At 36.9% G+C, this 72,089-nt stretch overlaps 1 pseudogene across 1 annotated transcript; it reads right to left on the bottom strand.

The window, feature by feature from the left end:
• Positions 1-55,835: 55,835 nt before the first annotated feature.
• LOC308439795 (fibrinogen alpha chain-like) lies at positions 55,836-71,002 on the bottom strand (annotated as a pseudogene). Its single transcript has 4 exons — positions 70,970-71,002; positions 63,920-65,709; positions 56,694-56,794; positions 55,836-55,965 (listed from the first exon to the last, which is right to left on the bottom strand). The product of its transcript is annotated as a fibrinogen alpha chain-like (transcript).
• Positions 71,003-72,089: the final 1,087 nt, after the last annotated feature.

The raw sequence follows: 72,089 nt of genomic DNA, 5'->3' as shown, positions 1-72,089 counted from the left end.
CACTAAGAATAGAGATTTTATTGAAATAAAAAATACTTAAAATACTGTGAAAATGTATAACACTAAATTTGAGTCCATTTTTGTTGTTTTTGCATATATGTTTTCAGATCCACTCTACACTGGACTGCAAATACAAAGGCTCATCCTCTGGAGAGCAACAATTCCCCCAGCAATTATTAATTGCCTGTTGTTCTTTGCCTAGAAAGAGAACACCATGAAATCTTCACCCTTCTATTGTCTATTTTATTACAATCTTGTTTATACATCCATTTCAGGAGACATCAGTTCACTGTGGAATTGCTAATATTTTGCCTCTTAGAACATTTCTTTCCTCCTCTTTTGTAATGTTTCCTGAGCCATAGAAACAACAGCTGTAAGGTAGCAGTTTCTCTTTTAACTGGGTTTCCTGAGAGATCTCTATTATGTATCTGCTGTGGCCTTTGTGATGCTCTGCATTTGCTGGGAAGAGAAGTTTCCTTGAAGGTGAGCAGCAGTACACTTATCTGTGGGCATGTAAATAAATCTAGGAACATAAAATATCAATAATTTACAAATTATTCAACAAACAAAGAATCAAGGACTAATGACAATGAAAACTGGGCATAGAGACAAAATCTCATATATGCATGCAACAAAAATTAATTGGCTACTCTTCCAAAGGCCCAACAAGCAGCTGAAAGAGTCACATGCAGATTCTTACACCAAACCAATGGACATAAGATGGTCACCTCTGTGGTTGAATTAGGGAAAAGCTAGAAGAAGCTGAGGAGGAGGGTGACCCTCTTGGATGACCAGCAGTCTCAACTAACCTGGATCTTTGGGATGCTCTGACACTGAGCCACTACCCAGGCAGCATACACCAGACGATATGAGGCCACCAACAGAGATATTCAGCAGAGGACTTCTGTGTCTAAACTCAAGGAAGATGCACCTATCCTGGAGAGACTTGGGGCCCCAGGGAGTGGGGAGGTCTAGTGCAATGGAGATTGGAGAAGTGGGAGAGAGGTGTGGGATATGCAAGGGTTAGAGGGTGGATTAGGAGAAGGATAAAATCTGGACTGTAACAAAAGAGTAAAGAATAAAAACAAACAAACAAATCCACCCAAAAACAAAAACATGGGATTAAAAGATAGCAATGTATATAACATTACAGTGTATAGAGAAATTTTAATCCAGCAACATGGCTGCTCAGGCAAGGGGTTCAAAGACTCTCTAAGTCTGTGTGGTCTCTGGCAAGAATGCAGGCTTTTCACATATCTTTAATCTCGAACAATGAAGTATAATCAAGGGGCAGACAAGGTTGAATGAAAGGTGTGACAGAAAGTCAGAGAAAAAATACGCCCCACAGATCATGAGGACAGAAAAAGAGGCTACTTAGAGAACAGCACAGAAAAGAGAGGGGGGAGGGAGGAGAAAGCTTTACAAGAGCCGTTTTACAGATAATCATTACAGATGAAGACAGAACAAGCCAGAGAATAAGAATGAGCCAGAAGATTATAACAAATTGCCAAAGTGAGTTTAAGGCCAAGCAGAGAAATTCAGTGGCTGAGAGAAGCCAGTTTGAATTAATCAGCTTTGAGAGGAGTTTTCAACCATAACATCTCAGTCGAATCATCGAAACAGATTTCAGAAAAAGCTTGGAAGGGTGAGCTTACTCAGCAGCAAGCCTCTGAGATGACAATTATATCTGGAGAACAAAAGTTACATTTACATCAGGGATGCAATATGGTAATCTCAAAAAAAAAAACACCATAAAATGTAGTAAATATATAAACAGTGAATTCCTAATAGAAGAAATAAAATGAGTATGTAATATCTAAAAATAAAAGTCATCATTCTTAGCAGTGACAGACATTAAATGAAATTTTGCTATACTCCAGTCAAAATGCCTAAAACTGACAATAGACAACAAATGCATACAAGCTGTGGAGAAAAATGAACCTCATTTACTGTTACTGGGAATGCAAACTGCTGCCAATGTGCTGGACATCAGTATGGAGAACCACTGAACACTAAAGAGAAGCCTACCACACGAACCAGCTCTACCTTTTGGCATAAACCTAAAGGTCTCACCATCCTACTTCAGAGCTAACTACTCAGCTGCTATATCCAGCTTCCAGATAATGTATAAAATCTAAATACCCTTCAATAAATGCACTAAGGATAAACATGTTTACATCTGTGCAATGGAATACTATTCAGTTTATTATTCACTTAATTAAAATGAATCATGAACTCTTCGGGTAAGTGGACAAACCTAGAAAAGAAGATCTTAAGTGGGATAACAAATGTCTTGCTTTCTATTATTTGTTACAGGCTTAGATTTTTTTCCAACCCTACTTTATTTAGGGGTCTTAAGTGCGTCAACCTTCTTTCTAGTCCACCAACCAGAGGTAGTGGAGAAGTAAGGTTACTAGGAAAAGGGGATTGTGGATGTGCATATTAGTAGCTCTTTGGAGGGTGATTCCAATCTTCCTTGTTAGGAATGCAGCAGTCTAGCAAAGCCCAAATATAAATCAACAGTGGAGTCAAGCAAGACTCATCAGAACTTCATCGGCAGTGCAAGTGGGCAGAATCAGCGGGAATACAACTACAGATCCCATGGTGCATTTCTCATTTCTCTCTGCAAAGTAAAGGCAAGAGAAGACCAGAGAAGGAACAAGTGTCGCACAGCCAGTGAAGCACAGCGAAGCCCAAAAAAGCACTGTATGGCATCACAATGTAAGAGCAACCTCTCACTATTTATGGGTCTCCATTTCTACTCTTTCCAAACATCATGTGCCCTGTCAAGTGTCCGCTCCAGCAAATTATCACATGCCCTGCCATGCGTCTGCTTCAGGAACACATTCTCTTCTTTACCTGCCTCAGCAGAGGATCCTCTCACAAGACAGCTTCCAAAAAACATCATGTGACACTCCTGAGATTCCAAAGAAACCAGCAATTTTCACCTCGTCTTTGGTTCCTCAAAAGATGGTATATCACATGGAGTTACTAAAGAAATGAGTAAAGTACAAAGAAACCATAGGCAGTAAGTGGGAGTGGAGCGTCAGTGGGACAGAGCAGGTAACAGAATATGAAGAGGGTAATAAAAAAAAAAGTAAAGTGAAGGGAGGGGTGTGAGTAAATTCTAGGTAGAGAGACAATTACACTAGTAATGTGCCACGGCTGTTTGGCACATTAGCTTTACATATAAAATATATGTGTGTGCTCTGGTTATTTGTGTGTGTGTGTGTGTGTGTGTGTGTGTGTGTGTGTGTGTGTGTGTATCTGAAAGGAAATTAAATTACTCAGGCATACAAAGTTCCCTGCAGAACCAGAGTCAAACAAAAATCTCAGTACAAGAACACAAGGAACCTACATTCAAATGGGTGGTGAGAATAGTTTATGTGATGGCTAAAACAATACATATTATTAATGTAGCCCTTGTTTGGATTAAGAGGTTGGCTATACTCCCCAAGACACAACACATTTAGTATACTAAAACTGGATGCCGCAAGCTGCATTTGAAATGCAAATCTCTTTCCTATGGTCTAGCTTTCATTCTTTCATTTTTTTCTTACAACTTTATTTAAAAAGAGAGAGATATGTACAGATTTTTAAAAGCATTTTGGCAATTCTTTTAGAGGTCTGATAGCACACATTGAATTCCCACTAGTTACCATAAGAATAAAGTACATGTAGAACAGAATGTAACATTGAAACAGTCAGAGTTTTTGGTGTGTGTAGATTAAACATAGTGATCTTTGAATACCAGAAATTGCCACAAGGCTATATTCCTAGGTCTTGGATTATTAATGATTTAAGATCTAGGTGTACCACACTCTGAGAGGATGATATACACTTATTTTATTTTCCTAAGAAGGACTGAGGCTTTCACTATTTGGCCTTTGTTATTTTATTTTTTTTAGCTTCATATGAACTGCGAGTAGTTTCTGGGGATGTTCAGAGTTTTCTGCGGTTAGTATCCAATTATCAGTGACTGCATATTATGTCAGTTTTTTTTTTTTTTGTGACTGGGTTATCTCACTCAGGATGATATTCTCTAGATGCATCCATCTTTCTAAGAATTTCATAAAGTCGTTGTTTCTTGTAGCTGAGTAGTACTACATTGTGTACATACCACAATTTTTTGTATCCATTCATCTACTGAAGGACATCTTGTTTCTTTTCAGCTTCTAGCTATTATAAATAGGGCTGCTATAAACATTGTAGTGCAGGTGTCTTTGTTGAATGTTGGAGCGTCTCTGGGGTATATGCTTAGAAGTGGAATAACTGGGTCTTCAGGTAGTACTATGTCCAATTTTCTGAGGAACCACGAGACTGACTTCCAGAGTGGTTGTACCAGCTTACAACCTCACCAACAGTGGAGGAGTGTTCCTCTTTCTCCACATCCTCTCCAGCATCTGTTGTCATCTGAATTTTTGATCTTAGCCATTCTGACTGGTGTGAGGTAGAATCTCAGGGTTGTTTTGATTTGCATTTCCCTGATGACTAGGGATGTTGAGCACTTCCTTACATGCTTCTCAGCCATTTTATATTCCTCAGTTGAGAAATTTTTGTTTAGCTCTGTACCCCATTTTTTAATAGATTGTTTTATTCTCTGGAGTCTAACTTCCTGAGTTCTTTGTATATATTGGATAATAGACCTCTGTCAGATGTGGGGTTGGTAAAGATCTTTTCCCAGTCTGTTGGCTGCCGTTCCACATGGTACTGGTACACAGATAGGCAGATTGATCAATGGAACAGAACAGAATATCCAGAAATTAACCCTCATACATATGGTCACTTGATTTTTGACAAAGTAGCTGAAAACATTCAATGGAAAAAGGATAGCCTCTTCAACAAATGGTGTTGGCTCAACTGGCAGTCAGCATGCAGAATAATGAAAATAGACCCCTTTTTATCTCCTTGTACAAAGTTCAAGTGCAAGTGGATCAAAGATCTTCACATAAAACCAGGTACACTGAAACATTTAGAAGAGAAAGTCAGTGGAAACCTTAGAACACATAGGCACAGGGGAAAGTTTCCTGAACAGAACAGCAATGGCTTGTGCTCTATGTCCAAGGATTGAGAAATGGGACTTAATGAGATTGCAAAGTCTCTGTAAGGCTATGGTCTAGCTTTCATTATATGAGAAAAATATATTCAAAATTACAAAAGAAGAAAGAAATTACAAAGGCCAACCCAACTGCATCATCTATGAACCATGATTATGAGCATGGAAAGGTATATATAGGAAGATAGAAAAATTGGTACTCTTTGTCAGTGATAGCCGTGTAAGTAGATTTAAGGTTCACTCAACACGTGAGGAGTTATACCTGATACCAAAAATGTAGCTAGATTCCAGGGACTAGTAAGTACATAGACATTAGTAGAGACTCTTAATACTACAACTTTGTAAGACCTGCATAATGTATATCAATGCTTGAAAGCACAGAAGTCATATCTTCATTGATTTTAAATTCTTTTTGTTATAGAAATGAAATTAGTTCCAGTAAGTAAATGATAAGAATCATGATCAAAGTTTCCAGCAGTGTTTATTGGAAAAAAAATATATATAAAATTTCTCCACAAGATGTAATTAACAATTGTGTTAGTCAGAATTCTATAACTGTAACAAATTACCTGAATAATGAATAGCAGAGTAAGGACCAGTTTTTTGTTTATGTTGAGTCATTTAACCCTCATTGGCTAGCTTCACTGGTTTGGACATCTGTGAGAAGGTAGACTTGTGTGGTGAAGGATAACCAGCTAAGAGATAGATTTGATCTCAGAGGCTCTGCCAGAGTCATACAGATAAAGTTGAGGATGCTTGCAGCTAATCATCGGACTGAACATGGGGACCCCAATGAAGGAGCTAGAGAAAGGACTGAAGGAGCTGAAAGGGTTTGCAACCCCATGGGAAGAACAACATTATCAACCAACAAACCCCCTAGAGCTCACAGGGACTAAAACACCAACCAAATGAGCACTCATGGAGAGACCCATGCCTCCAGTTGCATATGTAGCAGAGGATGGCATTTTTTGAAGTCAGTGGAAGAAGAGGCCTTTGGTCCAGTGAAGGTGCGTTTTCCCAGTGTAGGGGAATGCCAAGGCACTGAGGTGGAGGGGGTGGTTGGGAGAGGAAACACATTCTTGGAAACAAGGGGAAGAGGGGATGGGAGTGGGGATAAAGGAGGATAACATTTGAAATGTAAATACAGAGAATATCCAATGAAAAAAGGGGGGGTTTGAGGAAAAGATGAGGCAAGGGGAAATACATTGTCAATTACAAGGCCATGATGAACTGCATTCTTTCTCTAGGCTCCACATCTCAAACCCTTCACTACATTAATCTGTTAATAAAGTGAACTCCTTCATTCCCCAGCATCTTCACACCATTACTGCAGACAGAAAACCAATTTCCACTACATGGATTTTCTTGGCAGACACTTTAGAACTATACTTCTTTTTCCACTATTCAGGTTTTTCATGTTTATTTATCAATAACTGGTAAACTTCTACCATTTGGCTTCATAACATTTTGTTATTTTAAGGAATATGATTTTGTTCTAAGTCTTTTTCAGAAATACTTTCTTCTCACTTTCTCTCATTTATTATTTTTCATTCATATATATATATTATGCATTGTATATTATATACATAATATATAATTGAAATATAGCTGTATCATATCCTTTTATTATTCTTTCCCCACTAAATGTTTCTCACATTTTTAAATCATTTTTTCTTGGGCAGTTTTCTGTAGTGTTAGAAAAAGAGACTTTTAACAGTATGACACAATTTTAGTTGAGATAAAAAAAATTAAAATTTCATATTGTTGGTTTTTACTGGTTTTTCTTTTTCTTTTTCTTTTTCCCCTAATGTCCTGTCTTTCTACTGTAGGTGAACTTTACAAGTTTTCTTTCCCCACTATATAGCATGCCATCAAAGGCTCCTCCCTTTAGTTCTGAAAGTCTCTCACTTCCTAGGTCTCTGGTATGTTCTATAAGGTCTCCCCCCCCCAACTCCTACCCCGAGGTTGCCTGTTTCCATTCTTTCTGCTGGCCCTCAGGGCTTCAGTCCTATATCCCGATATCTAATCATGTACCCCCTTTTTCCCTCACTGTTCTCCCTCCCATCCAGATTACTTCGTTCTTTACACCCTGTGATTTCTTTCCTCTTCCTCCCAAGAAGTATTGAGGCATTCTCACTTGTTCCCTTCAGCTTGTTAGCCTTCTTCAGTTCCATTTATTGTGTCCTGGGTATTTTGTACTTCTTTGGCTAATATTCACTTATCAGTGAGTACATACCATGCACATCTTTTTGGTCTGAGTTACCTCACTCAAGATGATATTTTCCTAGTTCCATCCTTTTGCCTTCAAAACTCATGCTGTTCTTAATAGCTGGTTAGTATTCTATTCTGCAAATGACCCCCATTCTCTCTATCCCTTCATCAGTTGAGAAACATCTGGGTTACTTCCAACATCTGGCTATCACAAATAAGGCCGCTATGAAAGTAGTGGAACACATGCCACTGTGGTATAGTAGGGTATCTTTGGGGTATATACCCAAGAGTGACTAGCTGGGTCTTCAGGTAGATCTATTTCAGATTTTCTGAGGAACCTCCAGATTGATTTCCAAAATGGTTGTACCAGTTTGCAATCACACCAGCAGTGGAGGCATGTTTCTCCTTCTCCACATCATTAACAACACGTGATGTCCCCTGAGTTTTTATCTCAGCCATTCTGATTGATATAAGGTGTAAACTCAGGGCTATTTTTATTTGCATTTCCTGATCACTAATAGCTTTGAACATTACTTTAAGTTTGTCTCAGTCATTTGAGATTCCTCTGCCGTAAATTTTCTGTTTAGCTCTGTATCCCATATTTGAGGGATAATGTTAATATCCCAAATATATAAAAAGCTCAAGAAGCTAACCACCAAAAACTTCTTTTCAGTTATCATTTAATTATAATTTTTTTTTTATTTTGAAATTTTTGTGCATTATATGTTGATTATTTATTTAGTACACTATAAATTAGCTATGAATTTAAACCATTTTTGAAAAATGCCTTCTTCTAATAAGCATTATTACATTAAGTTCAACATTTTTTTCTTAATAAAAATAACTTAAAATTTCCTCCAAAGTCTAGAATATCTAGAGCATTGCTGAAAAAAAAATAGTAAGAGAAAATTCTCCCTTTTTTTTTCAGAAGGAAATTTACTTAGTGTTTTATTATTTTCTAAAATAATTTCTCTCTAATACATTTAATTACTTTATTGTTAGTTTAATTTCTACATATTTCTGTTTCCTTGCTGTTTTGGTAGTACAAGCATTCAAAGATGCATAATTTATGATTTGATTCATTATTTTATAAACTTAAAAAGGATTTGTTTTTATTCTTGTCTTACCAAAAGTATATTTACATTTAAAAAAATAACAGTTTAAACAACGCATTTTGTTTATGGGAAACACAACACTGTTTTTCCAAACTGTTATTTTATCCTTAACTGATATATGTTTTTTTTTTAAACCAGAAGAGTTTGGTTGACAAAAATCATTTATTAAATATTAAAAATGTTTTAAGCTAAGCAAAAATTTGAGGACAGACATTTCTAAATGAACATATTCTGTAGTTGACTCTTTATGAAAGGCTTCCTTGCCTTATAAACCATAAACTCTAGTCAAATGCCAAGGCTAATAATCTTAGTTAAAATGAAAGAATCTACCAGTTTTTTTGTTAATTTAAAAGGCTAAGGAGATGAAAATTAAAAAAAGGTAATACAGAAAACAAACAAAACAAAAAAATGAGAGAAAGAGAGAAAGAAAAGAAGAAAGAAAGAGAGAAAGAAAGAAAGGATGGAAGAAAGGAAGGAAGGAAGAAAGAAAGAAAGGAAGGAAGCAAGAAAGAAAGAGAAATTTAATTTATGGTGTCATAGCTACCAGAAATTGGAAAAAGCCAATATGCTATTGAGAAAAATGTGCAAAATTTTCATCATTTTTTTCCAATTTTCCTTGAGACACAGAGTGAATATTGGATCATAAAAATAAGGATCCCAAGAACATAGGCAGTAAGCTGTTGGAGGGAGAAGGTATTCTTCCCAGCCACAAGAGATGCAGCGATAACCCAAGAAGAACACAACAGTGATGTAGTGGATGTAGCAAGAAGCTAAAGTCTTCATGAGCAGCTAAGGGCTCTGTAAGGGGTCTTGGAAGAGTTGCACTAATGGGCAGAGTGCACAACGGTGAACTGGCTTTCACTAAACTCTGCTGAAGTCTCAGGTTATGAGCCCAATGTCTTGTTGGGTGAAAATGGTAGAGTTTTCAAGACTGGAAGGGGGATCGGGATTCATTAGGTGATAGCAATATCATATGCAGCATTTTAAGTAAACGTTATTATAATATTGAAAATAAGATGCATCCCAGAACTGATTTGTGAATTACAACTAAAGAGTTTAGTTATAAATCTTACAGTAACTCTGTAAAAATCAATAGCACCAATGCAAATATTAGAAAAGCAAGCAAATCCCATCTGATAGATAAAATCTCAAGTATCTGGCAAAGACTGTACAAATAGCAAAGTTCATGAATAACAAGGATTTATGAGAAAACATAACAAGGAAAAGTAACTTACAGAAACAGGCTTGGTAAGCAAATACATTTTGAAGTGGATTCCCAGGCAGAAACATAATAAAAAAATAAGAAGAATATCTCAACAAAACTAAGGGTTCATCATTAATGTGACTCAACAAGAAACAGGACATTTTAAAATTTTACATGTGTCTCACTAAGAGGTCTTTATTAGAGTTTAAGGTTACCCATGTAATTGTTAGAGAACATTTCCACCAATTAATAGTTTCAGTGTTGGAGTCATGCTGAGTCAAATTCCAGAATTCATGGAGAAAGAGCAGATGCTTCTCTAAAACATCTGGAAAGTTTTTCAGAGACAAAGAAAACTGAAGAGAATATTTTAAGCCATGGGAAGTCAGCTTTGCAAACTGTGTATGAACCTTTGCATTATAAAAGATTTCACTGATAAGAGAAATCATATATGCTTTTGATTAGTGTTTATGAAATAAAAAGGACTGATAAGACATAGTAAAACAAACAAATAAATAAATAAATAAATAAATAAATAAAATAGTTGGAAAAAAGTTAAGACAAAAAAATAGAGGAAACACTGCCTTAAGAATTAAGTCCCTATAGAGCCAAAGGAGTCACTTCTGTGGTCAGGATATTGATTGCAAACTCAAGTTTTTCTGAGTAGAAATCGGAGTTTTCAGTTTGTTGATATTAAGGTGGTAGAACATTTCAGAGATCTAAGCTAGTGAGAACAATTTAGATGCACTTCTTGTAAGAGCAGTGATTAAGTTAGACTTCATTAAATTAATATTGTACACGAAAGAAACCCTACCTCCTGCTGCTACCTCCTGACTTAGGATGGATTCTCTTCCTCTCACACATTTGCCACTAGTTTGATCCTACCATGAGCTGTTTATCAGAATCAGCTTGAGATTAGTACTGTGCTCTTGAATTTTAAAACTATGATATAAACTATTACTTTTAATATATTATTACTATAAATTCTTTCAGAATTACATGTACAAGTTATATTTTGATATTGTCCATTCTTCATTTCTCCAGTAACTTCTTCCAGATACACACTCATAACCAACAGACTTCTGGTTTCAATATAAATAAATAGAAGGTAATTTATCTCAGGCAGATTGTTACTAAAATAAATACAATGAGTTCTTCAGGAAGAAGGATATTTTCATTGGATAAAATCAAACATGTAGCAGAAGAAATGAAGGATGGGTGAATGGTGAGCAAAGCCTGAGAACTTGGAAAACAGAAGAAAATAGGATTACGTTTTAAGAGGGTCAGAAATCAAGGTAGGACATGACTGGGAATCAGTTTCAGGTGAAATAACATATTTTGTTGAGTTTAGGATAAAGACTATGTCGCGATCAGTGTTCTTTGGCTGTAAAGAGACACCATGACAGGTTGACTCTTCTAAGAATTACATTTACTTGCTACTTACATACACTTTCAGAGATTACATTTATTTTTACTGTATGAGGATCATGGTGTCATGTTACAGACATGGTACAAAAAAGTAGCTGAGAATTGTACATCTGAATCCTTAGGTGGCTTGGAGGGAGACATTGAGCCTGGTTTGGGCTTCTGGAACCCCAAAGACTACTTTCAGGGAATCATTTACTCCAACAAGGCCAGGCATACACCAACAAAGCCATACCTTCCAATTCTTTTCAAGTAATGTTACTCCCTGATTATTAATCATTCAAATATAATGGCTAATAAGGGCCATTCTTATTCAACCAGCATCAATGGTTACTAGCTAATTAACAACTTTTATATATGTGCTTTTTATGTACACATCACCAAGTCCAGTCATACACAGCAATGTATCCCATTATTTAGACTTGTTACCTTTTGTTTCTAATTCTTGTGATCAAATATCAAACAAAAAGATGTTAGGGAAGCAAGTGTTTAATTTTGACTTCCAGCACAAGTGTGTGCACCACAGGATAGGGAAGTTTTGATGATAAAAACAAAATCTTGAGAGTAAGTAAGGGCAATAAATTCTCATGCCAGCTCACTTCCCCTCCTTATGAAATCCAGGACTCTGTTCCAAGGAATGATGCTACCTGTTTTACAGGGTTAGCTTTTACCCCTCAGTTAACTTAGTCTAGATCTGATCAGTGGTTCTGTACCTGTAAACTATTGTATCATTGGAGTCATATAACAGTCTCTGTAGTAGCTCTTTATATTGTGATTCATAACAGTAGCAGAATTACAGTTATTCTATACCAACAAAATGACTTTATGGTTGAGATTACCCCAGCACGAGGAACTTTGTTAAAGGGTCACTGTGTTAGGAAGGTGAGAACCACTCCTCTAGATGTTCCGCATTCTCAGAGTCTTTTCTTCTGGATTATTTTATAACCCAAGAAGTGGAAAATCAGTGTTAACTGCTACACAGTCATTCACAAGCTTCTTCATGTTGTAACCCTTTGATACAGTTCTTCATATTGTGGTGACCTCAACCATAAAATTATTGTTGTTGCTACTTCATATCTGTAATTTTGCTACTGTTATGAACCATGATGTAAATATCTGTGTTTTCTGATGGTCTTAGGTGACCCTTGTGCAAAGGCGTTTCAACCCAAAAAGGGGTAACAATCTATAGGTTGATAAAAGGGTCTGTATATCTGTTTCCATAAGGTGCTGGATGAATCACCTCTCATGCTGATTATACTAGGCTCCTTTCTACGACTATAGCAGAATATAATTATAAATAATTTCATTGACTTGTCTGCGAGTATAGAAGAATATCATAAGAAATTATTTCATTGATTGATTTATTGATTGATTGATGGATAAATTTATTTTTTTCTTTTTCTGCTGGTCATGTTTTATTATATCGTAGAATGCTGGGCTATTCAGCCTCTGATTCTTGGCCCTACACACAGTGACAGTAGTGAGCTACTTCTCATCCCTTGGGTCTTAAGCCGGACCTTTCATTGATTGGTCATTCTCCCAACTTCTGTGTCTTCTTTACCACAACACATTTGCAGGTAGGAGAAAGTGTAGTTTGAAGGTTTTCAGACTAGGTTGATCTCATAATCCCTGCACTGAAAATTATGACTCATTATAGGAAATGGTTAGTTCAGTCTCTGTCTCCCACCTTACCAAAAGACTTAGCTAAGGTCACCCGCATAGATTCATTGTGCTGGTTTATCGCCTCATCCCCTAATATCCCCTAATTCCAATTATTTTGTCCAGTATTCTCTTCCTTCATTTTTACCTTTACCTGGAAACTTATTCTTATAAGTACTAGATCAGCATTTTGTCTTCTATAATCAGTAGAATGAGGATTTCAACATTATCATCATCATTCTTAACAAGAAAGTGAATCTTTACAGATATTCAACTCAGATGGCTTGGGATGATAGAATTAACATTAATACCAAACCCCTTCACATTCCTGTTTTCACAATATTTTCTATTATATCTTTGTTCTTCAGGTACCTTATGGATGGGAAATGATAAACGAACAACTGTGACTCTCATCTCATTGTCCTCAAATTGATCTTACTTTATATAAACTTATTTCTTTTTTTTTTTGTACAAGTAAGTTCCTTGTCATCACCTGCCTTTTGTTTAAATAATATAGTAATAATAAAACAATGTGGTAAAATAACAACTGAAATAGGACTATCTACTTATTCTTGGAATCAGAACATAGTTAAACTGGGAACACACAGACTGCTGGTGATCACTAAACCTTTTCCATTATCTTTCAGGGTGGCATCAGGTACTGCTGTTGGCTTGTAGGGATTCCATTGTTATTCCTTGGTCCCAGGAGAAAAACAAAAGACAAAATTCCTTAGAGCAGTAAGCTTCACCTTAGAGTATCATCAGTGTTTCCTTGTCTGGAAACTACTACAAAAACAATGCAAGATTTCATTTTTCATTTTTATTTTTGGCAGACATAGGGAACTCAGGGCCTCATCTTTGCTAGGAAAAAAAATGTTCTGCAAGCTTAGTTACATCCCTCCCCCTCAGTGTCCAGATGGATGAGATAAGAAGAAGATAGGAACATTATAAATGTAAAACATGCACTCCATCACCTCTCCCACCCACTGCGAGATACTAAAAATGTAATAAGTGGTTCTGAAATTTCTACAGTGAATTTATATTTCTGTAAAATTTAGAGTTAACTATGGAAGAGTAAGCTATATAAAATGTTCTATTTCTAGTCTGCACTTGGCCCATTTTCTAAGTTCCCTAATTTGAACATACTATTCTCATTCTTTTTTCTTATTCAAATTCAGTGTTATAACTTTTTAGTAATAATCTTAATTTAGATAGTTGAGGAAAAGCTAAGCTTGCTGCATGAGATATTAGTAATTCAAAATGCATTCCTCCTGGTTAAAAACCAAACAGATACTAGATACGAGATTATTCTGAGATACATGCTCTTGTTCTATTTTCCCCATTGGCACATTAAGAGTTTTTAGTTCTGTGCAACTTGTTTTGACCATACACATTCCCCAACTCCTGTCAGATCCATCCTGATTTCCCTGTTCACCTTACTTTGTAAATACAAATAAGCCCCAAACCCCTAAAGATCAATGTATGCTGACCTAAGTACTTTGATATATGGTCTTACATTGGAGTATGGTCTTTTTCACAGGGGCTTCACTGTTAGGCAAAACTGATTTTTCTATTCTTAGCAATAGTTTTCAATTATTTCATGGCTAGGGGTAGGGTTGGCTGCATGGTCAGGGATTTGCTTCTACAGGTATTGTACATATTGTCCCAACTACTGTGAGTTCATGTTGTAACAGCCCTGGAAATACTAGAGGATGTTTCCTTATACTCAACCCCTTTTAAAGATAATTTTGGAAAATATTTTGCATTTCCACTTTAATTAAAGATATCATTGTATAGATTTTTATATCACCAAAAGCATTTATCAAATTTATTTAGATACATTTTGGACTTATTATTTAATTTAATTAACTGTTAATTTACTTGGTCTTTATATTAAAAAAATTGTCAATAATCATTTTCATATGAACTGAGCCATTGGTATCAAGGACCATAATGGCCCAATAACCATACAGGTAGAAGTGGTGCACATACACTGGTAATAACCCAAACCCCACTAACTGAAGAGATTTTTACCAAGTACTTTGTTCACATGGCACATGCATTATATAGTTCATGGACTACAACTTGATATACTGAAGAATTTTCTTATTTTCCACAAATTGTTTTGGGGATATGATACTTTAAGAGAGATGCTTCAGGCCATTAGCATTTTTTTCTTCATTTCCTATGGCATTTCAAATAGCATTATAGAAATCTACAATAAAAATTGAGAGTTGAGGAACTGTGGTTATATGAAATTTTAAAGAAAGTTTTGTCTAATCTCTGCATCTGTTTAGTTTAGTACATAAATAGAAAATGGGGGGGGGGGTTCTTAGAATTACTGTTTTCTTCCATCTCCAATATCACTGTTCCTTCTCTGTCTCTTTCCATAGCTAGTCCATTCCCTATCTCTGTACCCTGCTCTTCTCTGTTTCCCAAATGATTGCAGAAATGTACTCAAATAAATAACTTTTGTATGTGGCACAAAGTGATGAAAATGGTATCTACATTTCCTTCAATGTTTACCATATATCATATATTTCGAACATAATTCTGACAAATTGCATTTATTTTATTCATTGCATAATTATATTGTTTAGAAAATAAATATATTCTCAATAACTAATATTTTGGTTTATTATTGCATGTAACTTCCAAGAAACCTGCATTATGTGATATCATTCATGCAAGATAAAATAAGTAACACAAAGTACACTATTTAAAAATGGAAAAAATAATAGAACAGCCCAGAATTACTTTAGTTTCTGGCTTATATGAATACAAAAATTTAGAGTATTAAATCTGAGCTGTTTTTTCTCTATACTTGACTCAGGTCTTTCTTTTATGGGCTGCGATTTGATTTAATTCTCAGAATACTATTTATTTATGTGGCAGGATGTCTTGTAGCTAATGAATCTTGAATGACATGAAGTCAAAGAGTAAAGTTAGACAGTAATCACACAAGAATTGCTCATACTGGTTATTTTGGGGCTTGACCATCTATTCACTCCCAAGAGGATTTTAACAGAGTCTTCTAACAGATTCTACGGTGGGTTCATGCTCCGGCTATGAGGCCAGAGGAAGTAGTTTCACCAAAAATATATTGCATATATCTGTAGGATAGGACTTGTTTCCTTCAAAAAATAATTTGGGATCTTAAACCCCCAAAAGAATAACGAATACTCCTTTGAGAATTTGTGTGATTCCCCAGCACCTACGAAAGATGTGGATAGCAGATTCAGGGACAGTTTATGGAAGATCTTGTTTCAAAATGGAATAGAAGGACCGGATAAATAGCTCATTGATAGAATACTTGAGTAATATACAGAGAATAATTTTCCAACAGTCTACTCTGAAGAAAAAGATACCTTTGTGAGGCATTTGTAGTAAAGTATAAAATTTAGAGAGTCATCATAACTTTTATGTAGACATTAAACATATCATGTGATGGTTGGTTGCATCTTCTTCCGTTACATTATCAATGTTGTCTATCAAAGCTAAAGATCTTAGAGAGGTGTTGCCCCATCTTTTGTTTTCACATTTGTCTATTTATTGAGCTTGAAGATGATATGCACATGAACATTACATGTTGTCCATTTCTACATTAACAAGTAGTAGAAGGCAATCAAAGTATGTTTGTTGACCTAGTGAAAGAGCTTAGATATACAACGAACACTCCATCAACTTAGGAATTTTTCCAACACGTCTTCATTCCTATTAGTGCATTTTCTATGGTCTCTGTTAAATTTAGTCAAACTTAGAAGCCGATAAATATAAAGTTTTGGTGACCTTTGAAATCTAATCACACTCCATTTTATAAAATAATAGTAAGTTAGTGGCCCAACATAAATAGATGAATCAAGAAAAAAATTGCAAGTCTTTTCCATACAAATATTTCTTTCTAAGTACTATAAAAATGGTAGGGATATATTCAGAAATTTTATGCTTCTAATGTCTACTAAAATACCTGTAAAAGTCAGAACTATGCTTTTAAAACGTTTATCATGTGGCTTCAGAGTATTTGTTAAATGTCAGACTGGATGTTGGCTTTCCACTCAAAGTTTGCGATGTTTTCCAGCATATTTCATAGAATTAGAATAAGTCCAAGATAATAATGCATAAGTCACTGCGAGGTTGGCTGATAGCTCAAAGATAAAATTAAGGTTAAAAAGTCAGCCTTCTTAGGCCCTAGTGCCAAAGAAAAGCATGTTTGTATTTGATTTAAGATATACATATATGCAATTTAATGTAATATTAGGTTTGGTTAAACCACTTTAGGAAAATATACAAACTGAAATTCAAGAATAAAATTATAGATTCTAGTTAATCAAGAGTGTACATGAAAACTATCCATGAATGGCATAACTGAAATAAGTTGTAGGAAGATGTCATTATAGAATGGTTAGCTTTAATCTGATTTAAACACATAAACCTACACCATGTTTATTCTTCACTGTCTCCTTAGCTGAGTACCTCACTTTATTTCTCCATATATATATATATTTAATGGCTTTATTGTCCCCAAGGAGGACTCTGTATTTAGCACTTTTCCAAAACTTGCAGCAGTGGTTTGGGTGCATGATTGGGAAGCAGCTAGTTCAAATCCGAGGGGGATATGTGGTCAGGGAGCTAAACTAGGAGTCTTCACCTTGTCAATCTTATTCTGGAAAGAAAAGAACTCCTTAAAAAAATTCTGAGGGTTGTTCTACAGACATAGAAATGTCTGGAGATAGGGTGTCAGTGAAAAATTGGCATCCAACTAGGACAATAGTGTATGCATAGAGTATTGTATTTTTAACATGCCTAGACCATATGTCACTTTAGAAAGGTAGTTTAACAAAAGTAAGTTCCTTAACTGAGCACTGAACTTCAAACGGAGGAGAGAGATGCCAGTGTGCTCTGTACTTAAAGAGATGAGTGTTCTCTCTCAGCAACATGTTGGCATTAGGGGCATAGGAACTTAGGTCTTTTGTTATCAAACAAACAAACAAACAAACAAAACTAAACAAACAAATGCAAACACCCAAACCCTTGAATGCTAGATTTAATCAGAATGGAAACTTAATTACTGTAGCAAACCCTAATTATTTTTGTTTCAGTGACAATTAAAATATTTTAAAAATTGATTTATGTTTGTTTTGCATGTATGTGTGTGTTTTCATACAGTGTGTGTTTGTGTGTGTGTGTGTGTGTGTGTGTAGTATATATGTGTTTGTCTGTGTTCTTCTACACATGTGTGCATTCATGTGGAGGACAGAATTTAACATCAGATGTTTCTGTAGTTCTTGCCACCATAACATATTTAGACAGTTCTCTCACTTGAACCCAGAGTTTGCTGATTCCACTACATTAGCTAGTCAGAATTCCATGATTCCGTCTCAATTTCCTGTAATCCTATATTAGGATTACAGGTGGAGACCACACTCATTGGCTTTTTAAAAATTATTCTATTTTTTTTCCCTAAGATTTATGTATTCTTTTATGAGTACTCTGTAGCTATCTTCAGACACACCAGAAGAGGGCATCAGATCCTATTGTGGATGGTTGTGAGCCACCATGTGGTTGCTGGGAATTGAACTCAGGACCTCTGGAAGAGCAGTCAGTGCTCTTAACCACTGAGCCATCTGTCCAACCCACCCACTGGCTTTTAACTGTGTACATGTTATGTTCAGAATTCCACTCCTCACAGTTGCATTCTAAGCACTTTATCAAGAAACCTGTATCTCCATTGCCTAAGTTACTTATTTTTTAAAAAATACAATAAGCATAAACACATCTCATACCATCAAGTATAATGTTTTAAGCCATGGAAAATTAATTTACAATATTTGAGAAGACAGAAAAGCAAATCCCCACTCCATTTCTCAGGTCTAGCAGAGGTGGGTGATGTTTGTGAACCTATTTCTCTGATTAGCAAATTTCCAGGTCCGATGCCTTTAGTGTTGTAGAAGGAGATGCTCAGGGCATGCTTTTGTTAACATGTTCTTTGTGCAGTAATGGACTCAACAGGGTGCAGATGAGAACCTATGAAAATATAAAAGCACACATTTTAGCTAAAAATATTCAAGACTTCCAGCAATCCAAAACAAATAGCTCAGATCTACACAGGGGATCAGTTAAAGGTCAACTTTCAGTAGCATATGCTGCTAAACCCAGTACAGTAAATATAATGTCCTTATACTTACTGTGCTAGAGCAGTTTACACAGGAGGTATGAAACAGTTAGATTCGTCTATAGTAAATTATCATAAAAAACCGTCGTCGTCTACACTGCTGAGTGACTTGGTTAAATGGCTGCTGACCCGCTTTCCATGTATTCAGGAGACAAACCATATTGCTATTGTTTTTCTAAGGATCATATCCAGTATGTTGGCCTGTGTGCACCAAACTTTCACGCTGAATGAAATTATTCCAATATTTCATTAAACTATCTTTATGGATCCATGCCTTTGGCTAGAAATTGTCTGCCCCTTCAAAATATCTCTTACAGCTTTAGCTTTCACTAAAAATTCGGGGACTGTTAGCATTTTCCTCCAGGTATCATCAAACGTTATACACTCAAAAAGTAGAACAGAAATATGTCTTATATTTGTTTAACTGCACACAAGGTCGTTTTCATTAGAAAATAAATGCAACCCATAAAGAATGCATATGCCTTTTAATGTGTCATTTAGCAGAGATTCTTGGACTTACTGTCCACACTTTCTGAACATGATTTTTTCTCCATGTGTGTATATACGTGTGTGTTTGTGTGTATTAGTTACAACTGAAATTTTACAGATAACCTGAGTGCCATACTTTTTGATTCAAAGTTATAAATGTGTGTTTCACATTAAGTGGTAATGCTAAGTCACATTCAGTGACTACATGCTGTGGATGTGTCCATATCTCAGGGCATATAGATAGAATTGATACACCATGTCAACAAATGTCCATTAAAAGTAGTTTTACCTAAAAGAGAAAGACATATGAAGTTATTTCCTTATAAATAATATTTTCTAGATTGTACTTGCCTGCCAAATTCTTATTATAACTTTAAATTCTTTAAAATGAGCTTAAATGATGCTTCTCGTTGTGTTGAAATTTCATTAGGGACATTTCGTTATGGAGAAGAGAACATTAAAAAAAAGTACATTGGCTTGCAATATTTGTTTTCATTTACTACCAATGATTGAGAAAAGGTCGAAGATGCCTATTAAGCAGATAGCACAGCCTGCATGACAATGGGTGGTAAAGGCTCAGCCAGCAGAAAATTTCTCTTAGCAGGTGCAGAGGAAAAACAAGTCAGTGGGATTGGAAGGAGGAACATTCAAGGATACATGGTTTTAGATGATGTAGGGCTTCCTCCACACATATATGTGCATATTGAGTTGAGCACAGTTTTAAGGTTACACAGAAAATGTAATAGATATGGGTAAAGAGTGTTCATGTTTTGAACTCTTTTAATTAACACAATGATAGCATTATGATTTATTTTAGTCTCATAAATTTGTACCTGTTTTATTTATAGAACTAAAATTATTAAAATCTGTTGTGGAATCTTTGTCTCTCATTTCAGAAATGTGATGATTTCATCATTATTTGTTTTCTTTCTATAAATATACATATGTATTATTTATATATATATATATATTGTTATTTACTTGCCTTTTAGGCATTGGCTTGTAATTTTTAATGTATTCTATATAAAATCTATCATCAGACATACATACTGTATATAATCTCTTCCTACTATTAGTTTATTGCTTTCTAAGAGTGTTTTAATATGAATTTTTCTGTAATAATCTATCATTATTTTCTTTATTTTTCTGACAGTTCTGCTCACTTAGCTCAGGCAGGTCTTGATCTTACTCGTCATAATAAGGGTCTCCTTACATGTCAGAGCATAGTTCCAGAATAAAGTCATAGAAAGAGAATTCCTAATGCTTATGAGAAAACAAGACAAGAGTTTTATGACTTCAGTTTCTTCAAAAACACAAATTAGTTCTTAAAATACCTTTTCATGCTCTTCCCATGTGTAGCAGAGAGGAACACGTTTACTTCAGATTGTCAGTTAAAACGATTATTAGTTGTTCTTAGGCCTCTATGGGAAAACGTGTTTTTTTGTTTTTTTGTTTTTGTTTTTGTTTTTTTTTTTTTTTGCCATGTAGTTTGTCTGAAACATGTGGCTTGCCCTTGTGGTTGGATACTTTATTTGTGTGATGTCTTTAATCCTAAGAGTATAAGTTGTCTGATGCTGTGAATAAAGCTGGCCATTGGATGAGATTTCAGTGTACCTCATATATTGCCCAAATCTTCCAGGATCCATTACTTGTAGACCGGTAAACAAACCTCTCTGCATCCACATAGAGAGAAGGGGACAATTGATTACAAGCATGCCTTCTCCCATATAATTAATGGAGCACAATAATTGAAACTTAGGCTTCTTACAAAATAGATAAACACGCATCTCCAGCTTCACATTTTTAATTCAGATTTATAATCAAATTATATCATGTTAGAAATGTATCATGCTATTTACTTACAGAATGTTTAGGTAAATCTATAATCTAAATTATTTTAACACCTGACTGAGTTAAGAATTCAGACGGTTATTTTTTTTTTTCATTCATTGTCTCAAAAACACTTGCTGAATCTTCTCACCTTTCCTTTTTGGGGTGCTGGTGGTGGACACTTTCCCACAATTTTTTTTTTCATGGTTTACTTTATTTTGCTGAGATAAAGGCCATGCTATGGTAACCAATGCTAATTCTGGGCCTGGGCCACATGATATCATATTCCCAAATTATTTTTCTTTCTATAATTAAATGGTCAGAAACAGTGGTTCTCAACATATGGGTCACAAAACCTTTGGGGGTTACCTATGAGATATTTATATTATGATTCATAACAGTAGCAAACTATAGTTATTAGGTAACAAAAATCACTTTATGGTTGGGGTCACCACAACGTGAGGCACTGTACTGAAAGGTCACGGCACTAGAAAAGCTGGGAACCACTGGTCTCAAGTGTTAGGTTATCATATAGACTTTATAGGCACATCGGGTGTTATACGTGTATAGACATTCTAATCATGGTGTTTAGAAATTCATCCAGTCCACGGCAATGCAGTTCCATTAAACACGTTTGGTCTTCATCCTTGTAGCCCTGATTTTAGTTTATAGTATATGAGTGCTATGCATATTTTCTTTCGATTATCCCAAGACACTTAATATGTGTAAAATCATAAATGTCATTATTTTCTTAATTGTAAATTTGTTTTTCGACTGTAAGTCTATTGGGAGATAATTGAATTTTTAAAACTTGATTTTGTATTCTTTGAACTCATTAACTTCCTTTATTAGTTCCAGTAATTTGTTCTGAGGCTTTCTACACAACCCATTGCACTAGGGAATAGCCTTACTTTGTACATGCCCATGCCCAAGCCTGCATTGGTTTTTCTTGCCTTAAATTTTATGATGTTGGGACTTTAATAAAAATATCTTTCCCTGAATCTTATTACAGCAGTTGGTGTATTGCTCATGGAAATAATTAGTATATTTTCTATACTAAATTAAAGAAAGTCATATATATATTAATATTCATGTGTATATTTTGTTAAATTCCTTTTCTAAATCTAGTATATTAATCACCAAGTGTTTTTGTCATTCATACTATGGTGGTTAACATCTACAGAGCTCTGAGCATGGGAATCTCGCTTGGCTATAGAAAGCCCCATTTGGTCATGAGGCATTATCTTTCCCACTCATCACTGCATCTATTTTGCCAACATCTATTCCATTAATGTTGTGTAAATAATTGTTTAAAAAACTCCTTGCAATTTTCATATAGAAAAGTAAAGTATATGTTAAATTTCATCATCAAATTCATTACTGATTAATTAAATTGGTTGCAGATTTGAATCCACTCAATTTTCCAGAGACTTTCATCATAGTTCTGTAGGTTGTTTTCTGTTTGTTTGTTTTTCTTATTTTTAGATGTTGGCAGTGTTCAGGGTATCACTAGTGTTCTCTTTACAGAGACACTTCATCATAATTATGAAGTTATTTTTAGACAAAGACACATTTGGATTTTCTATGGTTTTTAACCTGGTAAGTTTGATAAGCTGTGTTTTTCAAAGTTACCAAATTTGTGAATTTCATAAGAATTTGTTTTTTATATAGTTCAACTATAATATTCCTCAAATTTTTTCATACTTTATTTCAAGCTTTTTTTTTTGTTTGTTTGTTTTTTTTTTTTTTTTTTTTTTTTTTTTTTTTTTGTCTCTACAAGGTTATCCAAAGACTTCTCACTTTGATAATCCTTTAAAAATCAACTTCTAGCTTTGAAATCAAGTTGATGCAGAAGCACTTACAGGGGTGGACCATGAAATTTAAATTTTTATACATGTGCCCGACCCATCCATTCAAATTACAACAGGAACCATTGTCTAACAACACATTTTTTTTTTTATTCCAAAGAGAAATAAGCTTGCTTATTTTTGTCACATGAAAATATAGATTTTGGGTTTTAGTGCTTTGGGAAAGCATTCTTTGTATCTGTTAGTTGTGGAGGCATTTTCCCTTAAAAGAGTGATTATGATGCTTGAGGAAGCGGGGGTCACTAGCTGAGAGGATGGGTAATATGGTGGATGAGACAAACTTCATAGCCCAAGCAATTTTACATTTGAAGCCTTGATTGTGGCAGAAGTTTGGAATTGTCATGGAGAATTGTGCCTTTCCTTTGGTTAGTGAAAGCTTCAGGTGTCAATGTCCTGGATATCGGAAAATCCCACTTGACCTTCCCAAGTCCACTTTCAGTAACCCAGCAAAAATTGTCCTGTCATCAAAAGCTGCCAAAATGTGACACATTTTTTTATGCCACCGATTGTCTCATATTCTTAATATGAGTAGGTGTGTGAACTTTACCCTTAGATAAAAAGCCAATGCCTTCCAAGCCGATTCTCTTCTTTCTACACTCACTCCATATCTCCATACAGTCTCTTTACATCCTCACCCTACTCCATAAATCTCTAGTGTGAGGCCTGTTGTGAGGCATGTGTTTACAGCATTCCTTGACTCCAGTCTGGCAAGGTACCTACCCTACCATCTTAAAACCCCAATACTGGGTATCTGACTTATTCACTGAGCATCTTTCTCATAGGGTTTCTTTGACATTCAAAAATCCATAGGGGTTTAGAGTAGCAGCAGATATCAAAAAGCAACCATGATTTGTTTTCTGGTTTATGTTGGGAATTATGTAGTACATTGATACTTCTCTACCCAACACCCTAGCTGGTCATCTTTGACTGTTGCCTATGATACACATATCATCACACTTCAAAGTCTAATCTAGATATGGCTTACTTTGTCTATTCCATTTGTTTGGTCAGCTCATGAGGCACCTATTAATCAAACTTTTATTTTTCCTACTCTCCTTTTAATTTGATGTTGGCTATTAGCTCTCTGTATATTACTTTTATTATGTGTACTTTTGTATTCTTGATATCTTCCAGACATCTGTCATCAAGGGGTGTTGGATTTTGAAAAAGGATTTTCTAGCATCTAATAAGATGATAATGTAGTTTTTTTTGTCATTTGTGTCTATGGTGGATTATATTGATAGATTTTCATATGGTGAACCATCACTACATCCCTAGGATGAACCCTGCTTTCCTATGGCAGATGATTGTTTTTTATGTATTTTTTTATTTGATTTGTATTTTACTAATTTTGTATCAATGTTTATAAAAACAGTGGTCTGGAATTCTATTTTTTGTTTGTTTTAAATATTTGTGGATTAGGAGTCAGGGTGATTATGGCTTCATAGAATGAGTTTGTCAATGGTCCTTTTGTTTTTATTTCGTGGAATAGTCTGAGAAATATTGGTATTAGAGCTTCTTTTAAAGTCTGGTAGAATTGTGCACCAATACAATCTGGCCTTGGCAGTTTTTTGGTTGGGCAATTTTAATGACTGCTTCCATTTCCTTAAGAGTTATAAGACTGTTTAATTCGTTTATCTGATCTTGATTGAGTTTTGGTAAGTGGAATCATTTTGTGGAGTACAGGCTTTTGAAACATGACCTAATATTTCTTTGGATTTTTTTCAATGTTTGTTATGTTTCATTTTTTTCATTTTTGATTTCTTAATTTGGATATTTTCTCTCTCTGGCTCTTTGTTACTTTAGCTGAAAGCTTTTTTTTCTTGGTGATTTTCTCTAAGAACCAGCTCTTGGTTTCATTGATTGTTTGTATGATTCTTTGTTTCCAATTCATCGATTTCCCCCCTGAGTTTTATTATTTTCTATCTTCTACTCCTCTTGACTAGGTTTGCTTCTTTTTGTTTTAGATATCGCAGGTGTGCCATTAAGTTGTTTTTATGGGGGCTATCCAATTTCTTTACAAATATTTTTAGTACTGTTAACATTAATCTTAGCACTTCTTTCAGTGTATCCCATGAGTTTGGGTATATTGTGCCTTTAATTTCAATTAATCTCAGAATGCCCTTAATGTCTTCCTTAATTTCTTCTCTTACTCAGTGGTCATTGCATAGAGAGATGTTGGATTTCCTTGAATTTGTAGGCCCTTTATTATTTCTGTTTTTGTTACAGTCCCACTTTAATCCATGGTGGTCTGGTAAGACACAAGGGGCTATTTCCAGTTTTGTGGATTTGTTGAGGTCTGTTTTGTGTATATGATCAGCTTTGGAGAACATTCCATGAGGCAGAGAGAAAAACAGGCAAACTCTTTTGTGTTTGAGTGAAATATTCTATAGATAACTATTGGGCCTATTTGATTTACAATGTCTATTAGTCTCGTTATTTTTGTTTAGTTTCTGTCTTGTTAACCTGACCATTGTTGATAGTCGGGTGTTGAAGTCTCTCACTATTCACATGTGAAGTTTGATATGTGATATAAGCTTTAGTACTGTTTCTTCTACAAAAGTTGGTGCCCTTGTATTTGTGGCATAGATATTTCAAATGACATCATCATGGTGATTTTTTTTTTTTTTTTTTTTTGATGAGCATCACATTTTCCCCACCTATTTTAATTAATTTTGGGCAAAAGTCTATCTTATTAGATATTGTCATATCAATTCCAGTTTGTTTCTCAATTATGCTTGCTTAGAAAACTATTTCTCTGACCTTTACTCTGAAGTAATATCTCTCTTTATTACCAAGGTATGTTTCTTATATTCACCGGAATCTTGTTTGTGCATCATTATGTTAGCCGCTATAATTTTATTGGGGAATTAAGACAAATATCTCTCAAGATATTAATGTTTGATGATTGTTCATTTCTGTTAACTTGATTTTGGTGATGGTAGTGTTATGTGTGTGTCCCTTTTTGGTTTTGAAAGTGTGAAGTTATATATTTCCTGTGTTTTTTTTTTTCTTGGAATATCTTGCTTTCTCCATCTATGGTCTTTCAATTACCATAGATATTTTAATATTTTTCTGAATAACTTAATTGAGGCTTGCATCTGTAATCTCTTAGAGACTTGTAAACATCTACCCTTGCCCTTCTGGATTTTAGTGTCTCTTTTTGGAAAGTTAGATGCAATTCATATACGTCTAACTCATATAATTGCAATGATTCTGTAAGTCAAAGGACACTGTCAAAAGGACAAAATAGCAACTGTCAATAAGACAAAATAGCAAATGGTAAAGTAAAAAATCTTTACTAATCTTACATTGGACAAAGGGCTAATATTTAATATATTCAAAGAACTCATGAAGTTAGACTTCAGAGAACCGAATGATCCTATTAAAAATGGGGTACAGAGGTAAACAAAGAAGTCTCAGCTGAGGACTCTCAAATGGACTTGAATCACCTAAAGAAATGTTCAACATTCTTAGTCATCAAGAAAATGCAAATTAATGCAAATCCAAGAGTCTACCTTATACCAGTCAGAATGACTAAGATATAAAAAAACTCAGGTGACAGCAGATGCTGGCAAAGATGTGGCAAAAGAGGAACATTTGTCCATTGTTGGTAGGATTGAAAGCTGGTACAACCACTCTGGAAATTAGTCTAGCAGTTCCTCAAAAATTTGGGCACAGTACTACCTGAAGACCTAGCTATTCCACTCCTGAGTGTATACCCAAAAGTTGCTCCAACATATAACAAGAAAACATGCTCTACCATGTCCTTAGCAGTCTCATTTATAATAGTCAGAAGCTAGGAAGAACCCAGAGGATGTGGAGAAAGAGAAACTCTTCCCTATTTTTGGTGGGACTGCAGGCTAGTACAACCAGTCTGAAAATCTGTCTAGTGCTTCCTCAGAAAACTGGACATAGTGCTACCTGAGGACCCAGACATACCACTCCTGGGGATATACCCAAAAGATGATCCAACATATAACAAGGACATATGCTCTACTATGTTTATAGCAACCTTATTTATAATAGCCAGAAGGTGGAAAGAACTCAGATGTTCTTCAACAGAGGAATAGATACAAAAATACGGTACATGTACAAAATGGAGTACTATCCAGCCATTAAAAACAATGACTTCATGAAAATCTTAGGCAAATAGATGGAACTAGAAAATATCTTCCTGACTGAGACAAAATAACGCATACAGTATGCACGCAATGGTATGTGAATATTAGCCTATAAGCTCGGAATACCCAAGATAGAATTCACATTCTATGAAGCTCAGAAAGAAGGAAGATCGAAGCGTGAATGCAATACTTCTTAGAAGGGGGAACAAAATACTCACAGGAGCATATACATAAACAAAGAGTGGAGCAATGACTGAAGGAATGAACATACAGAGACTGCCCCACCTGGGAATTCATACCATATGCAGACACTAAACACAGACAATATTGTGGATGCCTGAAAGTGCTTGCTTACAGGAGCCTGTGATAGCTGTCTCCTGAAAGGCTCTGCCAGAATCTGACAAATACAGAGGTGGATGCTGGTAGCTAACCATTGGACTCAGCAGCGGACTCCAATGCAGAAGTTAGAAGAAGGCCTAAAGGAGCTGAAGGGGTTTGCAATACCATAAGAACAACAAGATCAACCAACCAGATACCCCAGAGCTCCCAAAAACTATACCACCAACCAAAGAGCACATATGGAGGGACCCGTAGCTACAGCCGCATATGTAGGAGAGGATAGAATTGTCAGAAATCAATGGGATGAGAGACCATAGTTCCTTTGAAGGCTTGATGCCCCAGTATAGGAAAATTCCAGGGTGGAGAGGCAGAAGTGGGTGGGTTGTGGAGCACCCTCATAGAAGCATGAGGAGGGAGGGTGGGATGGGGGATTCTGGAGGGGAAACCAGGAAAGGGAATAACATTTGAAATGTAAATAAAGAAAATATCTAATTTTAAAAAATGTAGTTCAGAGAACAGAGAGCAATTCTCGGCTGCTAGGTGTGCCTAAGGGAACCTGGCAGGCAATGAGCCTGGTTTGGGATCCTCCCTGGTTGTGTTTTCAGGCCTGGTTGTCCCTGGTGCCAAGAGGTCATGACGATTGCAGTCACAGCTGGGATGCAGAGCTAGGGAGCTGGACAATGGACTCAAGGGACTTTTTGTTGTTATTGTGATTTCTTCCTTTTGACAATCTTTGTAGCTCTGGAGCTACTGCCTCAACCATAGCCTCAGGTCAGCCACTGCTATTGTGATGGCCAGTCTCTATAGTTCTCATTTCCACGGCTTCTTTTCTTTTGGGAAGCTTGACTCTCTACTATATGATAGATTAATTATCAGCTGCTGGGCCATGTGCTGTTGATGCTGTGCCTTTGTCTCCGTTACGTTTCAATCTATTTTGAATTTGAATAAGGAAATTAAATTTTCTGTCTTGTATCATTTTGATAGTGTAAGATAAATGAACATAAATTAATAAAACATTAGCCAAACAAGCAAACAGAAAAACAGAAGGAATGTGCATTAAAACTTTATAGCATATCTCCTGTAATGATTCAGTAATTGTAAATGCTCTCTCATCAAGTTACTCATATTTGTGCTGATTACTAGGACCCATACAGGACTGGGCAGGAACTGACTCTTTTAAGTTGTTATTGACATACATATCTGTGGCTTGATAAGCAGGTTTGCAAACACATAATACATGCAAGTAAGTAGATAAATGTAACTAATAAATTAAAGAAAGTATAAAAACCACATTAAGAATGCATTAGGTTATCAAACAGCAAAATTCAATACTGCAAAATAGCACTTACTTTTGCACTCATATAATTAATTCCATACTTACAATTTTTAAATTAACTTTGCAACTTTAATATTTTCTTCATTTTTATGGTGAATTTAATGTCCTCGTATTTTCCAGAATGACATAAAAAGTGAATAATTATTAAAATTTTTCTTATCAGTATTTAAGCTATCCATTTATTTAGATTTAACACTTAATGGCCATCAACAAGATATGGTGTGTTTGGTTATCGTTAATAATCTAATCAAATATCAGATATTCTAGTTAGGTTTTCTTTGTAAAAGATTTTGCCGTAACCTATTATAATCTTTTGAATTTCAACTCAGATTTATCTTATGATCCAATATGTGATCAATCTATGCCATTTTCCACATTCATAGGAAAGGTATTTGTGTTGTAATTTTTCAGGTTTTCTGAATGCTTTTTCGAGTTTATCATCTACAAGGGGTAACCTGTTCAAATGTCCAGCCATAGTATGTACTTCTGTTTATTTGTTTGATTTTTTATTTCTGGCTTGATTTGTGTATCTGTCTATGTCCTATTTCTACCAGCATTGTCTTCATATATTGTGACATCCTGTCATGAAGTATTGTTGTGTCATACTTATGGTGTGACCATCTCATCATCAAACATGCTTATTTCCTTCTCATAATAGTCCCACTCTCAAAGCCAGTTTCCGAGGAAATTATGTGACTTTCCAGGCTTCCTTATACTTCAGGTTCTCATACAGAGTCTTTTCCATTTTACTGCTCTAGATATTTTTGTGCTTAGCATTCGTACACCTTGCAGACAGCAAAAGATGTAGAGAGAATACCTTGTGTGTTTAATGGATGCATCTCCTGTCAATTAAAACAAGCCTATGGCTTAAGCAGAAAATGGGAAGTGGGACATGTGGAAGGGGAAAGAATACTGGGAGAGGGCAAGTTGTGAGAAATGCCCTCCATCTCTCCCCACATATAAGATGTGAGTAAATGGATGTATTATTCCTGAGCAGAGGTAGACAGCCACATGGCAGAACATTGGATAAAATATTTGGGTCATCTTAAGTTATGATCTAGTCAGAGTAGAGCCTAACTATATGGCCAAGGCAGTTGTAATATATTTTGACGCTGAGAGTTATTGATAGGAACATAGAGCAGGAAGGAGAACAGGACATAACTTTACCACGTAGCTATACAGTGCTACACTGGGTTTAACCTGGCTTACAATCTCTGCACTTTATTACAATTTCTAGCTTATACACACAAAATATGATCATTAATATTATTATGTTCAATTGAGTAATCTTTCATTGTACTCTAATTTTCCAGCTGGCTTCCCGTGCCCCCAACTTCCAGCTGTCCCTGTTTTTCTTTTTCTAATTTTTCACAGATTTTTTAAACATTTTCTAGTATTTGGTTTAAGCTTTTTGTTTTGCTTTTCAACCTTTTGTTAAATTCTAGAAAAATTTTTAGTTTATTTTTTTTTCTTTATTTATTTCTGTGAGGGCCTTTTTTGCATGTGTATAGAGTTGCATGGTTGCAACTAGAAGGGAATGTGCAATTCCCAGGAATTGTGAGCTGCCCTACCTAAGTGCTAGGAATCAAATTCAGACCCTCTGCAAGAGCAGCAAGTAATCTTTAGTGCTAAAGCATCTTGCTTGTCCCCAGTACTTACATTCAGACATTAAATTATCTCAAGTTATCAATGAAAAACTGTCAATTCTTGAAAATTTAAAAAAACAGAATAGAAAAATATTATTTCTTTTCACTTTGTTCTTTTCCATTAGTGATGAATAAAATTTATACAACTATTATAACATGATAAATTAATGAACCCAGAGAACTCTAATTTCAAGTTCACATTTATTTCAGAAGACCTACTTGAATTATTTACCTTTTAATCAGAATGCCTGCCTTCAAAATCTTATCTAAAATAACTTCATTTTCACAATTTAAACTTTTCATTTCTACACTATGGATTGATTCTTTCATCCCTAACTGGCTCCATATTTTCTTATGACTTCTCACCTCATTTCTATTACAACCTCTTGTCCTGCTTGATTTATTTCATCTTAGTTTATTCATCTTTTGCTATTTGTTACCTCTTGAGAACTTGGGAGATAGAATGACTATTGGGGGGTAGAATCAATCCTAAGATTCAAAATACTTCTCAACAATAAAAGAAGTTCTGGGGAAAACATCATCTGTGATCTCAAGCAGTATCGCATAGCAACAGTGATAAAACTGCATGGAATTGGTGGAGATACTCCCTGAGGACACAGCTATAACACTCCTGATCATATTCCAAAAAGATGCTTCAACTCATAACAAGGGTACATTCATAGCAGAAAAACAACAATATCAACCAAGGGAACCTCCAGAGCTCCCAGGGACTAAACCACCAACCAAAGAGTACAAACAGAGGGACCAATGGTTCCAGCCACATATTTAGCAAAAAATGGCATTATCTGGCATCAATAGCAGTAAAATGTCTTTGTTCTGTGAAGGCTCAATTCCCCAATGTAGGGGAATGACAGAAAGGTGAGTTAGGTATAGGTTACGGTAGGGAAGCATTCTCATAAAACCAAGGTGAGGCGTGAGGGAGAGGAGGGAACCAGGAAAGGGGACAACATTTGAAAGCTAAATACATATAATATTCAATTATAAAAAGTAAAAAAATGAAGTACTGTGGGGCGCCGCCCACACATTCCCACGCTTCCGTCATTACAAGGTGGCGCTGATATCCGGCTGTGGGGCGCCGCCCACACATTCCCACGCATTCGCCATTACAAGATGGCGCTGATATCTGGCTGGAGTTAGCAGTAAACAAGCCATGTGCGCACAGGCTGGGTAACTTCCGCTTCATGAGTTCCGCCTCTTCCCGTGGCGTCATAGGGCCTGGTGAGTTTCAACCAATCAGGGGGCTCCGCGTCCAAGGCAAGGACTGATCCCTTTATAGGGGAAGGGCTGGATAGCTCCTCTCTCTTCTGCCTCTCTTCCTCTCTCTTCTTCCTCTCTCTTCCTCTCTTCTTCCTCTCTTTCTCCCGTTGGTTTTTCGGCCGTCTCGTGGAGCTTGTTCGTCCTGTTCGTCTCCTTGGATCTCTTGGTTTTCTCCGTCTTTTTCGTTACGTGAAGCAAGTACCGGTTTTTCCAGATTAATAAAGTTTACCGCAGAAGGATTCTATTTTGTGTGCCGCGTCGTTCTTGCAGGCGAGACGGTTGCGCGGGACAAAGTACCAAAAGCAAAACAATCATGACACAAACAACTATTAAAATATTCTCAAAAGTAAAAATATGTAAACCCTGTATCTTTCTTATTTTCTAAAGAACAATATGTGGATAACTGGAAAAGAAAATCAATGCTTGAATATAATTTTGAACAGAACACTGATGGTTTAGTCTTTAAGAGAAACAATTGACAAATGGGACCTCATAAAACTCAAAAGCTTTAAGGTAAAAGACACGGTCAGTAAGATCGCACATCCTATAGAGGATTTATATCCAATATATCCTAAGAACTCATGAGGTCCAGAAAACCAAATAACCCAATTAAAAAGGTAAACCAAAATTTCTCAACTGCAGAATGTTTTAAAAAATTATTTTATTGGATATTCTCTGTATTTACATTTCAATTGTTATCCCTCCCATTCAGTTTCCCCCTCCCTCTCTACTTGTTTCCATGAAGGTGCCCCCTCTCCCAATCACCCTCCCCACTTCAATGCCTTGGCATTCCCCTACACTGGTAAAACATGCCTTAACTGGACCAAAGGCCCTTCCTGCCATTGATGTCAGAAAATGTTATCCTCTGCTGCATATGTACCTGAGGTCATGAGTCTCTCCATGCAAACTAATTGGTTGGTGTTTTAGTCCCTAGGAGCTGTGATGGGTTTGGTTAGTTGATCATTTTGTTTTTCCCATGAGGTTGCAGACCCTTTCTTTCTCCTTCATTGGGGTCCCTGTGTTCAGTCTGATGGTTAGCTGCAAGCATCCTCGTCTGTATCAGTATGGCTGTGGCAGAGCCTCTCAGGAGACATCTCTGTCTGGTTCCCACCAGAAAGCACTTCTTCGTATCAGCAATAGTGCTTGAGTTTGGTGGCTGCATATGCGGTGGATCCCAGGTGAGGCAGTCTTTGGATGGATGCTAGAGGGGTGAGTTTGGAGTGGGTAACTGAGTGAGGGAGTGTTCTCTTAGAGATGAATGGAGGAGGAATGAAGTGGGGGGTTCATGGAGGGGAGACCTGGAAGGGGGGCATTTTAAATGTAAATAAATAAAAGAAATAGTAAAAGAAACTGTTTTCATTTCAAATATGAAATCTAGAATAAACGTGCTTGCAATATGCTGTTAGCTATCTAACATTCTTCATCTCCTCAATTATTTACATAATTATATTTAAATACTTTTATATAACTTCATACATAATTTATAATTTATGATTTTAACAAGTCATATTTTTAAATGCAAAACTTCCCAAGTGACTTCTAATGTGTTAAATATTTCAAGGCTTTCTTCAAATAAGAAATTAAACTAGCAAGAAATCTTTGTTACTGAAAATGAGACACGTTCAACAAATAGGCTAATTTTTACTTAAGGTATCCTGCTTGTTCATAAAACCACTAGTGACATTATCAAGTCTGAAAGTTCATGCAGAATAAGTAGGAGAAAATATAGAGAGGGTAGCTGTCAATTAATTATTCATGTTTTCTACTGTCTCTTTCTCAGTGTAGCTATGAAGCAAATCCCTTATCTGTACTCAATCCACTAGCAAAGCATTAAGAAGACACAAATTCCTCTAGAGACCATGCAGCAGAACACTGAGACATTTTACAAAATACTTAAAAAGCAGAATCAGATTAATAGCAATGATAATGGATTAAAAGAAACAGGAGATCTAAACAAAATCATATATGTGTAGAAGAATATACAACTAAGTCATTCAGTAAATAACATAGCAATATATATGTATGTGTCTCTCTCTCTCTCTCTCTCTCTCTCTCTCTCTCTCTCTATATATATATATATATATATATATATATATATATATCAGTAGATGAAATTACTTATTACCTCATAAGTAATGAGTTTTGAAATGTGAAATTCCAGATGTTTCATTTTATAAGAATGTGGGATGATGTCTATACGCAGGTGAGAACAGGTACAAGATAAGGCAAGGTCTATGATTGGGCAGTGAAAAAGAAAGGCGGGCTAAAACTTTTTGAAAGGTGGGAGAAATAGGAGGAGAGGGAGAGAAAGCTGGAGCAGAAGAAGGATGACCCATCCCATGTTGCTTTAAATAGCCACAGGTAGCTATGAATATCTTATAAGGGATGGATAATTGTAGGACAATTTGTCTTCTTTAGGTGGTCAATTCATATCAATATCAATTGGCTCTGAGATTATTGTGTGGGCATTTTCTGAAGTGAGAGTTTACTGATATAAACCTGATTTATAAATTATAAGTCTTCTTATTATAAGAGTTCTGATTTTTACAGAGTTGCTGGGAATGTAAACAGAATCAGCAACAGAGAGCCTCGGGAAGGCTGCCACTGCTGGGGCAGAGAGTAGCAGAGAGTATTGTAGCATAATGCTTGGAACCTTTGACCTTGGTCAGTGTTTACTGCTACATAAGAATGCTGCTGTATATTGCTGATTAGAATCTTTCACTTAACATTATACTCAGGTGTCACATGTGTTATTATCTACAACAGTTTGTATTTTCAGTTTCTAAAATGTACGTTGAAAATAATGTTTGTTCGTTTGTGGTTATTTCTCTTCTGGAAGGACCCAGTTTGTCTCATGTTGATCTTATGAGCATTTATAGCAAAATGTACATATCTTTTAGTGTGCATATGCATAAATTTCACCTTTGCTTTGAAAGTAAGAACAATGAGCTGTTTTAATTATTTCACCATCTAAGTCTATTGGGGGGGAGGGGACCTTGCAAATTAACATTGCAGTCCACCATGACCTGATAGCACCTCTGAACTTCTCAACAAATGGAGAACTTCCTTTCCCAGCAGGGCTTCTCCTTCTTGAAACTTGGCTGTGGATCCCAACTCCCTACAACTTCTATGGGGGGAGAGGGAAGGTTGAGTAATTCTTGGCAGACCTATAAACTTCCTCTTTTCCCTATAAGAATGGACCCAGCAAATATCTGGGATTCCTGGAATTCCTCTCCATATAAATAAGACATCCACAGACCTTTTAAACTCTACCTAATGAGTTTCATTTATCCCGAAAACTTTCCCACTCTCCAAAGTCCATATATAATCCCTTGTTCACCTCAAATAACATGTATACTTACAAGCTTACCCTGAACAGAAGTAGGTTCACATGCTAAGATTATTTCAGAGAGCTGTCTCATTGAAGAGCACATGAGAAAGCTTTCATCTAAAGGAGCTGAAACGTTAACATCCTTGAAAACGCTTTCTCCAGCCCAAAGTTCATTCAAATTGTCTCTGCCTTCTCCTCCTAACTTCAAATTCTTTCCCAAAAATGAAACAAAGATCTAATACAACAACAAAAACTAAGAAAACAAAATAAAAACACACTAAAAAAGAAAGATAAACGCCAAACTGTAGGCAAATAAAAACACACCAAAAGCTGTCGATTCCATTTATATGTTGGTCAACTACACCTGAACCTGAGGCTGGTTCTGATGGGGTCAATCTGTCCAGTTTTACCCTACTGGATAAAACAGTTGTACCTTCTCCTAACTAGTGGCTAGGTGTTCATTTAATCAGACACTTATGTGTTCACTTATTTAACACACAACAATATAAGATAAAAATATAATATTTAATATTTACTTGTAAATAACATGTAAGGTAAAACGAGAACTATTCTATTGAAGATTTACAAGACAAAACAACATACGAAAAAAAGCACTAAAGAGGACATGGTATTCAGAGACTCACTGGTTTATGCACTCAGGAATTCAATATAAATGCTAAACATAAAGCCATTATTTATAAACAGAGGTCTTGGTACAGACCAGGGCTTGCATATGCTCTGTGCATTCATATGAGCATTGCTCATGTTGATTCAGAGGTATTTGTTTTCTTGGTGTTCTAAATTTCTTCTGGTTCTTACACTCTTTCATATTCCTTTTCCACATGGTTCCCTGAGCTCTGAGGAGTGAAACTGATGGAGACATTTCATTTAAGACTGAGTGTTTCAAGCTCTGTCCCTCTCTGTTTATTGTCTGGCTGTGGGTCTCTATACATGAATGGGACACTGACTAATGAAGGTTGTAGACTATATTTAAAAATCATTCCATCAGTATATATATATATTCTTATTCTTTCCATTTTTAAGACAAGAATTATTTAGTTTGTTATAGATATCTAGGCTATCTAGTCGTAGGTCTTGGTCATATAAGGAGTGTATGCTATGGGTTGCATCTTCTGGAGGATACTTTAAGTCTAATCTGTCATTTCTTGGTTTCTATCACAAGGTATGTATGCTACCATTGCCCTAGCATATCTTGCAGGAAATATACCATTGTAGATATAAGGGCTTGTGGTTTGCTTACTTTTTAATGTTGTTTTATTTTTTATTTTTTTAAGAGTGTGCAGAATACGCTGCCAATTTTAAAGGCTTGATTTCCATTGTCTAATCGAGTAGAAAAATTCTACAGACACCCAAGGCAAGACATGTCAAGAGATAACTGTGAATATCTTATCTAACTTACTAAATAATTTTGGTGTCTTTGGCAGTCATGCCTCCCTTAATCACATGATAGTTAAACAGTCTAATATATTACTACGATATTTCTGTGGATACAGTTTTGAATTTTTTTTTTACAATTTTCCTAGTTTTCTTTGTCAGAGTGAGTGCAAAGAACATTTCTGAGTTCTGTGTGTTTTAAGTATAATTCCATAATATACATGTGTTATACGTCATGCTAATGCTTATTAAATTGGATAGCATTGTATTTCCCATTGTGCAACATCATGTCTGATCCTTATGGCATCATAGATGATGATCATGACCCTTAGGGAGAAAGAAGATGCACAAAGGAGCTGCATCAATGAGACGAAGAGAATGATCAATAAAACGAATAACAAAACATCACATCATTTTAGCTCAGTCATTTAGTCACACATTGTAGCATCATTTATTAAGCTGAGGACACATTTAAAGTTTAACATTGAAATACGTATCGCTAATCACACCACTATAAATAGTTTGATGTGTTTAATGACTGTATACACTTGAAAAATACCTTCTTACTTTGTGACTGCATTTGTCTATTAAGGACACTTAGGTTTTACGAGCTATAATATAAACTCTTTGCTGACTGTTCCTGTCCATTTTCATTCTTTTGTGGGTATAAAGAAGTACTACTTGAAAGTTCAAATACATTTTCTTCACTCTAAAAATCTCAAGGCTAATGTTTCAGAAAAATCTCAATATTGCTTAAACAGTTTAAAAGACAACCATTACAAAGTACAGGATAAAAGCCAATAAGGACTTATTGAAGCCTGCTTCCCTGGGTCATCCTAATTGCTGGGAGAGGTCAGTAGAAAAGCTGAAGGGGGCATTTGAAAGGAAGTCTGACTACAATTGGAAAAAACCTGAAATCTTTTCATGAGTTAAGCCTCAATTGCTTGAAGATTAAGATCCTCATGGGTTTTAGGAAACTAAATCATATCAAGATTATGTCCCATAGTTAAATGGGGTGTTAAATGGGTTAGGATATATAATTTATAAGTGATAAAACACCTCACAAGGACATTATTTCAAGACACTATTTTCCTCTATTACCATCATCATCATTATCATCATCATCATCACCATCACCCTCTTCTTCCTCATCATCATATTTCTGAAATAGTTCTAAATCTTCTCCATCAAAGAAAAACTTGAAGGTTTTCATGGACTCCTCCCGAACCATGAGAGACCAGAGGGATCCAAGTTAAACTGGGTGCTAAGCAGCCCATGCAGCATTGGTAAAGCACTGTTAGTTTTAATGATATCTTCTTAATTCCTGTAATGACTCCCAACGAAGCAGACTGTCTAATAAAAAAGCAGTGACATTGAGAGCTGAGGCTCCCAAACTGGCAACTTTTGAACTATCGCTTTGGTACTCTGACAACCTTGAACAAGCGATATGTCAATCCTGGCACTTCCCAAATGGCAACTGTAGGATCACTTGCTGTTTTGAATCCCCTGCCAACAGAACGGGAGGCATAGAGTGATGATAAGTCAGCAAAGTACAAACTGAAAATGCTTCATCAGTATTACCATCTAGAACAAACCAATTTTCAGAGGAAGATTGGGGCCCTTCCTACCACAGCATCATCTAAGGGAGGACGTGCATGAAATGAAGCTGAAAAAACACACGTGGGATTGGAGACATCATTGAAAATCCTATCATAACTATACCAATAGCCAGGTGCATTAGTGTCTCTTTTCCCAGCTCACAAACCTACTCTTCTTGAGAGTTTTCTTCTTTATCTAATACACTTCATATTTCTATTCTGTACTGTAGTTAAAAGAAAAAAAATCCAGTCTCACTCTTTTTCTTCCTTTTTGGTGCCTCCCAGGATTTCACTTCACTGATGTGAAGTTGTCATTGTCATTGGTATTTCTTTAGAAGCAATTTTTAAAATTTTCATAATTTATTCATTTATTTACATCTCAAATGCTGCTCCCCTCCTGGTCTCCTTCTCCCCTCCTTTTTTCTTCTGAGAGGGTGGTCTCTTCAGGATTAAGTGTATTCTGTCTCACTGTGGTCAGACAAGCCAGCCCTGTTGGGGAAGGGGTTCCACAGTCAGGCCAGAGCTTTAGGAACAGCCTCTAATGTTCCTATTCATGTGGGTGACACACATGAAAACCGAGCACACATGTATTACATATGTGCTGGGGGCCTAGCTCTAGCCTGTGTATGCTCTTGGTTGGTGGCTTTTTCTCTGAGAGCTCCCAGGAGTCTTGGTTAGTTGACTCAGTCTTCCTATGGAGTTCCTCTAGTTTTCAGGGCTTTCAGTCATTCTCTTAATCCATCCATCATAGTCCCTGGCCTCCATCGAATGTGACTGTGGCTATCTGTATCTACTTCATTCACCTGCTGCTTAGAGCTTCTCAGAGGTCACTTTTATTAGGCTTCTGTCTGCAAGCATAACATAATATTATCAGTAGTGTCAGGGTTTGGAGCTTTGCCATGGGATGGGTCTCACGTTGGGTCTATTATTGGCTGGCCATTCCTTCAGTCTCTGCTACATCTTTGTCCCTGCATTTTTTTTTTTTTTTTTTTTTTAACAGAACAAGTTTGAGGTAAAAGGGTTTTTTTCGGTAGATTTTTTTTTTTTTTTAAATCCTTCCATTGTGGTTCTGTCCTGGCTACAGGAGGTAGCCTATTCAAGTTCTATGTCCCCACCATTAGGCATCTTGGCTAAGGTCACATCATTGACGCCTGAGAACCTCCTCTATCGTAGAACTTCTTAGAGATTCCCTCTAGCCTTTGGTGGCTGCAAATTAACTCTCTCTCTCTCTCTCTCTCTCTCTCTCTCTCTCTCTCTCTCTCTCTCTCTCTCCCTCTCTCTCTCTCTCTCTCTTTCTCTCTCTCTCTCTATTCCCACACCTGGTCTAGACACCCTGATTCTCTTCTCCATACTCCTTCCCTCCCACTTTCCTCCCTCCCTTTGTCTCCTATGACTATTTTATTCTCCCCTTCTAAGTGAGATTTAAGTACCTTTGCTTAGGCCTTCCTTCTTGTTTAGCTGCTTTGGGTCTGTGGAGTGTATCATGTGTACATTATGGGTACTATCTACTTATCTCTTACCACATACCATGCATGTTCTTTTGGGTGGGTTACCTTACTCAGGATGATATTTTCTAGTTCCATCCATTTGCCTGCAAAATTAGCGATGTCCTTGTTTTTGATGGCTGCATAGCATTCCATTTTGTGAATGGATGTTTCGTACATTCTGTATCCATTCTTCACTTGAGGGACATCTGGGTTGTTTCTGGTTTCTATTTTCCAAAATTCAAACAAACAAAAATCAAAAACAACCTGCTGTGAACATAGCAAACATAGCATGTGTCCTTGGGGTACATTGGAATATCTTTTGGTGATATTCCCAGAGGCTATATAGCTGGGGCTTCAGGTACAAATAATTTTTAGTGTTATATGAAACTGCCAAGTTGATGTCCAGATTGATTTTAAAAGTCTGTAATTCTCCAATTTCTAAAATATTTATTGAGAGTTGAAGTCAGATAGGAACTCTATATTTCAGATAATAATTCCAGACCTCACTTGCTCTGCCTCCTAAGAATGTTGTCACAGCCAAGACTGGTCTGAATAAATTTTATAGTCACTCTGTACCTATTTTTATGAGGTCAGAGCAGGGGCATTTCCCAGAAAATGGAATTCTGTAGTTGTTGCAAGATAACACTAAACATAGGAAAGGAAGAACATGCTGGCAATCCTTGCACCCAAGAGCCGAGACAGGAAGAGAGTGAGTTTGGCCATTTTGAAAACCTGTTATGTCAACAGCACATAATGAATACTTGCATCATAAAAGCAAGCAAGAAAGCAAACAAACAAATCCATAAAAACCTGATTATGTTAATACAACTGTACTGGCTGGTATTGTGTCAACTTGACACAGCTGGAGTTATCACAGAGAAAGGAGCCTCAGTTGAGGAAATGCCTCCATGAGATCCAGCTGTAAGACATTTTCTCAGCTAGTGATCAAGGGGGGAGGGGCCAGACCATTGTGGGTGGAACCATCACTGGGCTGGTAGACCTGGGTTCTATAAGAAAGCAGGCTGAGCAAGCCAGAGGAAGCAAGCCAGTAAGTGACATCCCTCCATGGCCTCTGCATCAGCTCCTGCTTCCTGACCTGCTTGGGTTCCAGTCCTGACTTCCTTTGGTGATGAGCAGCAATGTGGAAGTGTAAGCTGAATAAACCCTTTTCTCCCCAATTTGCATCTTGGTCAGGATGTTTTGTGTAGGAATAGAAACTCTGAGTAAGACAATAGTGATTCTTTATTAATGATTACTGAGTTTACTGTGGTTATGGACAAATGCTTCTCTGATGATATAAAACAGAATTCAATGATACTAAGGTCTTTCCCCTGTTGAGAGACACTTAATAACACTGGCGGCAATAGCAAAGACTTCAGCATCAGAGGAAAGTTATATGGTTTATAGATTTATCAGAGTTGTAAAAGAGAAGGACTTGAAGATAAGAAAAGACTTAAAGATGAGGTGGAAGAAATACAGAAAACCAGAAAAAGCCCAATAAAATACTCAGGGCCTTCATTAGTGCCGAGATTCTCAGGCATATTTGACCTGAAAGCAATATATTGGCTACAGACAAGGGCTTTAGTATGCCATTTCTTTATCCTACAAATGAGCTCTGACACACTCACACACACACACATACACACACACACACACACACACACACACACACACACACACACAAATATATATATATATATATATATATAGATGTATATACCTAAGCTACTAAGAACTCTAGCACCTGAGGTTTTCAAGAGAGTTGTAAGCCTACAGGGCAATATCTCTTGCTGCTGCTACCTGATTCCTCACTTGGTTGATTGATATCAAATAATAAAGGATCAAAGTCCACTGAAGGTTATCCTTGAATAACAAATTTTATAGGGTTAGAGTAAAAGAAACTCAGTCAGCATACAGATAACAAAATTCTTCAAGAAAACAATTAAATATTATAGTTTATGAAATGATTGGGAAATTTTCTCTTTTATTTTATCCTTACTGTAAAATCTGTTTCATAAAATACTTTCTGAGTTTTATTTAACTGCAATCTATCACGCACACACACACACACACACACACACACACACACACACACACACACGTGCGCACGCGCACTCACACAGAGAGAAAGACACATACACGCATACCCAAATACAACATATAAGATGAATAACTCAGCTATGTAATTTAACTTGACAATGGAGCCAAAATATTAATAACTACTTGCTTATAGAATCCCACAGGCAAAACTGTAGAAAGGTTTTGATTGAGTTCAGGTATGATTTATGTACCTTTGTAGTGAAAACATAAATAGTGATAGGTGGATTTTAGTTTTCATTAAAGAGAAAAAATTTCCACTTAGATAAAGTTATAACATTTTAATTTTGTTATATTTTCAAACAGGTCTACTTCTGGGTGTTTTCTTAACTGTAAAGTTACTTTGAGTGTAAAATGTATACCATGTGTATTTTTTTCTGTCTCAGTTACCTCACTCAGGAGGATATTTTCTATTTCCATTCATTTACCTAAGAATTGCATGAAGTCATTATTCTTACACAACTTTATTTAAAAAACAAAGTCACATATATAGATTATTAAAAGCATTTTAGTATAAATATATATAAATATATTTTTCACAGTACTTGATTTTTTTAAAAGTTTGATAATATGCATTGAAATTTTACTATTTACAAAGATCATAAAGTATATGTAAAATAAAATCTAACATGGAAATAGTCAAAGTTTTTGATATGTAAAGATTAAACATAATGATTTTTAACTACCAAAAATTGCCACAAGGCTATCTTTTTAGCTCTTGAATTATTACTAGTTTAAGTCATTATTTCTAATAGCTGAGTAGCACTCCATTGTGTAAATGTACCACATTTTCTGTATCCATTCCATTCCACTGTCGAAGGATATCTGGGTTCTTTCTAGCTTCTGGCTATTTTAAATAAGGCTGCTATAAACAGTAGAACAGGTGTCCCAAGATACCACTCACAGATCAAATGAAGCTCAAGGAGAAGGAAGAACAAAATGTGGATGCTTCAGTCCTTAGAAATGGGAACAAAATACTCACAATAGAAGAGAAGAGGGGGGAGGGGGAAACGGTGGCAGAATCAGGTTTGAAAGGAGACAGGGATAATATATAGAGGATCAAGAATTTTAACAATGATGTGTAGCAATGGGTGAGGGGGAACTGGGGGTAGCCATAAGCAAGTCCCAGATGCCAGGAAAGCAGGAGGCTTCTAGGACCCAGCAGGGAAGAGATCAGCTGAAATGCCCAACAAAGGGGAGGAAGAACCTGAAGAGACCATATCCAGAGGTTAGGCAAGGCCCCTGGTTGGGGGATGGGGCCACACACCCATCTCAAAATTTTAACCCAGAATTGCTCCCATCTAAAGAAAATACAGGAAAAATGAGTGGAGCAGAGACTGAAGGAAAATTCCTCCAGAGACTGTACCACCTGGGGATCTGTCCCATATACAGACACCAAACCCAGTCACTATTGCTGATGCCTAGTAGTGCTTGCTGCCAAAAGTCTGATATGGATGCCTCCTCAGAGGCTCTGCCAGACAGAGCCTTACTGTCACAGATAAAGATACTTGCCCAGTCATGGCTAACTCTTAAACACTTTTCCCACTGTCTCCTAAGGAACTTCCCATTTTTCAGTGCTAGATCTCAAGGATGCATTTTTCTTTATTCCTTTAGATACTCAATCACAGAGCATATTTGCCATTTCCTGGACAGATCCTGACACCCACTTCTCTACCAAACTTATCTGAAGTGTTCTACCTCAGCAGTTCCAGGACAGCCCAAAACTATTTGGCCAGGACCTTACTTTCTCTGTTTCTCCCTACATCTAAGAGAGATTTCTGCATTACGTACACAATATCCTTCTCTGTACTCATTCTCCAAAATTTAACCAAGCTGACATCTCTACTTTTCTAAATTTCCTTTCTAGTCAAGGCTATAGGTTCTCACCTTCTAATCTTCAACTGTCCACTCCTCACATCAGCTATTTGGGACTAAACAGAAAAGGCTATTATCTTCTATAGAAAAAATATGATTCAGTCTCTAACTGCCCCTTCTATAGGTGACTAAACATGAAAGGCTTATTATCTTCTATAGAAAAAATATGATTCAGTCTCTAACTGTCCCTTCTATAGGTGAATAAACACACAAGGCTATTATCTTCTATAGAAAAAATATGATTCAGTCTCTAACTGTCCCTTCTATAGGTGACTAAACACACAAGGCTATTATCTTCTATAGAAAAAATATGATTCAGTCTCTAACTGTCCCTTATACAAAGAAAGTAATTTTACCATTCCTAGGAATAGCTAGTTTTTTACATTCCTGGGTTTCTTGTCCCTTATATGTAGCAGTGTTAGGCTCCACTCAGGAACCTCTTCTTAAATGGGTTACCAAGCTCTTTCAAAGGCTTCAAAAGGCTCTTCTTAAGGCCACAGCCTCACACCTGACCTGACTCATCCTTTTTCCCTCTAAGTACTGAAAAAAAGGGATTTGTCCTTGGAGTCCTAGGTCATCAAATGTGACACTGCTTTGTACCTGTAGCACACCTGACAGCAACAAACAAACCAACAAACCAAGATCTAACCATCAAGGGATGGCAACCTTGTGTTCATACCTCAGCAGCTGCCGAGCTCCTTGTTTGCCTGCCTCTTAATATTTTGTCTTCTTCCTCTACCAAATATTAAGCTCTCCCTATCTCACTCCTGCTCTGAAACTTTAGAAGACCTATTACCTCATCCCTCACACACAGACACACACACACACACACACACACACACACACACACACACACACACACACAGAGGAAGGTGCATTGCCTCAGGCCATCTACACCTGGTATACAGATGGAAGCTCCATTCTACATGAAGGAGTCAGGAGAGCTAGCCATGCCATAGTGTCAGACATAGAGGTGGTGCAGGCACAGGCCCTTCCTGTTCATACCACCAACCAACAGGCAGAACCAATAGCCCTTACCTGTGCCTTTCACCTGGCACAGAGACAATCCCTTAACATCTACACAGATTCCAAATATGCTTTCCATAGTTTCCTGTCCTATCCCATTATCTTGAAGGAGCACAGGCTACTTATGACTAAAGGAGCATCAGTAACTAATAAAAACCAAATTGTGGCCATGCGAAGCCTCCCATCTCCCCACAGCTATAGGAATTGTCCATGTCAGATCCCACCTGATGGATGACTCCATTGTCTCAAAGGGAAACCATCAAGTCAATGAGGCAGCTAGAGCTGTAGCCCTTCAGGGCCTCCCCAGGACATATTTACACTGCAACCTACATTTCCACCTTCACCCCCTGACACTCATCAAACTATGTTCCATCTTCATCAGTTTTTCCTTCCAAACAGACAAGCATTGTCTTATTTTTTATACACCCACCTACAGCCTACTCCTAAGGAACATAAGTTTCTTAAAATTTATCACTGCCTCTTGCAAAATCTGTCAGATATCAGACTCCAGCTCAAGATACCATAGCACCCCTTTTCCTACCCATCAGGCTAAATGTTCTCTCACTAGAACTGACTGGCAACTTGACTTTATCCACATGCCCACTGTTCAATGTGCCAAGTCCCTCTTGGTCTTGGTGGACACCTTATTGGTATGGATAGAGGCATTTCCTACAATGAACAAAAGGGCTCGGTTTTTCATCTCCTCCTCTGAGTAATCATTTTCTGATTAGGTGTCTCAGCCTCCCTCCAGTCAGACAATGGTATTGATTTTACCTCCTTAATTTATCAAATTCTATATAAGGCCCTAGACATCCACTGTCCTTTTCATATTTCCTACCACCCTCAATCTTCAGGTAAGGTAGAAAAAACCAACGGTTCTTTAAACAACCACTCTTGTCAAGCTGTCACAGAAACTCCATGTCAATTGGGTAAAACTCAAACCTATGGCTCTTTTCAGAGTATGAGCTCTCCCCATGTGACCTCTTCTCATTTCACCTTTGAACTCTCATATACATGCCTGGTCTTAACTCCCGGTCTTTCACTTAAATGTTCTCTCCTCCCAGACTATCTACTTACCCCATTACTTCATCACCTCCCCTCTCTCCCCTGGAAATTTGCTGACCATCATCTACTGCTTCCACATAGTCCCCTGTCCACTGTTGTCAACACTGATGTCCAAGTTCTTCCATCCCCTCCAGATCATTGGCCCTCACCCCCTCTCTCCTAAATGGCAGGGTTATTTTAAGGTAACTCTAGTGACCCCTACTGCTGCTAAACTCAAGGGGCTCTTTCATTTAGTCTAACTTTCTCATCTGAAACCTTTCATTGCTCCACCAAAAAATCCTTCATACAGGTCAAACCTGACAGGACCATGTTCTCTTAGGTAGATGATGTCAAGACCAACCATCTTGTCCCCAATCTCATAAAATCAGACTCCCCTCTGACAGATGTGCTTGACCCCACTGGATTAGACATTAGCTTCTCATCCTCCTCCTGCTGTTCCTTTCCATCCAGGGTAGCCATTTCTTCTGGAGATTTGAGGTTCAAGAAACCCAGATGTCCATCAACAAATGAATGGATACAGAAAGTGTGGTACATTTACACAATGGAGTACTACTCAGCTTTTAGAAACAATGACTTCATGAAATTCCTAGGCAAATGGATGGAACTAGAGACTATCATCCTGAGTGAGGTAACCCAGTCACAAAAGAACACATGGTATGCACTCACTGATAAGCAGATACTAGTCCCTGAATGCTCTGAATAGCCAATACCCAAGAAACAATTCACAGATATGAAGCTCAAAAAGAAGGAAGGCCAATTTGGGGATTCCCCAGTCCTTCTTAGAAAAGAGAACAAAACTCTCATGGGAGGAAATACAAAGTCAAATAGAGGATCAGGGATTGAAGAAAAGATCACTTAGAAGCCACCTCACCTTGGGATCTACCACATATGCAGTCACCAAATCCAAGTACTATAGCTGATCCCAAAAAGTACTTACTGGCAGGAACCAGATAGAGATGCCCCTAAGGGACTATGTTAGAGTCATATAGATACAGTTGAACATTCTTCCAGCTAACCATCAATCTGAATGCAGGAATTTCAATTAGGTTGTTAAAGAAAGGACCTAAGGAGCTTAAAGGGGTTGCAACCTCATGAGAAGATAACATTATCAACCAACCAAACTCTCCAAAACTCCATGGAGTAAACTGCCAACCTTTGTTTGCACTTTGAGAGACCTATTGATCCAGTTGCATATGTAGCTGAAGATGGCAGTGTCTGGCATCCATGTGAGAAGAGACTTTTGTTCCAGAGAGGGCTTTTTTTTTTTTTTTTTTTTTTTTTTTTTTTTTTTTTTTTTTTTTTTTTTGTAATCTAGGGGAATGCCAAGGCAATGGGTTGGAGAGGGAGATCAAAAGGGAGTGCATCATTGTGAAGGCAACTGGAGGGAGAGGGGGGATGGGGCACAGTAAAGGGATAACATCTCAAATGTAAATACAGAGTATCTAATACAAAGAGAGGAGAAAAAGAAAAAGAAACCCCCACAGATAACAGACTTCCTAAATAGGGTCAGGAAACCATTCCATAACCTGATGCCAAAAACTCATCTAAGTTGCTGTCATCCCTGTGTCTGTTATCTTGTATAAATATTATAATCTTTTTGCTTGCTTGCTTTTTAACCAGACAAAAGATGATTGTAAAATATAGTCAAATGAATCTGGGGGTCTATGCATATCGATCCCAGATCCATGTGCTAGAATCACAGATCAAACACTTCATTCATTAATGCAAGAGTCTCTTCTTCTATATACAAGACCCATGAAATCTCTGGTGAGGGACAGGAGATGTTGGTAAGCTTTACAATAAAAACTCAGCCAGGTACACAGTGAGAACTGGCCACATCCAGAAAAAAAAAATGTATCAATTGCCCAACCTCTAGATATCAGAAAAGGAGGAGTAGTAATCAAATACTACTTCAAGCTCCTTACCTCCTGGACATCACCCCTCATAAATGACACTAACTTTTTATTTTGCCTTTTGCTTCAGACCTTTGCCTATGTGCACCAACCTATTAATGTCATCCAACCTGGTTGCTTTAAAGATTGCTGGCTATGTGCACCCTACAAATCTAACTCATACTTGCCACTTGCAGCCTCTCCTGTAATACTGCTAACACTGTTACCTCGCCTTTCATCAGTTGCCCTCACTCTGATGTTGCCATGACTCCACACCTATCCTCCCTCCATCCCTCTTTTTGGCATGGCACATTCTTTTAAGACCTGGGCCATGTTCTGTAGGAACACCAAGCTTCCTAGTCTTCTGTAGAATCACAACCCTTGATACCTCATTTCTGCCACAATGCCCTGCAGTCCCAAAACACCAATTCTTTGTGGCACTCAGGCATATCATCAATCAAGAGTTTTCACACTGGTATTCCTTTTCTATGAACTAGGTGTAATCCAGGGAAACAAGTCTCTACCAATCCCTTAACTCTGTTAAGGTAAGCATTAGCAAGACCTGGGATTAAAATAATATTAAGAAGTGGATGCAGGAGTAGGTCAATCACATAGTACTTCTCTAGGAAATGCAATGGCAGGGGTTTAATAATAGCTCTGCGTGCAAACACACACACATACACACAAATGCGCACAGGGGAGCAGGGGGAATCAACATTTTGTATTTTAAAAAAAAGCCCTTTAGGTGCAGGTAAGGAAACAATTTTAAGTATATACCACGATTGCATCTTCATATTACTTTTTAATGCCATTAAGCCCAGAGACCTTACTGGTTTTGCCTTCTCAGGACTAGTAGTAGTTGCACATGTTTTTATATAGCAACATGGCTACTTTGTCAAGAGATTATATCCATTCAAAGATATGATCCAGCCAGAATTCAGACACACCCTGGGGGGGAAAAGGTGGTGGTACATTGTGTTGTATTGTGGATATGTATGTATGGTAGTTTTACTGGGACAGTTCAACAGGGATAGGTTGCAGAGAGAACAAACTAGGCACAGATGAAGACATAACAAGGCAGAGAATTAGAAGGAGCCAGGAGATTAGAGTATAATGCCAAATTTGTATGAGGCAAGGCAGAGCAATTCAGCCAGAAGCCGAAAGGAGCCAGACTGAATCAGTAACAGTGGGAGATTAGATTGTATGGAGGGAGAAACTTCAATGTCTAGATGAACAGAAGTTCCAACAGCTTGGTTATGGCTCTTGTCATTCATCTGAGGGTATGGATGTGGCACAATTACTGAGCCGTGCCACCACACCCAGTTTTATACATGAGTCCCCAAGGGTTTAAATGCCAGTCCTTATGCTTGAACAGCATGAATTTTAGGAACTAGAACATCTTCTTAGTCCTGTTGATATTTTGAGACAAGGTCTTATTGGGCAGACCAATTGGTTTGCATTTACTATAGTTCAGGATGGCCTCAAACTTGAAGATTTTACTGTTTCAGCCTCCCTGGACACTATGACAGGCTTCAATAGCTCTAAAATTGTTTCCTTATAGCTTATACTGGCCTCCAATTTCTCAGCTCACCCTCCTTTTCTCTAGCAGGTATTAAAATTACACAGTTGTGCAACCACAACAATTTTATTCAGTAGTGGGATAAACGTTCTAACTTAAAATACTCTACAAAATCTCTCAGAAACAAACTAGAACAACAACAAATAATAATCTAGAAAGACGTTGAGAATAAGAAGCTTGATGAATTAGAACTGCCCCTGGACCAACATGGGGTGCACAACATTCACTAATGTGATGGTACATGCCAGGGAAGAAAATGGAAGGAGAGAGTGAGAAAACTATAGATGGTTTAGGAGCTGAAGCATAGCTCAGGAGCAGAAGGGTAACCTTCGCAAGGCCATAGGTTCACATCCAAGTTCCCAGAGTTATTTTGTAAGAGAGATACAGATTTTTGTGGCTTGTTTGGTAGATATTAAGAAAAAAAACCTAATAACCATTTATATAATAAGAAAGAAAACATGAAATTCACCATAAGAGGGAATTCAAATAGATAAATAATAGGAAGAGATAGTTGTAATGATATGAAAACAAAATAGTAGAATTCAGAAGAATGTAACAAGGGGTAGTCTGCCACTAGGTGTGTATCACAAAGTATATTGTGCATTTTAGACAGGTGTCTTTTTAACTTCAGTTTTAAGATCAATTATGCTGCCATGCAATTAGTTATACAGCGGAGGATAATTAAACCTTATACTTGGCATGACAAAAATCTGGAAACACAGCAGGAAGTAAATAGATGAAATTGACAATGGTGTTTGTAGCATTTGGATTAATTTTCTTAAATTCCAACAAGTCAAGAAAAATAAACGACAGGAAAATGGGGTATGTTTGTATGAGATAGATTTGCTTTTGTTGGCTAGAAATGGGATTATACTTACAAAAGTCACAATAACTGAATCATAAAGGATAGTCACTAAAATTAATCCCACTATTTAAGTGTGAGAAAAATGCAATATACTATTAAAATTTTTCTCTCACAAAATGGATTAACATATCAATATTTTGGGATTATTTTGTTTAATTTGTAGGTGCTAACTTCTTTCAGCAGGTTAGAGAGTCACTTGCTGCCTGTCTGTAATCAAATCACAACACTAGGGTGACTGGAATTTTCCAGAATTGCTTTATTCAGAGCAATCATCTGTACATCCTTGTTTGTATTTTCTATGACTCTTCATGTTCATTTTTATTGTCAACCAATTCACCAAAAGATTTAAAGCGCTGGGCCTGAGTCTACTTTTTGAAGAAACACAATCTCTCTATGGCTTTAAAATGTAAGGTTCCAGCAGTCATGGAAAAGGAAAAGAATATATTTATAATCATTCTTTTGAATTCTATGTCCAGAAGTGCTTCCAGGTTGATCTCCTGAGAGGTTTTAATGGCCTTCATACATTTTGGAAGAACTGTGTTGTTTTGAATTTTTCAGCTCCTAGTACTGTGCAGGGAATTGTACATTTGTTGTAAGTTGGTTGAATGGCAGTGTGGACCAGGGCCTGATGATCTGGGCTTGCTAACTTGTCAGTGCCAGGAGCTAGGGAATCTATAGAAGAATATTTATGGAAGCTAGGTGAATGGGAGACATTTAAGTTAATTGGTTGGTGCCTCAGAAACCCTTACATGTCATGCTATACTAGGTAAGCCAGGAAAACATTCATCCATAGATTAATAGGTAAGAAAAACATGGTACAGATTTATAATGCAATACAACTCAGCTGTGGCAAAACAGAAAATCCTGAAACTTATAGATTAAGTGGACAGAAGAGGGTAAATTACGCTGAGATAGCTCAGACCCAGAGAGACAAAAGCCATGCATTCTTTCTAAGGTGGAATTTCTAGAGTCCCACTTTGAGATCTACCTTCAGACACAGTTGGAAAGCAGAGTAGAAAGGGGTCTTACAAGTAAGTCAAGTGACAAGGGCAGGAGATGGGAAGCAATGTGAATTAATGAAGTAGAAAAGCGTAAGCAGTGTCTGCGAATGGGAGGAAAAATCAAAGGGGAAAGAAAGGGACGAATATGTGCCAAAAGCTTTTGACAGTGTGGAAAAAGCAGAATTCTCCTCCAAAACTGGGACTGCAAACTTGTACAACCACTCTGGAAATCAATCTGGTGGTTCCTCCGAACATTGGAGATGGCTCTACCTGAAGACCCAGCCCTACTGCTCCTGGGCATATTGCCAAATGATGCTCCACTATATCAAAAGGACTTATGTTCCCTTATGTTTATAGCAAGCTTATGCATAACAGCCAGAAAATGGTAGCAATCTAGATGCCCCTCACCTGAAAAATGGATACATAAAATGTGGCTCATTTATACAAATAATACTATACAGCTATTAAAACCAGAGGCACTGAGAAGTTTGCAGGCAAATGGATGGAACTAGAAAATATCCTGAGTGGCATAACATTTGTGAAGAGCATGCATGGCCCTTACTCACGGATAAGTCCGTATTGCCTAATAGTGCAAAATATTCATTATTCACCCCACAGACCCTACAAAGTTAAACAAGAAGGATGGCCCAAGAGAGGATGCTTTAATCCTGCTTGGGATTGAATAAATAACTTTGTGGAAGCAAAATGATCCGAGGAAGCAGAGGGATGGAGGAACCTGGGTGGACAAATGTAGGGAAGAAGGGAAGCTAGATCTAGTATGAGCAGAGCCAGTAGGCCAGGAGCATGAATGAATATATACAGCTGCTGGGAGTGTAGAGTGCAGAGAACATCTAGAAAGTCCCAGACACCTAGAATTGGGGAAGCATCCAGTCTGCATGACCTGAGCTGAAATGCCCAAGAGCGGCACTATGGAACCTGAGGAGACCACCTCCAGTAGTTAGGGCCGCCAGTAGAGGGATGGTGACACCAAATTGTTCCTGTCCAGAAGAAATGCAGGGAAAAAAAAGTGGAGCAGAGACTAAACAAATGGCTGATCACTGACCATCAGATAGGCATACACCAAATTCTGACAATATTACTGATGCTATGTTGTGCTTGGAGACAGGAGCCTAGTATGGCTGTCCTCTGAGGTGCTCTACCAGAAGCAGCCCGAGACAAATGCAGATGCTCACAGCCAAACATTGGCAGAGCTCTGGGATAACTATGCAAGAGTTAGGGGAAGGATTGAAAGAACGGAAGCAGATGGCATTCCGATAGTGACCAACAGGGTTTTCTAACCTGAACCCTTGGCTGCTCCAACAGCCTTAGCCACGAACCAAAGAACATACACGGGCTGGTATGGTGCATCAGGCACATATGTAGCAGAGAACTGCCTTTTTTGGCCTCAGTGGGAGAAGATGCACCTAATCCTAGAGAGACTTGATGACCGAGGTAGGGAGAATGCCTGGGGATGTGACCCTCTCGGCAACCTTCTATCACAGAACCCTAATTGAGAAAATATAAATCAGAGGCTAGTGTGGTACATATGAAAAGAAAGAAGAGAGAAGATAATATGAGTAAAAAGATCATGCAGTGACGGAAGTTGAGGATGAGATGGCTCAGTGTAGAGTGGAGCCAAAGGACTAACTTTGAAACACCAAAATCACATGGTATGACCATATTGCTGAAGCTTTAGCAAACTTTGGATGCAGGACATAGAGACATCCATCTCAGAAACTTCCACCCTATTTTCCTATATTTATAGCTCCAGAAAACACTGAAGAAATTATGAGATACAAAAGACATCTGTGGTCTTATACTGCAGCGGATGCTACATGTTGCACACCAACCTTCCTAGTTTTGCAATAGCCTGCTATGAGAAAACTAAATGCTTTCTGGATAGTGTTGAGACTTGCTTAACAAGAGGAAATTTCAAACTTACTGCTATACACCTGGTCAAAAGCTTATATATGGGAGGTCATCAACCTCAGAGTAAAATGTGCTACTGTATTTGCTTATGTTCTTGTTGTATTTTATTTCTTTGTTTTCTAAAAGATCATGTTGTCTAATTGCCTCATAAATAATTTGATTTATTCCATAGACTTGCTCTGTACTCAACCGTGGCTAGAAAAGCTACTATTTACAGTGGACAATAATCAGTGGATAGGCATCAGTTGAGTTAATAACATTTCATCATATACAAGTGTGAAATTCTCAGAAAAAAATATTAAAAATAGAAAAAAAACCAAAAAGATAAATGTGAGTGGCCCCTTTAAAACTATGCTTTCTAAATTTGATTGCTTTATTATAAATAACATTAACAGAATATACTATAATATGTTATTGTAAAATATCTGGTTTATAAATATCATTATGTGTTTCTGTCAATAGCGTGTTCTCTATTTTTTCTTGGGCAGTTTATTCTGATTATTCAGTAGATTATAAGGAAATGTTTTGGTTTTCTTAATGTATTATTTTTATTGCATTTTCAGCCTTTGTTTTGTAAATTTTTAAAGGATGATACTACTCATACCTGTGAGAAAAGTGATTACCTTGCTAAAGGGTGCACACACTGGGAACATGACTCAGCTGATCCACTGCGCTACTCTCCTTAATGAAATTTCCATTAAATAGTTATAAATGTATATGTATTAAATTTATAGGCACATATGTCTAGTAAAACAGATTCATGAAGAAGGACATTGTATTGCAGTTAGGTATTTTTCCTTATATTACTGAGTATTTCCCAAAGTCAAGAAAAGCAGCGTTTAGTTGTATCTTGTGGAGAAACAAAGGGGATAAGTCATGGCTGGTTTACTTGTTAAATGAGAACATTCATGATCCTTCTTTTAAACTTTTGTCTGCATGGATCTTACGTTAAATAATAAAACTTTCAATAGCCTTGTGTTTTCTAGCCTATTTTCACACAATCCAAGGACAAACAGTTGACTTTGGAGTTAAGACTCATGGTAAAGAACAGGGGACTGTTCTCACAGCTGACTGCGCAAATGTCTCGTGCAGGCTTCACATTGCCTTCTCCACAGTGTCTGATTGCAGTGTTAGACATGAGTAAGCTAGTGCCCGAATCAATCTTTATTTTCCCTTTGTTTTCAGTCCTTAAATCTTGCTTCAGGCAATGTCTTCATCATGTAATACACATGCACCACTTACCATACAAGGGGAATTGAAATTCAAATCCAGAGATGTTTCTTTGAAATGAAATGGAAATAAAGTTGGAAAATAGCATTATTTTACTTTTAAAATTATAATATAATTACATTATTTTCTCCTTTCTATTTTTTTCTTGAGATAATCAAAATTTCCCATGTGCCCTTATATTATACATACTTTTTTCATATTCATTGCCTCTTTTTAAATTCATGTTGCTACCATACACACACATACAAACACACAAGCACAGAACACTCACACATATAACCTGTTCTATCCACCTAATATTACTTGTATTTATTCAGGGCTGGCAATTTGATAATGCATCCCTGGAAAGATCATTGTTTTCCACTCTTAGCATTTCTTACTTGCCTGTAGTTTTGTGTTTAGGGCTTAGGATCTTTCCAGTTTTCTTAAATATATCTACTGTTGCTATTCTTAATAGCTTATGTTTTGACACTCATATTGGTGATACTTTGCTGGTATAGATTTGATGTTACCAGGAGACATAGTCTTATAGGGAACTCCTAATCCTCTGGCTCTTATAATCATTTGCCAGTTCCATTTTAATATATTATGCCTCAGAGCATAATTCTGTTAAGAATTTTAGTATTAGGAACTCACGAGTAAAATCCCAATATATCTTTTTGAAACAAAGGGGAGGGCAGCAAAGCTAATAACTCTGTAGCATAAACCTACAACTAAATAGAAAACATGATATTTGATTGTCTCTTTCCTTAAATAATTATACTTTCTAAACAACATACAATATAAATTTTAATATTGAAAAGAAAGGAAACCAATTAATCATCTCTATGATCTCCTGATATTACAGACTTAGTTTAGACATAATACTGTGATGAAAAAGATAAGGACCAGATGAGCTTATGGCTTAGTTGTGACTGACAGCGTGTTTCATTAGCCAGGGTAAGGTCCAGGGTTTGTTCCCCAACACTGCGTTATTGCAAACACACAAGAAAGAGAGAAAGGCAAAGATAACACAGTGTGGAGCATTATTCAATTGTTTTTCTTAACATCTTCCTTATCTAGGCAAATTTTACCTTTGTAATGCATCAAACCTCCTAGTTTATGACAGTTTTGTATATCATCCATGTTCATTTGTTTTTAAATGGTATTAAAGCTCTAGACTGACGGCTTCTGTAACTACCATTCACCCAACCCCTTTTCAAGATTACTGTACTACAGAAGTACCTATTTGTGGAAGAAGTCACACTTGGGATCTTATTTCTTTTTTCCTTTTTCTATTGGAAATAAAGTATTGGCATATGAAAAGACTTTTTTAGCAGTGTTCCACTGAAAATGGATATAGACACTATGTAAATCAGTGTGTCATTTATTCAGGAATATTAGAATTGATCTACTTCTAAATCCAGCTCTACCATTCTTGATCATATGCTTAAAGGTTAATCAATAACACCACAGACCTCTCTGGAAATGTCCAGAACCAGTCTTCCAAATGAAAAGTATTATTTCCAACATTGGATTGATTTCTTGACCAGTCCATGATGAAGTCAGAATAACTGGTCACATTAAAGGAAAGAGAAGGATCATTACAACAACTCCTTCATTTGATTATTTTATTTTAAGTCAGTTTCCACACTCGCCGTGTTCTCTGTTCCACAAGGTCTAAAGGTTGAAGCAAGGCAGCTTGTCTAATCCCAGATATAGGCAAGCAAAGGTGGGTCAGGAACAGATGTCCAATAAAGTCTCCCAGTCACCATTGTCAGGGCACTCAGCAAGCTCAGGCAGGTCAGCGTCATTCTTTGTCACAGCATCAGCATCACTCTGGCAGCTAGCACATTCCTGCAGCATCCTGTGGGGAAAAACACAAACACACCTCTTCCCCATATTAACACCTCATCAGGACCATACCATATGCCAGTAAATGGATCCTTCCATTTCACCTAGGCATAATCAGTATGCCTAGTTGTAGGGTGCCATAGATAGTCAGAGAGTGCCGTGGCGTGCACATTTTTAAATTTCAAAAAAAAGCACAGTTTACATGATTATATGGTATATATATATATATATATATATATATATATATATAATTACATATATATATACATAATTCCCCCTTTTTTATTCTATGAAGGTAATGTTAAAGATGCACAGTACCTGTTCACAATACTTTGTCCTTTCAGGATTATACAGAGCCCCAGTAATATGGGTAATATTAAATTGTTTACATAGCACTTCAAATGCTTGACTGCAATAACCAGTTTCATTATTTGTTTTAATCTGATTTGAAACACCAAGCATAGGAAAACATTGTAGTCAGTGAGAAATTGCAACTACAAAGCCTGAAAAGGTCTTAGTAGTCACTTGGACATATTTTAATTTTTTAAAATCAGAAATATGAGAAACATCCATTTGCCATAATTGATTAGTTATAAGTCCAGGAGAATTAATACCATTATGTGGTACAGGAAAAATCTTTACAACTTGTCCTACATATTCTCTCAAAATACCAAATTGTTGTCTCATGCTATTAGTATTTTGATGACATTAAAAAATGAGATTGTGATCTGCCTGGTATACAAATCGGCTGTGACAATGCCTTCACTAAGGGAACCAGGCAATCCAGTATGAGCTCTCAAATATCCTGTCATGTATGAAACAGTACATTTCCTTAAGTTGAGCTGTATTTCAATAAATAATCGCAAAATTTGAGAATTAGCACTATCTAAAAATGAAACAATTTTAAGCAATTGCAAACCATAAGCTATATATTGGCTATCAGTATAGAAATTGAAAGCTTGATATTTATAACATTTCAAAAAATAGTGGCTACAGCACTTAATTCAATAATATGTGCTGAAGAAGGAGAGAACTCAACAGAATAATCATATGATCCAATTACATAGGTTGCTTTCCCTTTAGATCAGGCATCTATAAATGTAGTTTGCGCGTTTTCTATGGCCTACATGCATAAATTTACAGGATATACAAAAGCATGTAGAGATAAATTTTAATAAGTCATCTTTTGGATAATGATTATTAATCTTGCCTGAAATGTTACACATGCAACAGGCTAAATATCAGTATTCTGCAATAACCAATTTAATTGCTGTTTGGAATAAGGAACAAATCTTTCATCACGTTCTTAAGACATTCTTTTCAAAATGCTTTCACGATTTTATTCTACAATTCTCAATTAACAAAGCAATAGCTTCAAAAGAGGATGTTAAAACTTTACCTGGAGACAAACAAAGATGGATCCACATTAATGGTCCCATTTTTGAAAGGTCTGCTGTCAACAGCCAACAATTAAGTTTTCATAGTTTATGTACTCTATCTATTGTTAACTAAGAGCTTCCTCTACTTTCTTCAAAGCTATTCGTCCCTCATCAGTTAATTGTTGAAAGGAATTAGGATTTGCATCCCTATTAAGAATATCAGAAGCTTAAGTCCCATGGTAAGCTAAAGATGAGGTCTTAGCCAGTTAACTTTTCAAGATTATTTATTTATTTATTTATTTATTTATTTATTTATTTATACAATGTTTCTCATTAGTAACAAGAAATATTTTCTGGCTGCAGGTACATAAAATGGATATATAAATGGATATATAAATGGAGAATTAAATAACCCTATTAAAAAATGGGGTACAGAACTAAACAAAACGTTCTCAGTTGAGGAATGTCGAATGGCTGAGAAATATCTGAGGAAGTGCTCCACATCCTTAGCCATCAGGGAAATGCAAATCAAAACAACCCTGAGATTCCACCTCACACCAGTCAGATTGGCCAAGATCCAAAACTCAGATGACAGCAGATGCTGGCGAGGTTGCGGAGAAAGAGGAACCCTTCTCCACTGTTGGTGGGGTTGCAAACTGATACAACCACTCTGGAAATCAGTCTGGCGATACCTCAGAAAATTGGACATAATACTACCTAAAGACCCAACTATTCCACTTCTGGGCATATACCCCAGAGACACCTTAGTACACAACAAAGATATATGCACCACAATGTTCATAGCAGCTCTATTTATAATAGCCAGAAGCTGGAAAGAACCCAGATGCCCTTCAGAAGATGAATGGATACAAAAATTGTGGTACATTTATACAATGGAATACTACTCAGTCACCAGAAACAATGACTTGACCAAATTCTTAAGAAAATGGCTGCATCTAGAGAATATCATCCTGAGTGAGATAACCCAGTCACAAAAGAACAGACATAATATGCAGTCACTGATAGTGGGATGCTAACCCTCAGAGGCTAGCATTGCCCCAGAAACAACTCACAGACTGTAGGAAGTCCAAGAAATAAAGAAAACAAAAAAAGCAAAAAAATCTTTACACAACAAGAAAACTTTGACTATTTTCATGTTACATTTTGTTTTGCATGTACTTTGTGCTCATTGTAAGTATTGGGTTTTCGATGCATACTGTCAAACCTTTAAAAAGATCAAGTACTGACTATTCATATAGATTTATGTAAAAATTATTTTAAAATCTGAAAAAAAATTACTGACAAAAATGTATTGTATAATTTTACGCAAAAAATGCTTGAAATCTGTACATTTATCTTTGTTTTGTAAAATAAAGATGTTAAAATAAAAAAAAAAGAAATACTTAGGTTGTGTGTCTTTTATCTGTGAACTGAATGATAAAATGTGGGGTATGAAACCCATCGGCGATTAAATAATTAATACAACATCTATCAGAATGAGGACATTAGAGACTCTTTACTTCTCTGATACATGCTCTGTGGGATTCAAGGTCTTCTTGGTGATTGATTCACCTGAATCATTTCAGCATCAAACATCTTATGTCAGTCCTGTTTTATTTGTTATTGTTGATTTAGGACGTGGCTATTTTTAATTTCGTTTAATTTTAAGAGTGATTCAGAGACACTGAACTTGCAGTTACAGATAGTTGTGAGTGACATAATGTGGGTGCTAAAAACAGAATCCTGGCTCACTGAAGAAACGTATGCTCTTACATCTATTCTCCTGATTGTGCCATCGTTGTATGTCAAATGATTTACACTAAACTCTCGTCTGACCTATCTCTTCAGTGTAAACCTATCTATCCAATCTTGATTCACATCTGTATTTAGTAGAGTTTCTGCCATGTCTGGCAGACAAGTACTTCAAACATGTATACATATTTATATACATAGATATACAAAGTCTATATAGAGAAAGTTTGTTCATATCATTTTTCTTCTCTGAGGCTTTATAACCTAGATTCACTCATTTCTTTTGGCTTATAAAAGCCATATTTATGTTCAAAATTTTTTCTTTGATTCATTCTGCTGATAATTATTGGCACAGGTTCTGCCTTAGACAGGATCATAATTATGCACAGTTTTGACATGATCTTGAATTGATTTCTTTTGTTTTCATTTTCCTCACCACATGGGGTATAAATTTTAAAAATAATTTCCTTCACTATTTTTCAGGCTGCTGCATAAGATAAGAGGAAAGTAGTCATTTTTTTATGACACTAGAGCTATATTTGAAATATGGAGAACTATGGATAAATGCTGACATTCTCGAGTAGATTTTTATATAACAAAAGCATATGATGAGATCTCATTGTATATATTTTGTTAGTGAAACGAAATGGAGGAAGATAAGAAGTGTCAGAAAGTGTAGCACCATTTTGCAAACACAATTGTAAGATGTATCTGCAAAATCTAAGAGTTACAGATGAATAGCTCTAATATATCTGGCTTGGGTGACAAAAATTACAGAAAACCTTAAGAAATGAAATCAGATTTCAAGCCATCATAAAACATAATAATTATTGGAAGTCTGTGATTTGTAGGTGTGGGTGAGGTTGGAGCCAGCTAACTGCGGGAAAAAAGTGTGCAAATGTTCTGAAGGCCAGCTCTGCCTGGGTGAGTCTTTTTCATACGCATGTACATTTTGATTCAGGTAAAAAATTGACTTCATGGCTTTATCACTCTGATATTTCAGGACTGTAGCCATCACAGAATTTTTACACAGATTTACTTATCCAAAAGTACCAACATTAATAGAAAAAGAATAAGTACACCTTCTTTCAGAACACATCTTCCCTCAACTTAGCTTCTTGAATAAATTAACTCTAAACTTTTGTCATCTCTTTTTATGAGAAATATTGAACAATAACTCTATACTATTGTCTTAACATGCACATGCACACACACATGAACCCCCCCGAAAAAGTTTCCTATTTAAGCAGACAGCCTTAGGTGATTACTGTCATTTATGGTGAAGTAAAACTTCCCTTAGATAATCTGTATCTTTAAGATTAAATCACATGACAAGACAAATGATTAAAGACTTATAAAAGTTCACTTTGTTCTTGAGGATTGATTTGTTAACCATGAAAGAACTGTTTTTATTACTACATAATAAGGTGAGTTAATGAATATGCTCTTAGAAAAAGGATATCAAAGAAAGAAGAGTGCAGCAAATTGTTTTCATCATCTAAAATATATGTAATGAAACTGATCATTATATTGAAAAGATCTATATGAGCTGAAGGTAAACTAGTAGGAAGATACTGCTATATAAAATTACAACTGACTTAAGAAATCCCTGCTGTTTTATTTAGTGTGCATTAGTTCTAGAGCCCACTAGGTCATAATCATGTACAGTTCATTCATTTGGTAGTTCAAGGTGGGAAAGGACAATGGGATGATTGTACATGCAAACATCTCATAGCACTGTGGGATTTGAACTCAGTGTACATTATTTCAATGAAACATTAGTAAAAGAATAGCTAGATAGATGACCATACTTTTAAAATATCATTTTATTTGCTGTCATATTGAAAGTCTCCAAGTGTGTAAGATCCAATTCAGTTCTTCGCTTTGCCAACTCCTTCTGTTAAGACTTTTCAAGTTTTCTTTTTTATGAGAAGTAATAGGCCATGATTCACCTGGATGAGTTTTGATAGTGTATTACTAAAGTCAATATTAAGTCTTATTTGAACCCCATGGATGGTTGGTTCTATTTATCCACAAGTGCCACTTCAGAGTGGTTTGGATGCTAAACGCATGGATCATTTCTGCTTGCTAAACTTTCTCAAGTCAGTGAATGCTCCATTAACTTCTTGGAACATATTACACACTCTTCCCAGAACCTAAACTGAAGTTATCCAGAGTTCCATTTCATCTTCTGAATAATGCTCATTCAGTTACAATTGTTGTGTTGTTTAATTGTTGGGAAAAATCTATTCATTTTTCTTTATCAAAGACTATTATTGCTCATTCAGTCGATTTTAGTCTTTACATTTGCTTGTTCTCTTTACTTTTTTCATAAATAAATTATGGTGTGTCATCACACAAACACACACACACACACACACACACACACACACACACACACACACACACACTCGAGTGGGGAGGGCAGAGAAATCCAGGAAGTAGATAGATGAAGAGTAACCTTCATTTAATGAATGTATTGGTTTACAAATTACATTTCGATATCAGCCAAGTAAATTTAGGAATTTAGAATTTTATATTAGGGCCTTTCTTATGAAATTTATGTTTATACATTGACATTTGAATAAGAAACTGCTAATATGCTTTATGAATATTTTTATGTAAACTGTTACCTTGTGAGCTTATATTTATCACTTCTATAATCATGACATTTTTTTTTTTTATGGAGAGATTATAGTTGAGGGACTGGAAGACCTCAGATACAGACTATACAATTAATTCAGATTTTTTCATAATGACAGAGAAATCTTTTCTCTGTATATTTTGGGTAAATATGAAGTTGTAATAAAAAGCATGTTTAAGTTAAACATAACGTTTCTAGAAAAGAAGAGGCATATTTATATTTTCATTATACTGGGCTTGTTAATATATGTGTCATTTGCAATGTTTACATATTTGTGTATCAACTCAGCTTTATCAATAAGAATGTGTGCTATTTAAGAGAAAAACAAGGTTATTAATACTGAAGCCAATACTAACAGTAATAAAGTAATAAAAGATTCAATTCTTTCTGTCTTCCCACTGGAATCTTCCTTTTCTCCTTAGTACAATCTTAAAAGATGCATTTTTCAGTACATGTGGGTTTTGTGAATAACATAAATTTTCATTTTTCTTTCTTTGTAATAAAAGACAGAAAATATTTCTATAATAGCCTAGCAATATTTGCCCTAAACCTAGTTTAGTAGAACATGAAATGATGTTACCTTTCCAGAACTTCCCACAGTAAGAAAAATTGATTTAAAATATTCCAGATTCACATATATGCTGAAGCAAGGAAGAGTAAGGTAGAAAATTAGAGTCTAAATTTAAGGGAAAGTATTAATGATTACCATACACATAATGTTCCTTTAACCTTTATAGGTTCATGAAAATATAAAACATTTTTTCCTAGTGATGTTCCTGTGTAGATACAATTTTCTTTTTAACATTGGCTAGGTTCTATTAATTCTATAAGACAGATCTCACCAAAGCTACCTGTGTTTAGTCTTAGAGCACTCTATGAATCTCCCCCCGGCTACCATATATTTTGTAAAATTAGTTCCTCAGCCATACCGCCAGCATCTACCAATCAGGAATTGGCCGATTTTGATGTTCTTGTCATAACTGGTAGCACTCCACTTATTCTACTTTTGCTGTGATAACAACATCATAATCAAAAACAAAAAAATGTAAGCAACATAAATGGAGAAAAGTTATTTCCTTCATTCCTTGTGAACATTTCTGGTACACTTAGTGTCTGATGAGAGTTAATAGAGCCACGCTGTTTCATACCTTACACAAAAGAAGACAATATAATATGATATAATATGATATGATATAATATAATAAATATGATATATTATATAATATAATGAATATGATATGATATGATGTGATATAATATAATATGATATAATATCATATAATCCCACGTTTTTTTGAGACATGTGTCCCACCCATAAACCTCTGCTTAGATGACTTTATTACCTTGTAATTGTCCTTCACCCTAAAACCATTTTCCTGGGAGTTAAGTTTCCAACACTTGTTTCACAAAGTCTGTAGTACACAATTTCTATGCCACTAAAATTCTTGTTCTTCTCACCTTTAAAGTATATTTATTCCATTTCAATATCTGCAAGATTTGACTTTCCTAAAAAGTCAATTGAATGCCTAAAGTCCACTTCGTCTTCAAAATACTTAAATCACATATTGTTGTTGTTGATAATATTTCCTCTAGTAATTTCTTTCCAAACTTGTAGAATTAACTCAAGAAACCTATGTGGTTATAAAGTACAGTGGTAGCATAAGATTATAGACAGGCATGTGCCTTCTGAGGTATAATAGAATATCAAAGACTGACAATGCCTATTAAGTATATAACCAACAAGTTAGTACCGTCAAACTCAGAGGCTCCACTACAAACAGTAGTCTTCGGCTTAATCTTGTCAGCAGGTTCACTGAGTGTTTGGTGTGGAAGAGCTAGCATTTAATAGTTTTCTACCTGATTCCCAAGATTCAGTCTACTGGCTGACTCACAAATAACCTAAAAATTAAATGAGATGTTACATATAAATTCTATAACATAGTTTCTGACATTTAAATGCACAGATAACAGCTATTTTTGTTTTTATTTTTTTATTTTTTCAAAATAATAGTGCATCTCTGTTACATTTAGCTACATACAGTACAAAGAACAATGGAATGGCACCTGGGAATTCTTAACAGTTCACAAGATCCGCGACACCACCGTCATCTTCTGTTTTTTGTCTTTCTTCTAGGCTAACCAAGCAAAGAAAACAGAGCCTCCGCTTTCTACACCTTTGGCTACTGTCCTACCAATGGTCTGATTTTCATCCGAACGGCCCTGAGGGAATAGTCTGCTCCTCCGAAAGGAATCCAGACCACCCCATTCTCTATCTCATAGGGATTGTTGTTCCTGGGGTCGTAGGTGCCCCCGGGGTAGTAAATGCCATTGAGATTGGAGGCCTGACAGCTGTTGGACCACCAGCCTCCCCCGTAGACCTCCGCGCAGTTTTCTTCCCATTGGTCTGCATCTCTGTCGAAGGTACTGAACTGCATGTTGCTGTGTGAAGTGTATTCTGTCCCTGGATCAGAGCATCTCCCGCGGTGCCCCAATAGGAGGAAACCTGCAGCGCATAGCCCAGAAGTGGTACTCGGAGTAAGCCTCTTTTCCAGCCCAGTCCTCTAATTCGACCCTGAGGACAGAGCCCCTCAGAGTGAGTAAGTGGAGGTACTCATTGCCTAGCCAGAACTCTCCTTCCCCTTTGTGATTCAGGCTGCAGAAACCTCTCTTGTAGTCTTGCCAGGTCCGGTTAAAATTCAGTGATCCATCCGTTCTTTGCTGGATCAAAATCCATCCTCCCAAACTGGTCTCTTGATCGCAATACACGGACAAAATCTCACTGGATCCAGGTAGCTTGATACTGAACATGCCATTTTGGGCACCTGACGGATGTGTTTGCAGGGTACCATCACAGTGTCTCATTGCACGGGCTTTGGCACGCCCCCTCTTGGTACTCTGGGTCTCTCCTTCCTGGTGAACTTCACTTCCTGCCTCATCTACCATTTTATAGGTCTTGGTAACTTGTTTTCTGACAGTTGAGGTTTTACTACTGGAAGAAAACTCAGGCACAGGGGAGCTGGGGTCCTCAATGTCCGTGAAGATGCCAGAATCGGAACCCACGGCATGGGCTTTACTGCCAAATCCTTGAAGTCAGAGGAGAGGGAACCAAAGTGACGGTCAAAAAAAGCAGCGTGGTCGGTATGTCGCTGGGAAAGTTCATCAAGCCTGCCACTAAAACTGTGGCTCATGTCTATTTCGATGGCATCACCGCAATCAGACCCATCATCCGAGGTGACCACTTCTTTGACCACTTCCCAGCGACCATCAGCACCCGTAACAGTCTTGGTAAGGGTTTTAGAGCACGAACGACGGGTGGTACTTGTGCCAGAAGAGGTGACTTTCTCCTTTCCTATCAGGAGCTCTTTATCTCCTTTAGAAGTGACCCGTTTATCTGTGTGATACTCTTTTCTTGTCCCCCCAAGCTCCGAAAAATCACCCCAGTCAGGGTTGCTAGGCCTAAGCTTTCTAGAGCCTGAACTAGGTCTAGAGCTTCCAGTCCCCCAGTTCCCAGTGCCACCAGACCCCGTGGTCCCAGGGCCCGATTTCCATCACTTCCAGACCCGGAGCTCCCAGGACGCCAATACCCAGATCCACCATGTTCAGGGTTCGTGGGGGTTTCTGCCATTGATCCTGGTCCACGTGTTGCAGAGTCCCCTCGAGAATCTCCACGCGAATCTTCTCGCGAGCCCCCATCCTTCCCGGGCCTCTCCAGCTCCATCCTCATCTGCTACATGTCTGTTAATGCCTTCCACTCTGAAGGAGCCTCTTGAAGCTGGCTCTTAAAACTTCCGGGAACCAAGTCGGGGATTGGAAACATTTTTATCGCTGGCAGATACTCCCTGTCCTTTGCAGGAAGCAATTGTTTAGCAATGACCTGTTCAAGCTGCTTTTGCTGACCTTCATAGTCCTTTAGATTTATCTCACGGTTTACAGCCCTGCTGCAGGACCCTTTGCAAGAGCGGATCTTGATATCAATATCCACCTAAAGAGAGGAAGACGGAGAAAGGAATTATATCTATTGAAATAATTGAGTTCCTGGTAGTTGGTTTACATTTTGGGACTGGGTTTTAGTTCTTCGATTCTCAGAAAGGACTCCATTCTACCGTTGTCTGTTTTTCCACTACTGTCTATTTTTATTTATATAATCAATATTTATTAAAATATTTTTATAGACATCGCAAAGCTATACTTGCAAAATCTGAATATTTTCCCGTGTGTGTGTGTGTGTGTGTGTGTGTGTGTGTGTGTGTGTGTGAGTGTGTGTGTGGCATTTCTAGAACTTGCCAGAGACTTGGGAGGGGGGGAGGCTTCAAGAAGTCTATGAGGGTGACTCTAAGTGAGACTCCTAATTGTATGGGATGTAGATCCTAAGGTGGCTAATCTCTTGTACCCAGCCAGCATTCCCAGAAGAGAGATAAGGTCAGCAACTTACCCACAAAACCTTCTACCCAAACTTCGTTCTTCCTAAAAGAAGTGCGAATGGCCAACAAATGACTGGCCCAACTTGAGACCCATCTGATTTTGTTTTTCCTAGCAAAAATGTCCTCTGAGAGACTCCATCAGGCAGCTGACTAAAGCAGATGTAAAGACCCACAGCCAAATATTAGACAGAGCTCAGGAAGTCTTGGGAAAGAGTTGGGGAACTGATTGATGAGCCAGGTAGGGATAGGGACTCCAAAAGAAAACTAACCTGTATCTTTGGGGGTTCCCAAAGACTGAACCACCAACCAAAGACCTTATATGGACTGGACCTAGGCCTCCGCACATACATTGCAGACATAGAGCTTGGTTTTCAAGCAAGTTGCCTAAAAACTGGAGCAGGACTGTCCCTGACTCTGTTTCCTGACACTGGTTCTGCTTTGTCAGGCCTCAGCTGGGTAGGATGTGTCTAATTCGGCAGTGACTTGAAGTGCCATGGTGGCTTGGTACCTGGGAGAAGACTCTTCCTTGTCAGAGGTGAAGGAGAAGGGAAATGGGGGATTGGCTGTGTGAGAGGCAGAGCTGGGAGAAAGGGGGTTAGGATGGATGTAAAGTCAATAAATTAATTAATGAATAATAAAGATAAATTAGTATTATGAATATCACAGGGCTCCTGTATACATTAACTCATAGCACAAGATCAAGACAGCAAACATCCTAGCATGGATTATGAATGAGTTCACAAGCCCCTACCCCTAACTGAGGTTATTAGTTCCCTTTCAGGGTATCAACATTGATAAGTCATCTACATTCTAGTGAATGGCCACGTGAATATTAACATATGGAATGTTGGAGGAGAAATGCTGATGAATTATCAAATTACATTGTCAGTCCACGTGAAGTTCTCAAAGATCTAGTTAAATAGTATATGAAGAAAAGAAAAAGTCAATTATATTTGTCCAACATGACATGTGCATTCATGCTGTAGCATAAAATCATAATTGGTTGGAATCTCTAAACTGAAATAGTAAACTTTGTCACAGGAAATGACACAAAAACTTTTAATATATTACTTTCATAAACATGTTCAAGGTCTGCATACAGGGACACTGAAATTAAATGTGTGCAATAACATTTTAACAGAATTATTACCATAAATAATGCTCAGTGGTTGAGAAAGAAAATGAATTCAAATAGGCTATTTAGGAAATAATGGCCATAGAATAATTTTGTATCAAAACTAATGAAATAGAATTGGAATTTTTTCTCAAGCCAGCTTTCAAAGCCATAATTAATCTTTATTATTCAAAGAGAAAGAAAGGAAGTAAATGAATTAAATATTCATATAAAGACACCAAAAAACCTGTAATTAAATTATTCTAAAGAAGCAACTGGAAAGAATCAATAAGATAAAGTATTTTGAAATGACTAATATCTGATAAGCATTGTATTCAGAAGTAAGAGCAAAAATACATAAAAAGAAAACACATTAGAGATGTATAGAAAGATTAAATAAGATCAATTATTGGTAAATATTATATTACAAAGTACACAGATTGGTTAAAGTGTTTTTACTAGAAATGACAAGATGTGGAAACTTCCTTAAGAGCATTTATTGGCTCAAAAATCTAACTGTGGAAACGAAGTTGAGTTTAGGCCTTGAGCTCATAGGATCAATATGGGCTTCGTTCCAGCTGCTCTTCATTTTTTCAGGATCCCAGTCAGCATCTGTCGACCTTCTCACAGTGGCTCTTTACTCACAGAATCAAACAAACTGCAGAATTTCAGCCCAAAACCTTTTCCAGGTTTACATATTAAAAGCATTTGCTGCTTTTCTCTGTGCCCCAGGGGTCTCCCGATTTCTCACTGGATAGTAATGGAGGGAAGTGCACACCCTAGGTTAAATGAAGGGAAGCTACCGTTGTTGTTTACAGTTGAACAGTATATGTCGGTGGTAGAGCATGGTTGACAACAGCCTTATGTCCAGTTGAAGCAAAAGGAGAAGGCACTTCTTAAGAGGGCAATCATGCAGAAATAGTTTGCCCCAGGTAATAAAAAATAATAACAACAAAAGAGTATATAACTAAGAAACAGTGTGCATTACACCACATTCTATTTATTGAAAGTACTGAGTAAATACTTATTTATGACAGCTGTTTATTAGCTATGAATAGTAAATAAACAGCCATGTCTATGGGGAGTTAGCCTCATAGATTCTACGTTGCCTTACACTTAATAGTATGTTCACTATCTAAAGAGTGTGTGTTAAGCAAAAGAAAACAGAAATTACCTGTGTTGTCTTGACATTCTGTTCCTCTCGTTCTGTTTCCTGAGAGGGTAGAAGGCAAGGAATGAGCATCCCTGGCAGCTAGAAGCTGACGAGCCTGGCATAGGCAGCATGAGATGGTGGGAGACTTCATAAAAAGTACAAGGTGAGGACATGTGCCCGGGGTCGTCTTGTGACCGAGAAGTGAATGCAAGAAGATACATATATTCTCATATACACAGGAGCATGGACTGGTGTGTGTGTGTGTGTGTGTGTGTGTGTGTGCATGTGTGTCTGTGTGAGTGTGTGTGCATGCATATGTGTGTGTCTCTGTGTATGTATGTGTGTATAAGTGTGTGTGTGTCTGTGTGTGAGTGTGTGTGTATGAGTATATGTCCATGCATATGTATGTCTGTGTGTGTATGAGTGTGTGTGTGCATCTGTGTGTGTCTGTGTGTGTGTGCATGCATATGTGTGTCTCTGTGTATGTATGTGTGTATGAGTGTGTGTGTGTCTGTGTGTGTGTATGAGCATATGTGCATGCATATGTATGTCTCTGTGTGTGTATGTGTGTGTGTGTAACTGTGTGTGCATACATATGTGTGTATCTGTGTGTGTGTGAGTGTTTGTGTGTGCCTGTATGTGTCTGTGTGTGTGTGTAGTAAATAACAGGAATTCATAATAAAGAGGCAATTTTGTTTGCTTTAGAGTCAAACACTGGATGTATTAAAAGATCATATCTCATACTATTTGCATGTATTTTTTTATTTATCTTCTCTCCTATATTATATTCTGCCTATAATCTCCCTCTCCTATTCTAGTTGCTCTCATCCAATTCCCTTCTTCCTGAATCCATTTACTTTTCTCATTTCCCTTCAGGAAAGGTCAATTAACATGGCATATCAAGTTATAGTAAGACTAGGTTCCTCTCATCATCATCATCATCATCATCATCATCATCATCATCATCATCATCATCATCAATATTTTATGCTGGGTAAATAACCTAGCAGGAGCACAACCTAAGTCATGGAAAACAATCACAGACATCCCTGCTCTCATTGTTAGGAGTCCCATAAGGATACCAAACTACATAATCATAGCATATATGCAAAGAACCTGAATCAAAGTCATGCAGGCTGCTGTGGGCCATTTTGTGTGGTGTCTTTGACCAATCTGACTCCTTCAATCCTTCCCCCATCCCACAAAATTACCAGAGCTCTGTCTACTTATGCTGGCCTCCTTCTCCTAAGTATAGCAAAGCACCATTGGGATTACTTACTTTCTTTCTTTTTACTTTTCTTTTGGCCAGACTTGTTTGGTTTTATCCTAGGTCTCTGGGTTTCCAATCTCTGGTTCTTGAACCTCCAGGCACCCCAATAAGGACCTCATTATAAATCTTATACCATGACTGGTAGACTTACCATTGGTTGGCCACTGCGAGTTATTCTCCACCTTACCCCAGCACATCTTTCAGGTCAAACAAATAGTAAGTTGATGTTTTTGTGGCTGAGTTGATGTCCCAATCCATCCAATGGAAGCCTGTCCTGGTTACAAAAGATGGCAAGTTCAGGTTCCAAATTACCAATTACTAGAAATCTTAGCTAAAGTCACCCCCTCCTGGAATCCTAAAAGTTCCCATTGTACTGTTTTCACCTTCCCAATTCCAGCCATCTCCCCCAGTACTCCTGCTTTTCCCTACCGGATCCCTCTCATTTCCATCCCCACTAGCCAGAGTCCAACAATGAAACCAATTTCCCCTTCCCAGGGAGAGTCTTCTTTGGCACTTAGCCTCACCGGGTCTCTGTGATTATCCTTTACTTTGCAGATAATGTCCACTTGTAAGTGAGTACATATTTTTTATTATTAAAGATAACTTAAAGGACGTTGGAATGGTATAGGATAATACTCTTCATAACATAGAACTTTGAGAAGGCTTTACAATAGCCCCAATAAATGGCAGAATGTGGTGCAGTTTCAGTGAAAGCATATTCTCCTAGAATAGAGAAATAAAATCTGCACAGTATGAAAATCAATTCGGAGACATGTTGATACATTTGCAAGCTGCGATATCAGCTAGTAGCAAGCTTTGGAAAATGGTACTAAAGGAACTGAGGTGAAATGTGTAATCCAGAAAAATATAAACAACAACATGCTCAAACTATAGAAAATGTAACCTTTAAAATGCAAAGAGAACTGAAGATATATATATATATATACAAAACCAGAAATTTCATAAGCCTTAAGGAAATGCTATAGAATTATATAAGAAAAGAAAATAACAAATATCCCATAACCATCACCATTATATAGTAAACATTAGAAACATTAACTATGCTGAGGTATGCATTTTTAACACTTCAGCATGCAAACTTTAAAATGGAGTAATATTATTTTATTCAGTTCTAGGAAAAGAATTGTTTGTGAAATTGAATGGACACATTAATTATAAAAGTAAAAGGTTACATATATAATCCTGTTTATATGTTTTTATTCATACCTTTTCCCTTTAAGTGAAACAAATATCTGATATGAGTTGAATGGAGGAAAGACTTACCTTGCATATGGTTTTACAGAGGTCATCCACCATGGTGGAGGAAATGATGTGAAACGAAACAGTGCGTCTTATAGAAGCCAGGAGACAGAGTCAGAAAGTGACTCAGGACTGGGAAAAGTATTTCAACTATTATATACTTTGTCCATTTAGAGACAATGCCCTAATGTTCCATTATCAGCTGAGGAGCAAACGTTCCATGCATGAGTCTATTAGAGATATCACATTTTACCTGTAATGTGTTGTTGGCCCTTAATCATGACCCTCTAGCTATGCAAAGGCTGTAAAATCAATTTGCAGTGATCCTTAAATTCTTAAAGTGTTGACATTATTTAGAACTCTAAACACCAATGCAGGGGATGTTCAGGCAGTGAGATGGGAGGGGGTGGTTGGTTGGATGAGCTCCCTCAGAAGCAAGGGGGGAGGGAGATAGTGTATTGGGTTCGTGGAGGGGAAACCAGGAAGGGGGATAACAATTGAAATGTAAATAAAATAACTGCCGAGGTAACCAGATGCAGATATGTACAGACAACAATGAACATGGAAAAGCTGGAAGAAGCTGAAGAGGAGGGTGACCCTATAGGAAGATCAGCAGTCTCAACTAACCTGGAACCCTGAGATCACTCAGACACTGAACCATGAAGCAGGCAGAAGAATCTGCCAGCTGATGTGTCCCCCACCCCATGCATGTACAGCGGAGGACTATCTGGTCTGGGCATAGTCAGGGGGAGAAGATGCACTGAGCCCTGGGGAGACTTGGAGTCCCAGGAAGTGGAGTGGTCTAGTGGGGAAGGGTGGGGAGGTGGAGACATCCTCTTACAGTTTGGGGTGGGGAGAAGGTATGGGATGGAGAACAGTCAGAGGGCAGACAGACTGGGAGGGGTATAAAGTCTGGACTCTAAAGCAAGATCAAAGAATAAATAAAAACTAAAAATTAATTAAACTCAACTATGTCCTCTGTTAAGTAATGTTGAAAAGAGAAAGGATCAAATACCCAATATTCAATGTTGAAATGATCAAATATTCTCAAGTCATTACTCTGGGAAATTAAAAAATAATTTGACTTAAAAATAAAGTAATCAATTAAAAATAAAAAAACTAAAACACAAATTCTTGATTGGGA

This window comes from Micromys minutus, assembly GCF_963924665.1.
Source record: "Micromys minutus genome assembly, chromosome: 30".
In the NCBI taxonomy this organism is placed as follows: domain Eukaryota; kingdom Metazoa; phylum Chordata; class Mammalia; order Rodentia; family Muridae; genus Micromys; species Micromys minutus.
The sequence above is the reverse complement of the archived record's forward strand: the minus strand, read 5'-3'. Positions and strand labels throughout refer to the sequence as shown.